Raw genomic sequence first — 72,089 nt, 5'->3', positions numbered from 1 at the left:
CATCAGTGCTCCGTTCTGTGAAATAAAACAGTCAGCATTGTTGTATCTGAGATAATTTCCTAAAACCTGTATGCATCATCGACCTTGTTGGCTAGATATTGCGCTACTTGGAGCTGTTCTGTGCGATAGGTTTTGACGTGCTTGCATGATAAGCGCTGTGCTTGTATTCTTCAACATCTCTCCACCCTGTGCATATATAGGAGAAGGCACTTATATTGGAGACAGTACTTACATTTGTTTCAACCAATACAGTCAGCTTTGCATATAACGACACGGGGCATCAGAAAAGTGTCCTTATTCGCGAAAAGTCGTTATACCCTAAGTCTCATTATATGTATTGTTTGAATTCTTTATTCTCACGATGGCACCATCGCAAATAAGAGATAAATTGATGAGAAGGTGAGATTGTGGGTTAAACAGTTAGAAAGTGATTTACATCACTTTGAACTTTACAAGTATGGGAGAGGGTGAGCGCTGCAGGAGCAGATTAAGTTAATCAGCAGTGAGCAGATTTCTTGTTTGAAAGCAGGTCGGGAGGAGACGTCACGAATGCTAGCAGGGAGGGCATTGTAGTATTCTAGGGACTTATACAGTGGGGAGTCTTTACAGCGATCGGTTCTGGAGGGTGGGAGGTGCCAAGTGCGTGCGTGTCGAAGGCTGTACTGGGCGGTAACTTGAGCGGGGTGTTGAGCAAGCGTATGTGTTGTGGGGCATATTGGTGTTTTATGGAGTGAGCAAGAAGGGTGAGCTTCACTTTGCGGCGAGAGAACATTGTCGGCCATTTGAGCCGATGGAGCAGTGTTGAATGATCCAGAGGAGTGTAGAGGGGGAGACGGAGGCAGATTCTGGCCGCCTTGCGCTGAATACGCTCAAGACGGTCAAGGGCTGCGATTGAGAGCGGGGTGACAGCAATGCATGCATATTCAGTTATGGGCCGGATAAACGTTTTGTAACTGAGAGAGAGTGATTTAGTGTGTAGAGTTGATTTGAGCCTAAAAAGAATATTAAAAAATTTTACAGCTTTCTTTAGCACAAAGTCAAGGTGGGCTGACCATCTTAGGTCGTGCTGAAAGATGATGCCGAGGTGACGATGTTGTGTTACTGTTTCTAGTAGGGTTTGGCCAAGTTTTATTTCGGGTAGTCGTGGTGGGGGTCGGTTAGCATGGTAGAACGGGAGGATGACGGTTTTCGTTTTATTGACTAGCAGGTGCCAGCGCTCTAGCCATTCTGCTGCGGCATCAGCGTTTCTTTGTAGCGCAGCCTCACACTCAATGAAGCTGCCTGCAATGGCAATCAGTGCGGTGTCGTCCGCGAACTGGCTACGCGAGGTTGTAGCATTTTCACAGGCAGTGGGCAGGTCAATGGTGTACGCCAGGAACAGAAGTGGTCCCAGGACCGAGCCCTGGGGCACTCCCGCTGGTATTGGTATGAAGGCGGATGTTGTGCCTTCAACCTGCACCCGCTGTCTGCGTCCTGTCAAGTAAGCTTCGAGCCAATTGTGAGCCTTGCCGTCAACACCGTAGTGGCTCAGCTTTTTCAGCAAGCCTTGATGCCATACACGATCAAAGGCTTTAATGAGATCGAAGAAACACGTTACAACATGCTTCCCCGCATCCCTAGCTGTGGATATCTGGTGGACGATCCGTGCGAGTTGCAGTTCGGTCCCGTCTTGTTTCCTGAAGCCGGATGGGTTGGAGGGTAAGTGCGGTACTATGTGATTGTACAGACGAGAGTGGACTATTTTTTCTTGTGTTTTTGATATTATACTGAGCAGGGAGATGGGTCGGTAGTTGGTAGGATGGGAGGGGTTGCCCGACTTGGGGATCGGTGTAATAGTTGCGTCTTTCCAATCCTGTGGTATTTCTCCGGTTCTGAAGGGCAGATTGTAGAGACTAGTGAGAGATGGGGAGATTTCCTTTGCAGTTTCTTTCAGGAGCCGAGTTGGGATGTTGTCAAAGCCTGGGCTCTTGCCAGTGTCTAGACTGCTTAGAAGCTTCTCGACCTCTTCCACTGTTGCTGCGATTGTATTTAGAGTTTGACTGATGTCAGGGGTAGTGTTGATGTCTGGTGTAGTACAGGTGGTCTTGTCGATGGACTGTTGGCTTTGGGAGATAAAGAACTTGTTGAGGGCTGTTGCCTTCTCCATAGCCGTGGCTGCAGTGGAGTTGGCTGTCGATAGTGTGGGAATTGTTTGCTTAGGTGGTTTCTTCAGGTGCTTCAGTAGATGGTAGAGGTTTGTACCCGTTGAAGTTGTTTGCTGGACAAAATCGGACTTAGCCTGTCGCAAAAGAGCGGTTACTCGGTTACGCTGGGCTGTGTACAGTTTCCAATCTGAGTCTAGTTGGGTCGCCTTGTAGGTGCGGAACTGTTTGTGCTTTGTTTTGATCTGGCTGAGGAGATCCTTCGTCATCCAGGGACGAGTGGGCGTAGAATTTTTGCGGGACTTGCTTCTGGTCACTTGGCAGTGGTGCACGGCTAGTTTCAGTATCTGGTCTCTCCAGAAGTTCCAGAATGAGGTTACTGGCTGAGGGTCAGTGGGATGTGGGTCGTACTGCAGATTGCAGGTAGCAAGAGCTTCACGCAGGGACGCAATGCATTCCTCGCTCCACAACCAGATTGTTGGATAGGACTTTGCTCTGGGCATGGAAATTCTGTCGTTATTCGCGAATTGTCGTTATATCCGCTGCCGTTATTAGCGAAGTTGACTGTACATCCATGCAGAGCAAGAAGAAATACATGCTAGATATCATGCATACAGCATTGATTTCCAACAAGACCGTGTTAATAATAGAGACTGTGTATATTATGTTTCGAAAGGTGCTCACAGTGAGCTAGTATTAGAGACTGTGCTAGTAGTGGAGACCTGTGCTTAGAAATAGAGAATATAATTATGGGAAATCCGTATCTCGAATTGTGCCCTCTCTCAAACAGTATGCCTGTCTCTCAGAGCCATTGAAAACAAAATGCGCACTCTTACATGGTGCTCCCTACTTGGCATTGTGGTCAAGCCGACATGTGCAGATTTGGTGTTGTTTTGCTAATGACCTTGTCCAAGTAATTGTCCATGTGGATTTAGGATCAAAATCGTAATTCCTCGTGCAGGTTCTGTTGAGTTGTGATAGATTATACTTGTTTTGAGGTAATTTATACAAAAGAGAAAGGACCAAGGAACTGCATGTTACGATATACTGTCCACTAACACCACCAGTTACTAAAAAGACAGCTCATGCGATAACATTGCACTACACTGACCAATGGTACTGATGTTTTACAACTAACTGGCTAACAGCTCTAGCACATCTTGGATGCGCACTCCAACAACCTTCCAACTTGGAAGGTTCTAAGTCAGAGAAATAACATGAGGAGAGAAAGGCATCCGAGTCCACTCTCGTTTTGAGGTCGTAAACTTTCGACCCGCTGTTTTTACTTCTTTTATGGTGGATGACGTGAATGTACCAACATAAAAACAAAGAAAAAACATGTAAACTGTAGTACAGCGCCCTGAGCACTGCCCCGTCGGTGATGGACTTTGAAAAAATAGTGCCCCACAGGCTAATCAAGCAAGTACAGTAATTTCACGCCATAAATGGATCAGCATTAAATATCACGCCCAATTTACAGCAAGAATTATTGTTGTTCCTCCTCACCAGCAAACGAATAGCTAAATGACTGCCTCCGTCTCTTTTGCCCTTGGAGTTTACTTCAGCTGGGTATCTTCGACTTTCAATAAGTTCCAGTAAGATTGCATTCCTTCTGCTCCTTCTCCATCTCCATAAGATTCCACCTGCTCTCCGTGATTCGAGCTGACGAAATTGTTTGAGGCACTCATCTTGGCATCCACACGCAGGAACTGCTTGCACAGGAGCTGCTGTTGCTGCTTCTGTTGACGCACCAGCACACACTTGCTCCTGGGAAGATGAGCCGCCAAAAAAGAGCTCTGCAACTTCAGCAACGTTGATTTCGATTGGTTCTGCGTTGTCCTCTTCTTCATCAGAAATTGCATCGCTGTTTTCATGTGCTGCACTTTCGCTCGAGTCCAATACCTCGCCTGGCTCGCACTCTGAGTGAGTCGCCAACAAATTCTACATCCATATCCTGAAGAACTTTGGCTAAAGCCTCATCCACAGTAAAGTAAATTTGTAATAGAACAGAGAAGTCAAGCAGGTCAGGAGACAAAAGAATTATTTCGTTCAAAATCAGACCGGGCTCGCCCCACCAAAAAAAGGCAGTTTCTTTTGTATGGAACGCCCCAGTGCTTTGCCGTATCAGGCCGGTAGAAGTATCTACGGAAAGCGGGGAGTCTCAGCAGTGCGGTAGTGTACATACCAGCGCTGTAGGATGCACACTCACACTGCAACGATCGAAAAATGACGTCGCATCAATATTCACTGATGCACATGACAGGTACATGACAGCCTGTTTTTCTGATGCACTTTACTCGATTTGCTGTGTGATGCCATAAGCACCCTTTTCGCATCTGACGGCTCATATTGCTTTTGTTCCGTTAGTAGTGGCTCTTATTTGAGCATCTAGATCCGAAAAAGTGGGCTTATGTCATTTTTGAGCATGTTGAGGTATCTTTCCATGTCATTGCTGTATCGCAGCAGATCACTCTGTAAAGACCTAGGTCCAAAATATACACCCTAAGCCTTCACAGAGCTGCGGGTGTTTCAATAAATGAATTATCCATCGCTTTATGCGGAAAACTTCACTTTCACATGCATATTTCTCAGCACTGCGTGAAACGACATAAGCCCCTTTTTCGGATTTAGATGCTCATTTAGGACTTACTCAGGTGTCCCTGGATCCCTTTCTCGTCATGTTGGGCTGTTGTTCAGCAAGTGAAGATTCGTGGCGGCTTCATTCGAGTTTCTGCGAAGGCAGGGATTATTCCCATGATGTCTTAGGGCTGGTAGCGTAACTATAAAGAAACGGATGTGAATGCGTGCCTGCATGTACAAACACTCCTGCCCACACAATCACATGAATTTATCGCCATGTGTACTTTAACCATCATTTCGCTGCCTCTCATTATGTTGCTGTTTTAGAGTTTTCTAGTGATTCCGTTACTTGGATGCATTTTGTTGTCGCGAAAGCTAAGTAGGTCTCTTCCAGTTTTAGTCAGTCCGAGTTCCATCAATTTCTGTGTACTTGGTTCACATGTGATGTAGGAAAAATATTTCTCTGAGGATGCTACTGAAACAATGAATCCTGATTTGCTCTAAAATGGAGGTAAGACGTTCCATGAGTTTATGGAGAGAGTACATGTGATCACTTTATGTAGCATTTTTTTCTATGCAAGGTACAGAATACGTCGTGAGAAGGGGTGGGGTAGGGTATAATGCGCCCCATTCACAACTCTCAGTTGGTTATTGGTATAGTATAGAGTGTTTTCCGGAGAGACAGGGAGGCATTTTTATTCAGCTCCGCCCTATAGACAATACTTCTAGCAATCCAGCAAGTCGGAGGGGGTTACTGCACCGGACTTGTAGGCCGGAAAGCTCGCTGCAGACAATGGCGCACAGGACCCATTGAGAAAGGTATCATCAACGGAGTTGCGGGCCAACACAGTCACATTTCCTGCTGAAAAGGTTACCTAAAGCATTGGCTACACCAGCTGCCCGGAGCAGCACAGTGTCTCTGCTGACCACGTCTTATCTTATACAGGTAAGCACTGCTGTCCAGTGCCGACTTACGTATCACGTACAGTTGACTGCTGCTACCGTCCTCCAAACACAAATCTGTATGCGTTTCTGCCAAGAATTAGAGCCCTGTATAGGTCTCTGAAATAATAACTCTCCGTTCTATTCGTAGGAGATATAAACACAAAGCACAAATCTTGGCTTGCCACAGATAGTATTGATAAAGCTGGTGACCTATCGACCAATTCATTGGACACTGCATTTCCGGCCTGTATTTGGAGAGGGTATGTGAAGTCCTTACTCATCTTAGCCATCTCCACCTTACCAGAAGAAGATCTACCTGTTACATCTTGTCTTGGAATAACTCGGAAAACTAACAAGTTTCCTGGTTCCTCCCCTCCCTAATCTCTTTCCTACCCCTAGGGTTCTTGCTCTCCTGCTCCCTGCACTTCCACTCCCCGATTCGTTTCCTTTGGTGAACATGTGCAGCTGTGATGTCCAGACCCTTGGTCGGCGGAGCTTCACAGGTCCCACCCACTCCGTCCTGCTGGATATGTACCATTGTGTCGAGTTCTCCTCCTCATTTTAGTTCATCATGCAGTGAGTGTTCAATAGTTGAAAAATCTTAACCCCTGTTGGAGCATCAGCTGACTTACTTGTCGGAGGACTTCTGTCTCTTGCGTGTGTGTTAAACTGGAATCTAGGTACGTGTGTAGCTAATTAAAAGATGAGCTACTTCTAGACAGCCGAGTATCAGCTGGCCTGTCAAACTGCACCGACAAGCCCTGTGACCATTGATTTGACTGTCTCGGCCGGCACTCTGTTTTCTTTTACGCATCTGTGCATCTTATATGCGGTAGCATACCGGCCAACCGTCCAGGGTTTTCCGGGACAGTCCAGTGAATAGGGTGTTTGTTCCGGGGTCCCGGGATGTCCTGCGAAAGTCCAGGGATTGAGATGGAACTTTTGAAATCGAAGCTCTCTTTTTTATGATACATTTTCAGTGTATATTAAAACTTGAGATCGTGTCTAAGTGTACTGACAAAAAGTTTAAACATCCACGTGGAACTGCAATGGATCGCCGGATAACAGTAGTCAACCGAAAGTTTACTAGTGCAGTTACTGCTCAATGCAATGACATCCCGTTTGATTGAGAAGTAGTCATGACAATATATCTGCTAATGATGAATGCACTAAACAAATTGGTGTCCAGGGAAAACGAAAATAATCAAGGGAATTCAGCCTCGTTGTTCAGGGAAGTCAAGAGTCCAGGTTGGCATGTATGCGGTAGGGATATGGAGATTCCATGATTCAGGGTGTTTGCCCGGGCAAAGGTAGTGAGTATACTGTAGTCTAGTTGGGCTACTTTTCTCTTTTCTCTTTTTCACTCGATTACAATGATTCTTGCTTTAAGATTGCACAGGAGAACAAACGAAGAAGAGACTTTCTGACCTGCTTTTAACATTTTTCACTAGTCTCGAAGTAAACTACCAAAACAAAGGTCCTACTTTTCCCGCCACAGCCGGAAGTCACATCTCTCATCTATCCCAACTTCCTTATGCAATATTATAAAAAGTATGTCCATCCAACACCCCAGCAGCATGTCGAAACTTGGCCCTAGAATTGGGACTCAGATTGTGTAGTGGCACTGATGCGATAATAATAATAATAATAATAATTCAAAGGCCATTTTAACGAGAAATGATTTATGTACACAAAATGCATTTTACGAGGTCAGTACATTACACCCCCACCCAAGATGAAGCCGAGAGCAGTTGCTGAAGAACGCCAAATGGAAAAGATCTTGGAAAGGAAAAAGAAAGAGTGAGCGACGCGTACAAACCGGAAAGACGGAAAAGAAAAGTACACAAAGTGAAGAAATGAACTGCAAGTCTAATACCGTTGTGTATTACGTAGACACAAGGTCTGAAACAAGGTAGAAAAATGCAGGCAAGGGAAAAAGGAAACATGCGTGACAGAGGTGGAAGTACGTTTCAAACGCAGTCTAGAGAAAGAAAGTGGAGAAAAGAAAAAGGGAAACGTATGCGTGACAGAGTAGGACGGAGCTTGATCTTGTCAGAGGCGGTTGCAGGCTGGGAGATCTTGGCTGATTGGCGGATCAGCGGATGGTGGATGGTGGGCAGAGGAGGTCGAAGGCCTACTCCATGCCATCCATCAAGCACTAACAACTCCGACTCAGTGCAGTGTCAGGGGTCACCATTATTATGGTGCTTTATGTCAACCATGATGGTTACAATGGCCAACCACACCACAACGAAGTTGTGGCCAAAGAGAAAGTTCATTTCTTTCCATACGAAAATATATACAGAGACAATGTTTTACGAAAATAATTTCATATACAAAATGCATGTACGAAGTCACTACAGGTGCACATGCGCGCGAGGTTGTACGTTATCTCTTTTTAGGACCAATTTCGTTTGCAACATGACACGAACAAAATTATTATTATAATTATTACTCAATCTCGTAGCATGTGCACGCATTGCTAATGTGGGGAGCAACCCCAGAGATGAGGGCGATAACCAGCCATGGTAAAAGTACAAAAGAAGACAAGAAAACAATGGAAAGAAAGGAACAGGGAGGAAAACAAAGCTCAGCCAAGAAAGGAACAGGGAGGAAAACAAAGCTCAGCTAATTAAGTGAGATAGCCGGAAATTACATTGTTTAGCTAAACACGCGTGAGTGCTGCAGGAAAACGCAACTCAGTACAAACAACTTGGCGAAACTGAGACATGCTGTGGCAGTGGTGGGCGAGGCTTGATAGCTTGAGCCAGTCAGAATAGGGATGAAACAAAGGGGATTTTGTAAACTGGACAGTGCAAGCTACAGGTTGCGAGACTTGTGCCCTGGTTGAACGGCTCCGCACAAACCAGTCATAGGGAAAAAGATGCCTTGGTACTTTCTCGAGTTTTATCTTTTGAATTAGCATGCTGCTGTGGAGACTGCGTCAAATAGAAAGGGGGCAAGCACGAGCGAGAACATAGAGTTGTGCAGAGGAGAAATCACGGGGCAAGCAAAATAGCATTTAAAATAATTTTCGTTGGCAAACTTCGAGCTTGTCTGATATCGTGGTTGATAACCCACACCACGCTACGTCACAGTAGTCGACGATCGGACAAATATACAAAGAGAAAAACAGAGATCTACAGTCGTGAGGCAGATAACAGCAGTGAGGCTTCAGAGTTCCTAAAATTCTGGATGCTTTAAGGCAAATATGGTCAGCATGTTCGGACCATGATAGCTTCGAGTCAAGAATGATTCCCAGGTGCCGGAAAGAAGTTACAACTTCCAGGGCCTGGGTGGAGTTCGGAAACGTCAACGGTGCAGATGGTGGACGTGCAGAAATATACAACACTTTTGTCTTCTGGACATTGGGCTGTAGTTTCCAGATCTTCATCCAGTTTACCACGTCATCGATGCCCTGCTGGAGCGATACCGTTAGTTCATGCTCGGTGGAGGCTGAGCGGTGAAGGGCGGTGTCATCTGCATAAAACGAGAGGCCAGGAGTAACGGATGGCAAATCATTCACATACATCAAGAAAAGCAGGGGGCCAAGAACAGACCCTTGTGGTACACCTGTTTTTACTGGACGATCCTCCGAAATCAGGCCGCCTGCTTTCACGGCTTGGGAATGAGATGTGAATTCCAGTTGTTCGCTTACATTGCCGCAATCCGTACATTCTGGTCATTCGAAAATTTAAAAACCCAGATCCAGATTATTGTAAACGTGTAATCGAAAGAGCCCAATGTAAGACCAGCACTTTGGACGAGTGGTTGTGGGCTGGGATGGGAATCACATGGTCCTGAGTTCGAGACCTGAGCTGGTTTTCCAGGGAGTGTCTACTGAGCAAACAAATGCTGTGATGCATGCGTGAATCTCTCCACATACAATGAACTGCGGTGACCAGCATGGTCAACTGTGTATTCACTACTCTGAGTGAGGATAACATGAATGCAGCTAACGAGGTTTGTAAGACTTGCGACCTCACCCTTGCCGCTAGGCGCTGCATCTGCCACCTTGGTATATCAAGCATGGTTGTGGCCTGACATAAGCAAAACTTCCTAAATATGTTGAGTCCTTAAGCACAATTGTACAGCCGGTGGTACTGCAAACGTGTGAACTTTGACCTAATTATTGGGGAATACCACACATCCGGGCGCATTGGCGGACTCGATTTACTATAATTATTTTATTTTATTTCATTTTACTGAATACAACAGAAACATCAGATGCAGCTGGGGCAGTGGCGCATTGGATGGAAGTCCGGGCGGGGCAAAGGTTACTCCTCCGACCAAAGATCTTGGGTTCATCTTTACTCACGTGCGCCGATATGTAGGAGAAAAAAACCATGTGCATCCAAGAGGGAAGCACCTTTGCAAAGGATATCAGCTTATGGGCTGCGATTAGCTAAAACATGTCTTTGGGGTTTCGTGAAAAAGTTGGGAAATGACGAAATGAAAAAAATGTTTTTTGGAGCGCGTTCACTCTGCACTTCATTCAAATGATTCATGATGTGGCGATCATCTTCTCAAATTTTGTTCAAACACTTGTTTGGCGTTCTACTTCACATAGCTGGCGAGCAAAGACTGACAATGTCCGCATCTAGTGATACTAGAGCAGCTCGCAGGGCCAGACGATCGCTGTGCATGGCCCAGGTTTGTTCAGGTGTCTGCAAGTCCGTGGTGGCGGGTCTGCAGAGCGACGCTGACAATTTGTTGGGATCTCATAGATGTTGATGTCGACAGCGAAGCTGAATCGTCCCCGTCGTTTTCAGTAGCGAAGAGGCACAAGTTGTGGGCTAGTACATAATCATTCAGGTAGCGAACCGGCTGCCTTACGACGTTACTTTGCGTTCACTCTCATGAGGCGTCTGACGCAGTCTCGGAAACGCAGGCGAAGATCTAAAGTGTCACTGCCAGAATCGAAAGAGTATGCAAGTGCAACGCCGCCCGGCGCATCGTGTTGTTTTCCAGGCAGAGCTTGGGCCATGCCTTTGAACTGATGTCGTTGACCTGCTCAAGTCGGTGTCAACATCTTTAGTTCCGTTGTATTGTGCTCCACCACAAAAGCCACTAAGTAATAGTTTGTCTCTTTGTGTCAGACTGTGCGAAAACTGTCATTTTCTATTTCAAAATACATATTTTGAAAGCGGTGTTTGGGGCACTTGTAGACTACTTTTCTGCCCTGTATCACCTTCAAGAGGTCAAGTAAGGTCCCAAGAACTGTTTTCTGGAGGAAAACAAAATTTAAAATTTATCACCCTAAGACATGTTTTAGCTGATTGTGGCCCATATCACACTAGTACTGTGCTAATTTCGCATCAAGACGTGTATGTACACACACACACGCACAAACACACACACACACACACACACACACACCATTCTCGACAAGATCGACATCCATGGATGACCCGACAGCTTCTTTCCAAACATCAGCTTTATCGTCAGTATCTCAGAACTAGCCACGCAGACAACTGGGTCACATTCGTTACGCAGCACAGTAGAACCACTTCGCAACTGAGAGAAGCAAAGTCCGCCATCGTTTCCACAACCGTAAAAAGCTTCGCAAGTGGTGACCCGCTGTGAAATATGAACAAGTTAACGGATTCTCTGTTGTCATCCACGAAAAAAAATTCTCCCAATTTCATCAAGCGGAGCTGTGGCTAGTTCGGATCAGATAAGGCTGAAGTTTGTAATGCTACTAGTAGATTTTTCATTACGAAGAGTGACAGGTTCGTGTCTAGACCAACTTAATCCACTCCATAGATAGGCGTACATCGCATTATAGGAAGCGAACTGTAATAAATCATCACCACCCAGGAGGTGGTAAGAAAACATTTTCTCTTGATTTACGGAAATCAGCTGGGTACAACGGTATCCCGACAAAATTGATCAAGATCGCTGCTGACGAAATATCATGTACTGTGCCTCTATAGTGCCAGTTGTCATGGACACCTACCGCCAACCATCCCACCTATTCATTGATAGAGAGTGCTTGCTGTCGCCCGAGGGTACCACCCATGGTGACCCTCTGGCCATGCCCATATACGCGCTTGGAGTCCTCCCGCTCATCAAGAAAGTTGCAGTGAATGGTGCAAAACAGGGCTGGTATGCAGATGATGCAGCAGCCTGCGGGAAGTTAACGCCAGTTCACCAATGGTGAGACAATCTTGTCACCCACGGCACCAGGTATGGTTATCACTGCCTCGCACAGAAGTCACTCCTCCTGGTCAAGCCCTCCAGTACGCAGCTGGTGTTGAGATATTCGAAGGCAACGGTGTACAGGTCACATGTGATGGATGACGCCACCTTGGTGAACCTTTGGGCACGAATGAGTTTGTGGAACGATTCGTCCAATCCAATGTCGCCACCTGGTGTGAGGAAGTTGCGCAGCTCACGACGATCGCTGCAACGCAACCACAAGCTGCCTACTCTGCATTCACACAGGGTCGGCAGAACAAGTGGTCCTTCCTCTGCCGGACCCTCCATCCTGCCGTCCTTTCTTGAACCGCTAGAGCACGCCATCAGAGACCGGCTCATCCCGCCCATCACGGGTCAAGCTCTATCTGGGCCAACTGTTCGCTGGCTACTCTCTCTGTCTTGCCGAATTGGGGGACTAGGTATGGCAAACCCCTGTTGAATGGCTGAGCAGTACACCTGGTACAGAAGGATCAGAGCTAGCCTCGTGTCTCGCCTGCTGGAGGAGGGGTCGTCTCTCAGCGACTCTCTGACTCAGCTCTGGACGGTCAAGGCGACGGTTCGTGCCGAGAAGGGGAGCGCGGCCAAGTCCATATCTGACACACTTTGCTCGGATCGCCGAGAGCTGGCCCCTGTTCTTGACCTGGCCTCAGAAAAGGGTGCATCCAGCTGGCGGACCTGTCACGCCCTCAGCCGCCATGATTTCACCCTCAGCAAGGGAGACTTCAGGGAGGGCCTGTGCCTCCGGTACGGCTGGACACCGCCTCTGCTCTCAAGCCTTTCCGTTTGCAGCAAGACGCTGATATGTCAGTCTTGTTCTGTTGTGCACGTTTGGTGGCTTCCCGACGCTGCGTAATAGCAAGGTGAGGGACATCACCGCCAGAGATTTGAGGCATGTCCCTCGCAATGTGATGGTGGTACCCCACCTCCAGCCCGTAACCGGAGAGGCGTCCCGCCATCGCATAGCTGTCACGGAGGAGCAGGCTGGACGGGGCGTGTTGTGAGGAGTGGCTGATTCGAGCACATCTTAATCGATGTACGGGTGTTCAACCCTTCGCGCCTTCGAGTCGTGCCGCCTCCTTCGCTGATAGCTACAGACGCCATGAACAAGCAAAGCATTGGAAGTACGAGGAGCGATTACGCGAGTTGGGAGCATGCCTACTTCGTGCCCCTTGTGCTTTCTGCGCCTGGTGGCTATAAAAGGTAAAGTAAATTATCGTGTCCGTTTCCGAAGGGACCTCACGACGGCCGCTAACACCCAATTAACCCTAGCAGCAGATGCAGCGCCTAACGGTGGGGGTGAGTGGATAAGTCTCACAACCACTGTCACAAGTTCCGAAAACGACCCCATTAGCTGCATCCATGTACCCCTAGTGCCTGGCCACAAGTTCCCAGTTGACTGTGGGTAACAGCATGGCTGGAAAAACCGCCCCCAGGCAGGACTTGAACCAGGTACCTCTCGTATCTCAATCATGGTCTTTGACCAACCCACTGTGGCTATAGCAAGGATGCTAATGCACTTTTCTCACAGATCTCCTCTCCTGGCTGAGAAGAGCAAGGAGCCATATGGGCAGGTTATCTCCTTGCTGCGCTGCCACTTTGGGTTTGCCCTGTTTTGTTGTGGTGCCATGTGCCTGCGTGGCTCAAGGAACGTGTTTGCTCCTGCCGTGCCTTTGTCCCCTGCACTTCTAGTGGTGGCTGAGGCACGCATCCAGCAAACCTGCATTGATCATACAGAGTCTGTATTATCATTATTATATCATTCGTTTTAAGCAGTTGTGTTGATGCCTCAACAATATGTTATTTTGTCCTTACAAGAGGGTCAAGCTGCTTGGCTATAAAAATTCCGAGATGTATTATATCTGATTGCAAGTTAGGCGGAGAACGTCAGTACCGGTGGTCAGTGCGGTGCAATGTTATCGCATGAGCTGATTGTAAAGTAACATGTAGTCTTAGTGGATATTGTAGCGTAGCTTGTAGGTCTTTGGTCCTCTTTTCTTCTTATTATCAACATAGTGAGCCACGAGAAGTAACACCAAACGATTGTAGAGACAACAACTTTACTTTCTGCATTTTTTCCAGATTTGTGCAGTTCTGAACTTGATAACCTTCCACCTAGTCAGGTGTGTTGTTATTCCACCATCTTTGCAATAATTCAATAATTGTCAGTCGTTTCAACTTGAGCCGTTCTCTATACAAGCTTTAATGTGAACGGAATTTTTTTGTTCGGACACTTTATGACACTCATAAAAAGGATACACTTCAGGCTCATTACGAACGTCTTGATGTTTTTGTTTTCACAAGTAAACTTTCAAGCCTTCTCATCATGTGAAATACAGGCAAGGGAAAAGGATCAGGAACAGTGGATTAAGTACGGTAAGGAGGTGGTCAAGCAGCGCAAAGAAGAAGATAGCTAAAGTAAACAGCGAAAATGCGTGACCTATACACATAGCAATAATGACACAAAGGTGCAAGTGCGAGAAAATTCAATAAGCATCACATGTAGTGCGACAACAAGAGACACCACTGGACATAACAAACGAGGTTTGGACGACCTACCTAACAGCCTAAATGTAAATTTAATTTGCTTCTGCTTGCAAAGGTTGGTTTTTTGTGTGAGTGTATACGGCTTCCAAAACATTCAGCAATCAAGCACTGCGTACACGTGACAGAATAGAAAAATAATCATCTGAATACACAGCACGACAATCAGGATGATCAAACAAATGACTAGCAATAGACGACTCATACTTATCAGAACTAACATCAGAACAATCAGCATCTGCGGTGGACACATCGGATATCACATGGCTGGTCGAATGGACCCTAGCTAACCCAACCTTTGCAAGCAGAAGCAAATTAGATTCACACTTAGGCTGTTAGGTAGGTCGTCAAAACTTCGTTAATTTTACGGGAGAGCTTTATGTTTCCCTTTCTTTTTGCTGTCCAACCCATGGAATTACTTGTAGCTTCCAGGTGGGACTGGCTTGTCCCCTTCGAAAGGAGTGAATAGAATGGAGATAATAATAATATAAATTTTAATTTCGTAATAAGTATTCGCATGCAACGACGCAAATCCACACAATTCAGTAGACAATTCTTTTCTATCAAACGTTTTCTTTCCCTTCTCTTCAGGATAGTACAGGGAATGTTGGAAATTTGGAAAAACACATAACTATATAGAAAAATAGAGAAAAAGTCAACACTTCAACATAGGCGATAAAATGACTAAAGAGTGGAAAAAAACTCGAAAACAAAAGCAGCAAGTTGTAGACAAACACGTTGAACACATCAAGAAGCACTTGTCACACTTTCACGAGGTGTGACACCAAACAACTGCAACGATAACACATTTTCCTTCTGTACACATAGTTCTGGATCTAGTTTACGAATATACAGAGCTTCTAACACAGCAAGATGTAACTTAGACCTTCCACGAGTTAAAACCGAAAAGACATCATCACTATACAACTCACGACAATTAGCACTTCCCGACAAATGACGCTTGATGGACGATGTCCGATCATTTAGCTCTGTCACCTTCGACGTTTGCCGTTGTTCTCTTCCGTTGGGCTTGTTGACACCTCCAACGTCCTTTGAATTCATGGTCGTTTTCGTTTGACTCCTCGGTCTTCCTCGTTTCCTCTTGTTGATCGTTGTTGTCACTTCCAGTACCGACGTATTCAAATCTCCAGTACTTCGTCTCTTCACCTTGCTTCTGGTAACTCTTCCGGTGTCCGTGAGCTCCGGTGTCACATTGGGCGGTTTTCGGGATGGTCTTCCTCGCTTCCTCACGCTAGTCTGAGATGGGCCAAGCTCCCCACCCGTCGAGGCGGAGGCGCGCATGCGTACATCTACACTGGACGCAGACAAAGGCGTTCCAGTATCGGACTGCACAGCACATTTTGGAGGACGGCCACGACGAGGACGAGTACCACGAGCGTCAACAGGGACAAGACCTAACGGCACATGTTGACGGATGCGTGCGCCCAGGTGTTGAAGGGTTCTACCTACGTACCGATCTTCACATTCTCGGCACTGAAAAAAATAGATAAGGTTGCTTCTACTAAGGGTAGGTAGAACGTCCTTCTTCACACTGAACGCACGCGTCGTTCCAAATACTAAATACAATTTCACGCACGGGTAAGACGAACAGACAATGTTGCGCACCTCCTTCTCGACGCGCGCAGAACCAGCACCCACCCAGGGTAAGCGGAGTACCACGGGGCACCTGTCCGGTCCAAATGGTTTCGGATCCTGCGTGATTGGTTTGTTATTAATAAGTTTTGTTAGTAGTGACGAGGGGTATCCATTGTTTGTCAAAATTGATGTGAGCCGCCTAAGTTCTCCTTGAAGAAGGTGAGGAGAGCAGATTCGATGGGCACGATAGACTAGTGCTTTGACAAGGTGAACTTTGGATTTAGTTGGTGTGTAGCTTCCCCATGGAATATACAAGCCAGTAAAGGTGGGTTTTCTGTAAACCGTCATGTCTAAACTCTTGGTGTCGTTGTTGCGGGTAATATTGACATCTAAGAAGGATATCACACCATCCCGTTCACCTTCTGCAGTGAATTTTAATGCAGGATGTAGTCCGTTCAGGGTTGTTAAAAAGTTCTCGCAGGTTTCTTGGTCCTCGTCGTGACAAAAAACATCATCTACAAAACGGTAGTACACCGAAGGCCATAGCGATGGGGGAATGGATGACTCGCAAAATCCAACGAATATGTTTGCTAATACCGGACCAAGTGGATATCCCATCGCAACTCCATCCAACTGTTTATACATGACATTGTCAAAGGAAAACTCAACACCAGAAGTGACCATTAACATGAGTTTGACAAATTCGCTCTCATTCAAATCAGGTGGAGTCACGGACTTGTTATGGTACAACGCTGCTGCACAAATATCGATGGTTTCACGCAATGGAACATTGGTGAACAAACTGACGACATCGTACGAGCACATGTAACCACACGACTCAAACTTCGATTTCCTGATCTTATCCACGAACTCGAATGTGTCCTTGACGCAATGCCTATTGTAAAGGGTGAGCACAGTCTGTAGCATTGCGCACAACCACTTGGATATCTTATATTGTGGCGAACCGGACATGCTTAGTATCGGTCGTAACGGGATATTCTTTTTGTGAATTTTTTTTTGAATATCCCGTTACGACCGATACTAAGCATGTCCGGTTCGCCACAATATAAGATATCCAAGTGGTTGTGCGCAATGCTACAGACTGTGCTCACCCTTTACAATAGGCATTGCGTCAAGGACACATTCGAGTTCGTGGATAAGATCAGGAAATCGAAGTTTGAGTCGTGTGGTTACATGTGCTCGTACGATGTCGTCAGTTTGTTCACCAATGTTCCATTGCGTGAAACCATCGATATTTGTGCAGCAGCGTTGTACCATAACAAGTCCGTGACTCCACCTGATTTGAATGAGAGCGAATTTGTCAAACTCATGTTAATGGTCACTTCTGGTGTTGAGTTTTCCTTTGACAATGTCATGTATAAACAGTTGGATGGAGTTGCGATGGGATCTCCACTTGGTCCGGTATTAGCAAACATATTCGTTGGATTTTGCGAGTCATCCATTCCCCCATCGCTATGGCCTTCGGTGTACTACCATTTTGTAGATGATGTTTTTTGTCACGACGAGGACCAAGAAACCTGCGAGAACTTTTTAACAACCCTGAACGGACTACATCCTGCATTAAAATTCACTGCAGAAGGTGAACGGGATGGTGTGGTATCCTTCTTAGATGTCAATATTACCCGCAACAACGACACCAAGAGTTTAGACATGACGGTTTACAGAAAACCCACCTTTACTGGCTTGTATATTCCATGGGGAAGCTACACACCAACTAAATTCAAAGTTCACCTTGTCAAAGCACTAGTCTATCGTGCCCATCGAATCTGCTCCCCTCACCTTCTTCAAGGAGAACTTAGGCGGCTCACATCAATTTTTGACAAACAATGGATACCCCTCGTCACTACTAACAAAACTTATTAATAACAAACCAATCACGCAGGATCCGAAACCATTTGGACCGGACAGGTGCCCCGTGGTACTCCGCTTACCCTGGGTGGGTGCTGGTTCTGCGCGCGTCGAGAAGGAGGTGCGCAACATTGTCTGTTCGTCTTACCCGTGCGTGAAATTGTATTTAGTATTTGGAACGACGCGTGCGTTCAGTGTGAAGAAGGACGTTCTACCTACCCTTAGTAGAAGCAACCTTATCTATTTTTTTCAGTGCCGAGAATGTGAAGATCGGTACGTAGGTAGAACCCTTCAACACCTGGGCGCACGCATCCGTCAACATGTGCCGTTAGGTCTTGTCCCTGTTGACGCTCGTGGTACTCGTCCTCGTCGTGGCCGTCCTCCAAAATGTGCTGTGCAGTCCGATACTGGAACGCCTTTGTCTGCGTCCAGTGTAGATGTACGCATGCGCGCCTCCGCCTCGACGGGTGGGGAGCTTGGCCCATCTCAGACTAGCGTGAGGAAGCGAGGAAGACCATCCCGAAAACCGCCCAATGTGACACCGGAGCTCACGGACACCGGAAGAGTTACCAGAAGCAAGGTGAAGAGACGAAGTACTGGAGATTTGAATACGTCGGTACTGGAAGTGACAACAACGATCAACAAGAGGAAACGAGGAAGACCGAGGAGTCAAACGAAAACGACCATGAATTCAAAGGACGTTGGAGGTGTCAACAAGCCCAACGGAAGAGAACAACGGCAAACGTCGAAGGTGACAGAGCTAAATGATCGGACATCGTCCATCAAGCGTCATTTGTCGGGAAGTGCTAATTGTCGTGAGTTGTATAGTGATGATGTCTTTTCGGTTTTAACTCGTGGAAGGTCTAAGTTACATCTTGCTGTGTTAGAAGCTCTGTATATTCGTAAACTAGATCCAGAACTATGTGTACAGAAGGAGAATGTGTTATCGTTGCAGTTGTTTGGTGTCACACCTCGTGAAAGTGTGACAAGTGCTTCTTGATGTGTTCAACGTGTTTGTCTACAACTTGCTGCTTTTGTTTTCGAGTTTTTTTTTCACACTTTAGTCATTTTATCGCCTATGTTGAAGTGTTGACTTTTTCTCTATTTTTCTATATAGTTATGTGTTTTTCCAAATTTCCAACATTCCCTGTACTATCCTGAAGAGAAGGGAAACAAAACGTTTGATAGAAAAGAAGTGTCTACTGAATTGTGTGGATTTGCGTCGTTGCATGCGAATACTTATTACGAAACTGTTTTCCCACCGCCTCCAAACTACTGTTTGAATAAATAATAATAATAATCATTTTGGGTCGCAAGTATCCACGCAAACACACATCCAGTCACAATAAGGCACTTGTCAAAGTATCCGAACGTTTCCGGTTCCTTCTCATCAAGGATTGTACAGGGAATGGCTCAAGATGGAAAGACTAAAACTTATATAGCGTAACGATAACGAGGAGGCAACACTCGTGACAAGGTGGAAAATTATCCAGTTCAGAATGACACAAAACGCGAAGGGAAAATAATAATAGTGACGACAACATAGTGTTTCTTCAGAATTCCCAAACTCCATTGCAGCGTATTTCTTGCACTTCAAAACACCGCCATTCCGACAACAGGCTCTCAGCTGCACCAAATAAATAAGTTTGCCAGTATTTCGCCCATTGGGCATCATCAGGGCATTTTCAAGAACAACATAGTGAGCAAAATAAGTTACAGTGTTAACACCTCAACGAGGAGTAACATCAAACAATTGTAGCGACAACACATTTCCTTTCTGTAAGCAAAGTTCTGTAAGCTAGATCCTGAACTTCGTGTTCTCAATTTTTGATGTGAATTTTCATCTGTGAGATTGCTGGAAACCTCTGAGATGCATTGAAACCAGGACCTGTGTTTATATGTTAACCATGGTGCATATACACTTCCCTCTGCCTGTGTTGTTTCCGCAGGCACTCAGTCTTCCAAGGATGCTTGCAGTGGAGCATGGACATTATGTCAATGATATTATTTTGTATTTTTGTGAACACAGGCGACGTCGATATTCGCTCCTGGTTGTTTGTTTGTTTGTTTGAAGTTGTATTTTACATCGCCAACCAAAAAAAAGTTGTGGTTCTACCGTATGCTCATATACTGGTATTGAGGACGAAAAGGTAATACATTCACCTGCTTACAAAGGTTGATGTCTGTTTGTAGAGAGCAGATGACGAACTACAGAGCTGGCACAGATCTACTGCATGTTTTTTTTGTGTACTACGATTTCTGCTGTATACTGTTAGTTTGCAGAGTAATTGTGACAAACATACAATTTCTTTTGAACTTTGTTTTGCTTTGCTTTGTTGAACTGTCCATGACACTTCTTGTTGTTGCAGTTTTAAATAGTTATTTGTTAAACCACACACATAGTCGCGTAGGATACTGTACTCTGGGTTGTCGCTATTTGGCATTTCTTCTGTAGGTTTATTAATGCATGCATTGCACTGTAAATGTACGCTCTGAGTAACCTTTTCCGGCCCTGCAAATAAGTAATTCAGCACCTTTCTTCGTTCATTTCTCCTGTGTGAGAAGGACTTTAGACTTCTCTTTAATATAATTATTCTTCAGAAACCTGCCTGCAGTTTTGTATTTCGCTACGCTTTGCTAATGTATCTGTGTGAGGAGACATACCCCTCAACAGTATTTTATGTACTGTCAGGTGTGTTCAATACACGGACACCCACAACCAGTGAATCATATTAGTGATACACGTAAAAGGACACACTTTCGGCTCTTAATAGACATCTTGAAAGCTTTTGGTTTCACAAGTATACAAGTTTCAAGCCTTTCTCATCAGGTGTACTTGTATACTTGTGAAACCAAAAACTTTCAAGGTGTTTGTAAAGTGCCTAAAGTGTGTCTTTTTATGCGTATTATCGCATTTTTGTCTCAGAGGAAACTGTTTACATAAATAATAATAATAATAACAATGAAGTGGGTACAATGAGGGCTGCGTCCCACCCGCCTGTGTGGATTCACAGGAAGTGTGAGTTACGAAGTCTGAAGAAAATGTTGAACAGTCTCTGCTGGGATGACGACTACACCATAGCTCAGTGGTTAGAGCATCGCTAGCTACAAGCGAGGGTCCCTGGTTCGAGTCCTGGTGGTGAAAGTCAATTTTTTCTGCAGACTTTTCCCGTTTGTCTCTTTCCCTCAAACTAGTGAAAATAATAATGTGGAAGAGAAAAGGACATATGGATACGAGTTAAGAGTAACTCTCCATCACTGTAACATGATACTATATACAGTCAGAAAGTGCAATAACTAGGCACAAAACTGACAGAGTACTGAAACATTCGACGTCCTGACACCTAGCTTCAACACATCTCCGTAGCGCTAACCGACAGCCTTCCAACTTGGAAGGTTCAAGGTTATGGAAAAGACCAAAGAGGGGAAGGCAAGCGCAACGAAAACGAGCAAAAGCTAGAGTCCCAACGGAACAAAGAATGTCGATTGTTACTGGACGATGACGAGACCAGTACGATATTTGACACAGCGGTCTAACTACAATTCGAAGCAGCAAAGCAGCACACCACCCAACTTGGGTGGGTCATAAATATCAAAGATAAGTAAAGAAAGGGAAGCTTTGCTAAAACGAATTGTACAAGCCGAAAGCCAAACTCCTACAGTACTCCTCATGCATGACATTGTGATGGACTAGTTGACTACAAAACAAGTTGTTTCACACGACGTACGTTTCGCCGTATGGTTCGTGACGGCTCATCAGGTGTGCACTTCGAATTGTTGTTAGACCGCTGTGTCAAATATCGTACTGGTCTCGTCATCGTCCAGTAACAATCGACATTCTTTGTTCCGTTGGGACTCTAGCTTTTGCTCGTTTTCGTTGCGCTTGCCTTCCCCTCTTTGGTCTTTTCCATAACCTTGAACCTTCCAAGTTGGAAGGCTGTCGGTTAGCGCTACGGAGATGTGTTGAAGCTAGGTGTCAGGACGGCGAATGTTTCAGTACTCTGTCAGTTTTGTGCCTAGTTATTGCACTTTCTGACTGTATATAGTATCATGTTACAGTGATGGAGAGTTACTCTTAACTCGTATCCATATGTCCTTTTCTCTTCCACATTTATTTATGGCTCAACATCCGAGTTTCAAATCGCACACCTGATGAGCCGTCACGAACCATACGGCGAAACGTACGTGGTGTGAAACAACTTGTTTTGTCGTCAACTAGTCCATCACAATGTCATGCATGAGGAGTACTGTAGGAGTTTGGCTTTCGGCTTGTACAATTCGTTTTAGCAAAGCTTCCCTTTCTTTACTTATCTTTGATATTTATGACCCACCCAAGTTGGGTGGTGTGCTGCTTTGCTGCTTCGAATTGTAGTTAGACCGCTGTGTCCAATATCGTACTGGTCTCGTCATCGTCCAGTAACAATCGACATTCTTTGTTCCGTTGGGACTGCTCGTTTTCGTTGCGCTTGCCTTCCCCTCTTTGGTCTTTTCCATAACCTTGAACCTTCCAAGTTGGAAGGCTGTCGGTTAGCGCTACGGAGATGTGTTGAAGCTAGGTGTCAGGACGTCGAATGTTTCAGTACTCTGTCAGTTTTGTGCCTAGTTATTGCACTTTCTGACTGTATAATCATGTTACAGTGATGGAGAGTTACTCTTAACTCGTATCCATATGTCCTTTTCTCTTCCACATTTATTTATGGCTCAACATCCGAGTTTCAAATTGCACACCTGATGAGCCGTCACGAACCATACGGCGAAACGTACGTCGTGTGAAACAACTTGTTTTGTAGTCAACTAGTCCATCACAATGTCATGCATGAGGAGTACTGTAGGAGTTTGGCTTTCGGCTTGTGCAATTCGTTTTAGCAAAGCTTCCCTTTCTTTACTTATCTTTGATATTTATGACCCACCCAAGTTGGGTGGTGTGCTGCTTTGCTGCTTCGAATTGTAGTTAGACCGCTGTGTCAAATATCGTACTGGTCTCGTCATCGTCCAGTAACAATCGACATTCTTTGTTCCGTTGGGACTCTAGCTTTTGCTCGTTTTCGTTGCGCTTGCCTTCCCCTCTTTGGTCTTTTCCATAACCTTGAACCTTCCAAGTTGGAAGGCTGTCGGTTAGCGCTACGGAGATGTGTTGAAGCTAGGTGTCAGGACGTCGAATGTTTCAGTACTCTGTCAGTTTTGTGCCTAGTTATTGCACTTTCTGACTGTATATAGTATCATGTTACAGTGATGGAGAGTTACTCTTAACTCGTATCCATATGTCCTTTTCTCTTCCACATTTATTTATGGCTCAACATCCGAGTTTGAAAATAATAATAATAATAATAATTGTAGAATTGCGATCAACAGAACGAGCTGAACCGACATTTTTACAAAGGCTTTATTGTATTCAAAAAACGAGTGGATACGAAGGCAGTGAAGAACATGGAAGAAAGAAAAAATGTGATATGGAAGAAATGATGAACAAAAAATTGTACTTCGAACTAGTTTTCGGACAACACTCCTCAGGAAGCTACGTTGTACTAATGAAGAACAATCCAGAAAGATACTAATAAAGAAAAATGGAGTGAGAAGAAACAACACCTATGCTGTAAGGTTTATTCTGATTCTTCTTTTTCTGTTTTGTGCCGTGCTCGTCATGGTTATAAGTTGCAGTTGAGTGTGTTAGAGGCCGTTTGTCAACGTATTCATAAGCCTAATCTGTGTGTCCAGAATGACAGCATTATCCGTTTGAAATTGTTTTAGTAGCAACATGTTCTCACTGTTTGGTTCTGGTTGGCCATGGTGTCATATCTTGTGTCACAGTATACTAGTAGTCCTTACAAGTTCGTTCAGTGCTTTCGCAGTTTTTCCTGTTATTTCCTTAGTGCTAGGATTATCATTTTCATAGGTGTTGTTTCTTCTCACTCCATTTCTCTTTATTAGTATCTTTCTGGATTGTTTTTCATTAGTACAACGTAGCTTCCTGAGGAGTGTTGTGCGAAAACTAGTTCGAAGTACAATTTTTTGTTCATCATTTCTTCCATATCACATTTTTTCTTTCTTCCATGTTCTTCACTGCCTTCGTATCCACTCGTTTTTTGAATACAATAAAGCCTTTGTGACAATGTCGGTTCAGCTCGTTCTGTTGATCGCAATTCTAAAACTATTGTCGCCTCGACGCCTACTTACATATTTCAGATTGAGGTACACACAAAATCAGATTATTATTATTATTATTATCAAATTTTTGATAGGGCAATCCCCACAGGCCTAAGGCCTTCTTACAGGGTACCCTAGAAATGAAAGTAGTGAATTACGGAATAGGTGCAGTGAAGAGCATAAGCGGACTGCAGCGGGGAGTGCATTCCAACGGTCGGAACCGATGAAAGAAACTGAAAAGAGACCGAAACGAGTTTTAGCTTTTGGTAGAGTGACAGACGAAGATACCTGGGAGCGAGTGCAGGAATTGGTACGAGTAGAAGTAGAACGAAGGCAAAAGCAATCAGTAAGGAGAGTAGTAGTTAACTGATTCAGGACACGAAACACTAAGATATAGAGTTTGAACTGATAGCGCACAGACAAAGGGAGAATGTGATGGCGTGCATTAACAAGGGATACGTCAGAAAAGCGAGGAATACTGAACACAATGCGTAGAGCTCTATTACTAAGACGGACTAGACGGTCATGAAGAGTTACTGACAAGCAATGAGCAAATGAGTTACTCCCATACTCGAGTACTGTCTGAATGGAACAAATGTAAAATGCACGCTTCGCAGTTACCGTCATGTGATCTCGGACCTTTCTGAACATGGCTAACTTACTTCCAACTTTCCGCTCTAGTTGGCTAACGTGCTCTCCGAAGGAGAGATGTTCGTCGAGTACAACGCCAAGGTATCGAATGTGTGCACTAGGGTTGATTGTGACCTCACCCAGCTGTAGAGCGACGCTGGGGTCAAGGGGCTTGCACTTTGACCTGAACACGACAAACTGCGTCTTGGAAGGATTCAGCAGTAAGCCTCTGGCCGCCAAGAACTCTTTCACTTTGACAATGTCTTCCGTCAGCTCCTTGCACAACTGTTCAACGTTCTTGCCAGCTTTGTAAAGAGAGACATCGTCCGCGTACTGTCGAGCCTTGCAGTACTGGGGTACAGAGGGGAGCTTTCTGACTGACAGATTGAAGAGAGAGGGCCCCAAGACGGAGCCTTGCGGAACCCCCCTGTTGCCGCTATATTCTAGGCCGTGTTGTGTCTTGGTGACTACACGTTGCTTCCTGTGGGTAAGGTAGCTACAGAACCACTGCAAGGCAGTACCACCGACACCGATCTCCAGAAGTTCACTCAGTAGAACGGCATGACTAACTGTGTCGAATGCCTCAGACATGTCTAGAAAGGCAGCTACGACATAATCACCTTTGTCCAAGGAGAGCATCCAGTCGTTGATCACGGGGGTGAGCAAGTCCTCGCAGGAGTGGCCTCTGCGGTAGGCAAATTGCTCAGCAGGTAGGGGTACCAGTGGTGGTGGTGCATTATAGATATAGTACATTAGTTGGTCGTGTACAATATGTTCCAGTAGCTTAGACATGTGGGACAGGAGTGATATTGGTCTATAGTTAGATGGGACTGACTTATCTCCACGCTTGTAGATAGGCCGCACATTTGCTAGTTTGTAAGTCGATGGAAAATCGCCAGATGTAAGAGACATGGTAAATAGTTTGGCCAAAGATGGGGCGATCTCATCATTGATGAGCTTGTAAGCCTGGGCGGGGATGTTATCAGGTCCTGTGGCTTTACGACTGTTCATTCTCTGGATATGGAGTTGGACTTGTGGAACAGTGACTGGTGTGAACTGTGTCAGTGAGTATTCCGATAAAGGGCCATTGGGAGTGCGTAGTGTACTGCCAGAAAGTGATGTATCGTTGACAACGTCTGTAAATGTCTTTGTGATGTCGGCTACTTCGGCAGCAGGTTCCTGGTTGATTTTAATTCTACCCAGTAGATTGTTCATGACACTCCATTGCTCTCTTGGGTGGTTTCGATGATTGATTAGTTGTTGCTGGAAGTATGTAGACCGTTTCTTCCTAGTCAAAAGTTTGCATTGTCTTCGTAGAGTTCGGAATTGTTGCAGCAGGTCTGGGCGATCAGGACGTTTTATCATTGCACGGTGTGCTCGTTTACGCTTGAATAAAGTCTGCCGGAGCTCATCGTCTATCCAAGGCGATGGAGTATAGCTCTTCTTGGCGTTAACGGTCTTTAGTGGGCAGTACTCATTCAAGGCATCACTGACTGCATCCTGCCAGTGTTCAGTATAACTATCTAGAGACATCTGTGATGAACTGCGTGTGATCTGCTGGTGGAGAGTAGACATATGCTTAGCAGCTGTCTCTTGGAACTGCTTGATCTTCAACGTGCGCAGCGGTGGCTTTCGTACTTGTACCTGTCTGTTTGTCTTGAGTGTGCTGGTGGTAGCATGGATAGTGTAGGTCACACGAACAAGTTGGTGATCGGAAATATCACATGGAATAACATTGCAGTCTTTGTAAACCAGTTCATCCCTGCCTGGTCTTGCAGTGGACGTGGTGGAGGAGGAGCTTGAGATCAGTGCTAGGTCTATGGTTGTTGCACTGGGGAGTCTAGTTGGTGACGTGACAACGTTTCGGAGATCAAAATCAGAGCAGAATGTTCGTAGGTGAGGGTAGTGTGCGTGACTAGGGTCTTGGACATTGACATTGAAATCGCCTAGAATTATGCACGCGGAGGAGGCCGGTGTACAATCCAGTATGTCATCAGTTAGGCTAGATAGGCTTTGCCAAAATGCCACAGGTACTGTTGGAGCTCTATATGCACAGAGGATAGTGAGAGGCTGGGGGTGAATGTTCACGTGTACTGCGAGGGCTTCAATGGGAGAGGAGTGATGTAGTGCTCGATTATCAAAGCCTTCTCTTACGTATATACTGACACCACCTCCTCTCTTTGAGTTCCGATCAAGTCTATGCATGGTGTATCCAGGTACTGTAATACATATGTCAGGTACACTGTCGGATAGCCACGTTTCCGTTAACGTTAATATGTCTAAATCGTGAGCATGCATGAGTGCTTCAATTTCATGTAATTTATTATACAGGCTACATACATTGAGGTGAGCGATACTTAGCTTTCGTGCTGACGTTTGAGGGGATGCCCTGGCAGTATCCTATTGGGTGACTGTGTTGAGGAGACGGGTGATGTCGTCTGATGACAGCGGTGCACCATTATTGATAATCTTGTCACGGGGGAGGTGACATCGTACACCTTTGTCGCGAAGAGCTCGAAACTTCGGGACTAAGTCCTTCCGTCGTCGTTGTTCTTGTCGGGTTAGGTCGTGCTGGATGTAGACGTTGTCTCCTTTGTATTTTGCTGACGTTTTGTTGCGTAGAAGTAAATTCTTCCCCTGTGGGGACAACACCACTCGCACGAGACGAGGCGCTGGTTTTGCCCCAGCAAGTGAGCCAGATGTTTCATCCCGTGGCCGTGATGAATGGCTGGGGCCAAGCCGGGCTGCAGATTTGATGTCCTCTGCAGCGAGTTGTGGGGCGAGGGTGCCGATTATGGCAGACAGGTTCTCCGATGGGAGCTCCTGTACGCCGCGAAGGATGACATTGTTTACTCTGTTCTGCTGCTCACTGGCCTCCGCAACAAGGTCACGCAGTGTCTCCTCAGACAGTCCGTATTTGGAGCTTGCAGCAGAATTTGGACTGGCGGCAGGATGGCTGGCAGTGATGTCGGCAAATGTTTTCTTCATCTCGACAATGGCGGACTTGGCGCCATTGTCCGCCTTGCCAACATCGTCATTACATTTCTCTACTGCTGCCTTCAGCCTACGGTTCTCCGCTGACAAGCGGTTGATGTCTTGGCGCTGCTCGTCAAGTCTCTTTTCAAGGCTGTCCAGTCGTGGTCCCAGGGTCTCTTCGATGATGTTCTTGAATTCCGATCGAAATTGCCCTTGAAACGTCCCGAAGAGGCCCTTGATCTGCCTTACAGCATCACTATCGCCAGGACCTTCTGACACTCCGGCGCACTGGGCTTGACGATCTGGTGTCAGGCTGGACTGCGGTTTGCGAGCTGTCTTCTCAGCTCCAGCTCGTCGGCTTTGGGACGGGTTGTCAATTTCGCTTGGGGCGAGACTCTCCGTTGGGCTCTCAGCCCTACGCTTATGAGCGCCTGGGGCAGGGGGAGATGGTTCCCCGGAGACATCACTACTGCATGAACTACGTGAAGAGCCACCCTTTTCACGGCCAGCGTTACTGGGGGTGGTTATCTTCCGGACAAACTTTTTCATTGCACACTCTCAACAAACGCAAATCTTGATAGATTTGCTGAATGCTGTGCCGAGGAAACGTTTCTCTGCCGTAATGTCGCGTATAACGTTTCGTTTCTGACACGGTGTCTGAACACTGGTGTCTGTCCCTCTGGTGTTTAGAAACGCGTTCAGAAGACCAAGGCCTATCATTCCTTATCAATAGAGAGAGTATTTCTCAAAGATGATATTGCCAGGTCGCGTGACTCTTTGTCTAATGCCCGTGTCCAGTTTAAGTACTTATATGACCGTGCGCGTTCGTTTTTGTCAGCCCATGACTTCCTACGCTTCTCGCTGCTCTTATCTGAAAACGATGATAGACAACGCATACGACTGATCGCTAAGTATGACAAGACCTTCAACTGGCTTCGAAAGAAAAGATATGGCCAGGTTACCTTCAATCCAAACAGCATCATCAACATGTCAGCCGTAGAATTGACTGATGTGCAAAAAGAACTCCTTTCCCGTGGAACAGACTTCGGAATTCCGCCTTCTTGTAACAACAAAGAAATCGTCATGACAGAATTTGAACTGTTTTACAGGAAACTGTTATGCCTTTCGCCGATTTCCGAGGCTCAACAGTCGGTGTGCGCAGCTAAACGTAGAGCAGAGGCTGAAAAGCATTCCGAACAATTACCAGACCGAAGTTCTTTCTCATTATCTCGCGAGCATCTCAAAGCCCGTAAAGAATTGCGAGCGAATAAGGACATCATCATAACCAGACCTGACAAAGGTCGTGCTACAGTCATTATGAACAAAGCTGACTATGTTGACAAAATGATTGTCATCCTTGCTGATACATCTAAATTCCAAGCCATTGGCCCAGTTGGACAGTTTGACAGAACCATGAAAGTAGAGGCAGAGCTAATCAATTACCTAAAGAAATTAAAAGCCGATAAGAGTATCTCTACACATGAATTCGACTTGATGAAGCCGGTCGGATCAATACGTCCTCGCCTTTATGGTCTACCAAAAATACATAAGCCGACATGTCCTGTCCGGCCGATCGTCTCCATGACAGCTTCGCCACAATATTCAATCTCTAAGTGGTTGTGTAGGTTGTTGAAAGTTGTTGAAGAGCACTACTGCCAACACACTGTTAAAGATAGTTTCGATTTCGTAGAGAAGCTACGGGCCCGACCTGTTCCAACTCACTCACATTATTATGTGTTCGTTCGATGTAGTGAGTTTGTTCACAAACGTACCGGTGGAGGAGGCAATTGATATTTGCGCGGATGTGTTGTACCGTGTTGACGAAGTATACACTCCGTGGCTACCTGAATGTGCTTTTCGACGTTTGATGTTGTTAGTCACAACTGGCGTCGAGTTTTCGTTCAATGACGTGATGTATAAGCAGATAGATGGAGTAGCCATGGGCTCTCCGTTGGGTCCCGTGTTAGCTAATGTCTTTGTCGGTTACTGTGAGTGTAAGATTGATGCGTCTCTATGGCCGAGTCTGTATTTCCGTTTCGTTGATGACTCGTTCACATACTTTGATTCCATAGAAGACAGTGAGGTCTTTCTTGGTGCTCTCAACACCCTTCACCCTTCCCTCCGCTTCACATGTGAGCACGAGCAGTCAAGCAAGTTATCCTTCCTCGACGTACTTGTTGAGAAAACCGAATTTGGTAGCGTAACATCGGTGTATCGTAATCCGACATTCACCGGATAATACATTTCCTATGACTCGTACTGTTCATCTAATTATAAAGTCAACTTGGTAAAGAATCTCGTGGATGGCGCCAAACGGATCTGTTCACCTTGTAAACTGAGTGGTGAGCTCGAATTTCTCCGTTCAGTTTTCACCAAAAACGGATATCCAGGCGACATGTTGGCAAAACTATTGTCTACAGCCCCCACGCCGAAACATGAATTGATAGGGCCTGCTCGTTGTCCTGTCTTTTTGTGCTTACCATGGAAGGGCAAGAAGTCTGACAATGTGAGTCGTGAAGTTCGTGCGATCATCAAACAAACCTACTATGCGGTACACTTCATACCCGTCTACACAACGATGCGTTCGTTCACGGTGTTGAAGGACGTCCTACCAACCCATCATTTAAGTCATGTAATCTACAACTTTGAATGCCGGAATTGTGCTAGCCGGTATGTTGGTAGGACTGTTCAGCACCTGAGCGAACGCATCAAGCAACACACTCCTTTACACATTATCCCACGTAGCGCACAACTGGAGCGTCCCACCCGGGGAAGACCCCGTAAACAACAACTACCTCCGCCAACACAGGACCTAGCGTCTCACTCGACAAGTCCACCATTGGCTCCCGTGGCCATGACCAAGTCACTTCCTCCACCAGCGGAGGTGGATGTGGCTTTGGCGACGCCACGTGTGTTGCATGCAGACACGTTTGCATCAGCATCGCTTGCTGCATCACCGGCAGAGACGACAACAATACCTACCTCAATATCAACGAGACCCAGAAGAACAACTGCTAATTACACCATGACCTATTTCAGCACGGAAGTACCGAGCCAACGGAATACACAACAGGAACGTGAGACGAGGGATGGGAGGGGACGGGACCTGATTGACCCGAGGCAGGAAGTCGTTGAGGAGGATTCGGCCAGTGAATCCAGTGATTCCGGTGAGTGTGAGAGCGAGAATGATCGTGTGAGTAAGAGTGGGTGCGATCGTGTGTTTTCTAGCAGGAAGTCATCAGTGTATAAGCATCTTGCATCTCGTCCTGATTGCTGTAAGGTTTATTCTGATTCTTCTTTTTCTGTTTTGTGCCGTGCTCGTCATGGTTATAAGTTGCAGTTGAGTGTGTTAGAAGCCGTTTGTTAACGTATTCATAAGCCTAATCTGTGTGTCCAGAAGGACAGCATTATCCGTTTGAAATTGTTTTAGTAGCAACTTGTTCTCACTGTTTGGATCTGGTTGGCCATGGTGTCATATCTTGTGTCACAGTATACTAGTAGTCCTTACAAGTTCGTTAAGTGCTTTCGCAGTTTTTCCTGTTATTACCTAAGTGCTAGGATTATCATTTTCATAGGTGTTGTTTCTTCTCACTCAATTTGTCTTTATTAGTATCTTTCTGGATTGTTTTTCATTAGTACAACGTAGCTGCCTGAGGAGTGTTGTGCGAAAACTAGTTCGAAGTACAATTTTTTGTTCATCATTCCTTCCATATCACATTTTTTCTTTCTTCCATGTTCTTCACTGCCTTCGTATCCACTCGTTTTTTGAATACAATAAAGCCTTTGTGAAAATGTCGGTTCAGCTCGTTCTGTTGATCGCAATTCTAAAACTATTGTCGCCTCGACGCCTATTAATAATGCAATTTTACAAGAAGTCGGAGGCGGATAATACTTTAATAACGAAGATACGTGTTGGGTCGTAAGTATCCACGCAAACACACATCCAGTCAAAATAAGGCACTTGTCAAAGTATCCGAACGTTTTCGGTCCCTTCTCATCAAGGATTATACAGGGAATGGCTCAAGTTGGAAAGACTAAAACTTATATAGCGTAAAGATAAGAGATAACAACACTCGTGACAAGGTGGAAAAAGTATCAAGTTCAGCACGATACAAAACTCGAAGGAAATAACAATAGCAACAAGAACAAAGTGAGCAAATTAAGTTACATTGTTAACACCTCGACGAGGAGTAACCCCAAACAATTGTAGCGACAATACATTTTCTTTCTGTACGCAAAGTTCAGGATCTAACTTACGGATATACAAAGCTTCTAACACAGCCAGATGCAACGCACATCTACCATGTGACAATATTGAGAACACATTATCACTGTATAACTCACGACAATTGGTACGGGCTGACAGATGTTGCTTGATGGACGAAGTGCGATTCTTAGCTCCGCTGGGTGTAGTCTCCTCCAATGTCCCGTCATCTCGCCTCTTCGCGGCATCACCACTATCCGTCTCTTTGCTTTTCCGCGGCCTTCCACGTTTTCTGACACTAGCCGTTGTGTGCGCGATGCCCAGTGTCCTTTCAGCTACGTCTCCTCCATTGCGGATTTCTATTGATTCTATTGATTTCTATTGAAGCTTTGTATATCCGTAAGTTAGATCCTGAACTTTGCGTACAGAAAGAAAATGTGTTGTCGCTACAATTGTTTGGTGTTACTCCTCGTCGAGGCGTTAACAATGTAATTTAATTTGCTCACTATGTTCTTGTCGCTATTATTATTTCCTTCGAGTTTTGTGTCGTGCTGAACTTGATACTTTTTCCACCTTGTCACGAGTGTTGTTATCTCATATCTTTACGCTATATAAGTTTTAGTCTTTCCAACTTGAGCCATTCCCTGTATAATCCTTGATGAGAAGGGACCGAAAACGTTCGGATACTTTGACAAGTGCCTTATTTTGACTGGATGTGTGTTTGCGTGGATACTTACGACCCAACACGTACCTTCGTTAATAATGCAATTAGGAGTATAATCGATGCAGACATGGCCAGACAACAACGAGTTCATGGAATTTTTAAGGATTTTTATGTTATTCAAAATCGATTTTCGTGTTCCGCTCATCAGTGAATAGTATCGGAACTGAGGGTACTGTGTACAAAAATAGAACATTTTATAACAGCATAATTAATTAAAAGTGTGAACAACAAAGGAAGTGCTACAGCATTACATAATAGGTGTCAAACATAGTGCTAACGTATATAACTGAGTGCAGCCACAAAGGAACACGAAAATCGATTTTGAATAACATAAAAATCCTTAAAAATTCCATGAACTCGTTGTTGTCTGGCCATGTCTGCATCGATTATACTCCTAATTGCACTAATAAAATTGCTTTCTCCACGCCGACTCTTTAAATAATAATAATAATCTTAATAATGCAATGAATATAACTAAATGCGCACTCATATCACAACCATGGGGACGAATCATGTACATGTATTCCAGAACGTTTTCTTGTCACAATTATCAATGGAATTCGTGACTAAAGAGAATGATGAAAGTACAATAGGATTTATACACTTGGAGTGGAACAGCGAGGATACAAGCATAGTAAGAAAAATAGCACAAACCTAGGAACAATGTGCACAGGTAATAAACTATAGGTGAGGTGAGAAATGATAGGAAATTCAGAAAGTGCAGTGTGACAATGGACATGCATGTGCAAGTGTGTGTGAGTGCGAATTTACTGGAATAGCGTAAGTGCGGTGACATTTTCTTTTTGTTTACAAAGATTTGGATCACGAATGCGAATGTAGACTGCTTCTAGAACTTTCAACTGCTTGAAACTACTTGCAGAACGAACAACACTGAACCAAGAATCATCATAACTTTCACGACACACGGGGTTAGACAACAAACGCAATTTAATTGCCGATGTATTCTTCTTCTTCTTACCGCCTCTGCCTTCACTTGGTTTCTGACCACCACCGTCCTTCACACCATCTGCACCATCATCGTCATCATCGTCATCGTCCTCTTCATCATCGCTGCCACCTTCACCTGTCGTCAGCTCTCCCAGCAACTGACCACCGGGTTCATCATCGTCACTGCACATGTCGCTTCCACACTCCTCCTCCAGCTGCCGTCGCGTTCTCTTCCTGACCGGTCTTCCCTTGCCATTGCCAAACACCTCACAGTCGTCAAAACTTCCGCTGGCATCATCCATATCCGGAGAGTTTCGTTGCATCTTTCCAGTCACCTCTGCAAACCGAGCTGCCAGCCGTTTGCTCCTCCTCAGCTTTGGTGAGTTGCGGTTGTCTGCGTCCGGCGTACCGGTACTCGCTGATAATGAAGATAAGACACAGTGTTCGTCTTTGTTTACATTAATGTTTGTTCGCGATTTCTGCGTGCTGTGTTGGTTTTTCCCAGACACCGTTTGTGGAGCAGAAGCCTCTGCCGGAAGTCACGAATTCCATTGATAATTGTGACAAGAAAACGTTCTGGAATACATGTACATGATTCGTCCCCATGGTTGTGATATGAGTACGCATTTAGTTATATTCATTGCATTATTAAGATTATTGTCTCCACGTCGCCTTTTTAAATAATAATAATAATAATAATAATAATTTTCACTCCAAAGGTAGCTCACAACACGTGCCACACATACTGATGGCACTTGGGTCTTTTTCCCTCCCCCAGGGGACCAACCACGGTCAGTTTCTGGAAACTACCAGAGGTGAAAGAAAGTGATTAAATTTGGAAAGGATTGGGAGAACTTCAAATTCAAATGATCAGTCGGGGAAGTGAACTGCCTGAAAAGAGAAAAAAACGCCAGACCCACCAGGACTCGAACCTGGGACCCTGCTTGTCATGAGCAATGCTCTAACCACTCAGCTATGGGACCAGGCTGAACCCAGAAGGCGCTGACAAGTTTTTCACTCCAAAGGCAGCTCACAACACGTGCCACACATACTGATGGCACTTGGGTCTTTTTCCCTCCCCCAGGGGACCAACCACGGTCAGTTTCTGGAAACTACCAGAGGTGAAAGAAAGTGATTAAATTTGGAAAGGATTGGGAGAACTTCAAATTCAAATGATCAGTCGGGGAAGTGAACTGCCTGAAAAGAGAAAAAAACGCCAGACCCACCAGGACTCGAACCTGGGACCCTGCTTGTCATGAGCAATGCTCTAACCACTCAGCTATGGGACCAGGCTGAACCCAGAAGGCGCTGACAAGTTTTTCATGCCATCAGTATGTGTGGCACGTGTTGTGAGCTGCCTTTGGAGTGAAAAACTTGTCAGCGCCTTCTGGGTTCAGCCTGGTCCCATAGCTCAGTGGTAGGAGCATTGCTCATGACAAGCAGGGTCCCAGGTTCGAGTCCTGGTGGGTCTGGCGTTTTTTTTCTCTTTTCAGGCAGTTCACTTCCCCGACTGATCATTTGAATTTGAAGTTCTCCCAATCCTTTCCAAATAATAATAATAATAATAATAATAATAATAATAATGGTCATGGCATACCGTGACTTCAAAAAGGCGTTTAATAGTGTGTCGCATGGTTGGGTTCTACATTCTTTGATGATGTATCGATTCCACCCGTCTTTGGTCACAGCTATTGCTCGTAGCATGCAGAACTGGAGAACGACAATGCACATATGCGACCAGGGAAGATGCAAGGTCACTGCCGGCAACATTTGTATAAGAAGAGGCATATTTGAAGGTGACACATTATCCCCGTTACTGTTTTGCGTGGCGCTAAACCCAATCAGTTTTGAGCTCAACCCATTGCCTTTGGGATACAGAGACAGCTGCAGAGACGCCGAGTTGACTAGCAATCACTCTTGGTACATGGACGACATTAAACTCTACGGGAAAACTGGGGACTAGCCCCAACAGCCTGGGTGGGATGGCTAGCCCAGATCACACTGAGCAGCTGGTGAGCGCCGAACAGGTCCATACACAGCTTCGCTCATTGCCTGGAATCGAACACAATGTTGTAGAAGTGCTGAGAACTCTAGCTCGTCTTGAAAGCCAACTTCAGGACCACAAGGCTGTCACAGCGGGGCGGCTGGGGCGGCTGAGGCCGCCCCACTTTTTCGCCCGTTTTTTTTTTTTTTTTTTTTTTTTTGGAGCACATTTACAACAAACCACAATGATCGCAGCTTAGCGCAAACGTGACAAATCCTTGTCCCCGTCGTGGTTTGTTGCACCAAAATGTACTGAAATGGCACCAAATGCCTGGAAATGCTTGCCATTGGCTTCAATTATTTTTGAAATTTTTCCCGGGGAGGGTAATGTTTGTCCCCGATCGTAGCTTCTTCGTTTGTTGCAGAATCAAAAAGACTTTCATTGCAGTTACCGTACACTGAAATGGCATCCAATACCCGGAAATGCTTGCAATTGGCTTCAATTTTTGACATTTTTACCGGGGAGGACCCCCTTCCATAGCCGCCCCACCTCCAAAGTCGGTGCGACGGGCCTGGACCAGGAGAAACGATATCAACGAAGGATTAGTGGATTGAGCTCCGAACTTTCCCAGCTGAGAGAGGACCTGGCCGACACTCGCCTGTGCCAAAATTTGGACATCGGCAATGTTACGTGTGCGTCTTGTAAATCAAACTCCTCCGCCATTGCAGACCTAGAGAGAGAGCAAGAAACAACCAGCCAGAGGCAGCGCCGAAATCGAAAGAAACGTAGTACGAGAGTACAGGCACAGAAAGATACGCTTTCCAACGGCCAAAGAGAGTTGGAAAGCTTGTGTCTTTGTGGGTAACCTGAACATTGTGGCTCATGCAAAATCTCACCGATTTTGGGATTTCCCCACAACTTTTTGCGTCCACAAAAATGTTGTGCTGGACCGCATTCCTGTCACTTCGCAGTGGCTTTTCGTTGGTGCAGTTTGTATCCCACCCTCCCACCCCTGACTTCTGGGTGTGTGTTTTGCATTGGCCATGTGGCTGTTGCAGTTACGACTGCTTTTCTTTTTTAGTTAAAAAACGTAGGGGTGGTGTGGGCGTCGTGGGCCATTGTATGGTTACATACAGCTTCAGATTGTATGGCTAGTGACAGGGGGGTTGAGTCTGCAGGGGAAGAATACAGTGATTGAACTGAAGCTGGATGATGACCGTGTGGTGTGTGTGTGTGTCACTCCAGGTCACTGACAGACAGTCACTGTCTGTTAGTGACCTGGAGTATGCTGATGATGCCGTTCTCGTGTCTGAATGCCGTAGTGATGCTGAGTTTGGTGTGGAGCTCTTCTGTAGTGTTGCCCGAGAATTTGGACTAACTGTGAGCATCGCCAAGACGAAGATCATGACGGCGGGCCATGGGGTCTCTGCTGAAGACTCGGCTGACATCGTTCTCCCCCTTGGCACTATCGAAGCCGTGCCGAAGTTCACTTACCTAGGATCCATAGTGACCCCTGGCAGTCGTTCTTCATCCGACATCAAGCGCCGTATTGCCGAAGCCTCAAAGGCCTTCGGAGCCCTCCAGAAGGTATTCACTGACAGATCTCTGTCCCTCTCTAGTAAACGCCACCTGTACATGGCCTGCGTTTCCTCAATATTACTGTATGGCGGAGAGTGTTGGACCCCACTCCAACGGGATATCAGAAGTTTGGATAAATTCCACCATCAATGCATCCGGACTGTCCTCAGCATCACCAAGCCTCATCAGTGGTCCGAGCGGCTGTCATCCACAGACCTGCGGAACCGTTGGGGAGACCCAGTACTGATGTCTACACGCCTCCGCAATCGGCGTCTGGAATGGACTGGGCACGTTGCGCGTATGGATGAGGATCGCACCCCCTCCAACTCCTCTTTGGGTGGCTACCTGTGCCTCGGCCGTTTTGTGGTCCCCGGCGACGGTGGAAAGACACGGTGATGACCGACCTCAAGTTTGCACTGCAACAGCCATCTCAGTGGTTCATCCTTGCTCAGGACCGCCAACAGTGGAGGGAAGTACGGGTTGCCCCTCAGTCGAGCTCCACCATGCCCAAGTCTGTGCATTGCGTAGTGTGTGACCGGAAATTCTCACGGGTCTCCGATAGAACGCGGCACAAGTGCACCACTCAGAGACGGCTTCCCATCCAGCTCCAGCATGGATCAGTGCAATGCCAGAACTGCCAGAGGTGGTTCCGCAGCAAGGGTGGCTACTCTGTTCATCGATGCCAGCCTGTCACGAGTTCTCCTACACCAACAGTCAGTCTGTCTGTGCCACTTTCAGCTTGTTGCCAGCAGCACTGCCCAACATGTCAGCGATGCTTCCGTTCTGCGGCCGGGTTCAAGCGTCACAACTGCAATCGTGGTGCGAGACCATCTGCTGCTGAGAGAGCAGCTCTGCCCCTCAGCTGCCCACATTGTAAACGCAATTTCCGCCGGCAGCAGGACCTAGCCAGACATTCGCGGTCCTGCTTGTGATCCGTGTCCCGTTTTCTGGTCCCCTTTCCATAGGGGTGACACTTGCCCCTCTGGGCAGTCATGCTGCTAGTAGTACCGTAAAGTACCGCCAGAGCGCCCCACCATCTCATCCTTTCGTGTCGTATTGTGGAGGTGGTTTGCTGTCTGTAGGTCATACGACATGAACCTTGTACACATATTGCACGTTTTGCAGTCAATCCGTACCTTCAAGAGGACACAAGCTCCACACAAAACCTGCCAAGTGTGACCTTAGTACACTAAGATTCTCACATCGTACACACTTCGTTGCACTCTGCCATACGATTTTCCTTTCTCTGGCTGTAAAATCAAGGTGGGGCGCTCTCGCGAGACGGGGCGCTCTGGCGGTACTTTACGGTAGTAGTAGTGTGTGTGTGTGTGTGTGTGTGTGTGTGTGTGTGTGTGTGTGTGTGTGTGTGTGTGCACTGATAATCCTACTGCTGAAACAATGCTACATCATTGTGTGGTGTAAGTCACATAACAGTAGGGGTGAAACAAATATACCGAATACTCGAGTACTCGCTCGGTTTTTTCAAAAATAATCGTACTCGGAATAAATCAGAGTACTCGTTCATGCATGGTACATGCATTTTCCACAGAAATCTGTAGTTTCAGTGCAGCAGTCGGCAGATATTGATGTGCAGACTATGTGGTGAACATTTGTTCACGAGCAGAGAGAGCCCAAATGACCCACCAACCAATAATGCAATATACCTGAGTAAAATGCCTGCCACTTGGTTCAATCAGGGTTGTATCATGTGATTTTAAGGCCCCTGGTGTGCAACTTTTAGGAGATGAAGAATACTCGAATACTCGAATATTAGATCGGAGAAAATCAGAGTACTCGAACTCGGGATCTCAGTGCCAACTTTCACCCCTACATAACAGTCACATCCCCTATATTCAGGTCCCTGGCGTATCCATCACTGATGTTCCACTGTACATGTACTGCTCAGAGTACACTTGTGCTTGATAGACTAGCAGAGTTGTCAGCAATCATGCTAGGGTACAGCATACTGCCTTTTATGGTTCTCCCAGTAGTCGAGTACCGGTAGTACAGTGGTCAGCGGTTCCGGGTGTGTGAAGCTATTTACACAATCGTCACTATACAGCTGTGACTGGCTGGTTTGTCTCCATAATACTGCTATCTGTGTGCAGGAGTGACCTTGGACCGGAGGTAGGCTATGAAGCCATTGGTGTCTGTGACAGCCAGCTGCCCACCGTTGCTGTGTGGGCCAAGGCAACCGCACAGGACACACCAGCTGCAGCAGCAGCCTCAGCACAGGGTGACAACACGCTGCGATCTGACACAGAAGTGAGTGTGCCGTGAGCTGCTCAATTTGCCCGTTGTTGTTTCTTCGAGTACATTGTATACACTGTCATGTGTACAATCAGGCATGCTTGTATTTGTATTTTATTATTTTACTTGGGCATTCCCAACAGACCCTAAGGTCTTCTTACAGGGTGCCCAAGATGAATGAATGTGTAAGTTCTTGGCGAAAAGAATTGGGGATATGATTAGTGCAAAGGGATTCGGGAAGCGCACAAAAGCGTTCAGCACCAAGGAATGAAATAGATTTGTATCCAGCTTGAGTTTGCACCATAGGTAAAAATAAAAATCACGGTTTGCGTGAGACTCGACTGGAAGCCGCGTTTTCGCATCCGTAGGAACGCCACCACCCTCTAGGATCAAGGCGCAGATGCAGAACCTAAACGGTGGGAGGTGAGTAGATCAGACCCACCCAATTAACTGTGGGTCGCAGCACGGCTGGAAAAATTCCTTCCGCTTCCAAGCAGAACTTGAACCTGGTACCCTCTATTTCTCAATCATAGTCTTAGACCATCCCACTCTGCCTGCCTTGGGTAAAGAACGGGGATTATTGACTTGGCCCCGGGTGACTCTATCTGTGTGAGCGCAGTCACGGCGGAGGGAGAACATGTCAGAGAGGGGTGTGCTGCAGATATTGTGGATGCAACAGAACACGAAGATGCTTCATTCATGTTGGCCAGAGAGTCATTTAAACCCGGGACCGGGCACGGCATTTAAACACTTAGGCGAGAAGTACCTCCTTTTGTCCTTTTGGAAACCCTGGGTAGAAATTGCTGTGTTTCTACTTCAGTATATCTTTCACGATCTCGCAATCTTCTGTCCTGCGTAGCTCGATTGGTCGGCTTGTGACAAAGTGGTTTCTTGCCACTAAACGAAAGTACTACTACACCATAGCTTAGTGATAGAGCATCGCTGGCCATTAGCGAGGCTCCCTGGCGTCTGTCCTGCTGGTTACAGTCAAAAACAATCTCCTATTTGTTCTTCGGGCTTTTCCCATTTCCACTCCCTCAACCTTATGAATACTTCAAGAAGCAATAATACATGACATTGCACAGTAAAGCTCTCCTAATCCGTGCAGGTCGAGACCGAGCACTGCCCGTAATTGGGAATTGCCTGCAACTCACAACATACATACCTACTGCATGCAAGTAAACATTTGTATGCCTGTCAATAGTTTAGGGGCCGTTTTTCGTTGGAAAGCCCTTTTATGACTCTAGATGGGTCAGAAGGTGTCTGGTAGACGGATGTGCCCAGATTACGGGTGTTCTACTGGTTGTAAACTGATATGCAAGCCTTGCCTGATAGACTGTCATCGTGAAAACATGTATGTAAGCTTGTAGTTCGCCCAGCCAGCACCACGTGCGTGTGTGTGTGTGTGTGTGTGGGGGGGGGGGGGGTGGTGTGTGTGTGTGTGTGTGTGTGTGTGTGTGGTGTATGGCATGCATGAGCTTTTTCAAACCATTCTTATTTCTCTGTGCCGCTCTCTCTCTCTCTCTCTCTCTCTCTCTCTCTCTCTCTCTCTCTCTCTCTCACTCTCTCTCTCTCCGTTCACGCAGCAGGAGGAAGTGTCTGACGAGAAACCAAAGAAAAAAAAGAAGTCCAAGAAGGCGAAGAAAGAGCCTGTCACTAAGGAACTGGTTCAGGATGCGGAGAAGAAGGTGGACCCAGAGAATTATGGAAAGGGCGTTGTCTTCTACATGCGAGAGAAGAAGGTTGTTGGTATTCTCCTGTGGAATGTCTTCCACCGTATGCCTCTGGCAAGAAGGGTGAGCTGCTGTGTGTTGTTTGTGTGTGTATTACTCTGTGTGTTTGCCAGCATCATAGCCAAGCCACGGTATGCCCCCCCCCCCCCCCACCCAAAATGTGTCTATCACCTGTGTGGAGCTGTTGCATGCCAAACAGAGTTGAACTCCGTTCAGTTTATGCGGCAACGAATTCGTGACTGCGATGGCAGCCTGCAACAGGCACTTTCTGTTCACACTTGTGTCTCATTGCAGTGACTTGCTGAACCGTTTGCATTGTACGGATCGTATTGGATTTCTAGCCTGTTTCCTTGCCAGCTTCTAGCCGAATGTCGCACTAGTAGCTCAATGAAATCCGGTCGTACAACGCCGGGCAGCGCGGTGCATGCATTGCAACCTCTGACCTGGGAACACTGGGCTTTTTCACTGGTACAGGGCACAGACTTCACTCATGTCATGTGATCAGATATCATTGAGCAGCACTTTTGTACTGTGCGTAGTTGCAAGGTGTGTGGCACACGCTTGTTGTGCACGCGGTAACCGGCACACAGCCTCCTCGTCTTTGAAGTCGTCTGCAGTACAGTGTATGTGAACAGAAGTATACAATATTCACTCGTTTGAGGGAAAGGCGCAAACCCAGGAGCCCTGTGTTAGTTTTTTCTATGCGGATCTGTGACTATTGCGTACCGAATATCTCAAGTAAGAACGTACTTACTGTGCATGACTTAGACAGACATGCACACAGTCCTGCACAGTGTGACTGGATGCAGAGCGGAGGTGAAGCTGTTCACACAGGATACCGCGATTCCGCGGACGCGCAAATTTGGCTTTCATCCGGGTTTTCGCGAAATTTTGCATAAACCCCGCGTTGTCCATGGGAATATACAAGAAAACAGTACATGATTTTGAAAATGTACTACAACGTCGTATCTGCCCATGAGTTTGTACGACAAAGGTGTACTCTCTTCCTCTCCTCTCCTCCATGCGCTCTCACAGCCGACTCAAGAGTTCTTTACATTTTTTGCCGAATAGTACCGTTCACCATTTGAAAGGTGTACTGTAATTTCACAAATTTTCGGTGTACTTTTATTTTCGGTACTTTCGGTGCGTCTGTTTCACACCTAAAATTTCAATACACCGAACAAACACTAACACACATAATCCAATAGGGAACTGCTTCTCTGTACCGAAAATTTCTGTTCACCTAACCTACAGTCCATTCAGAAAAAGATGGACTTCTAGCTTTTGGCCATAAATGGGTCAAACTTTGAGTTTTTTTAGAATTTTTTTCTGCAATCCCCTATGGAATCCTCTTCCAATTATGTTTCTGAAGTTTTTTTGTCCAAAAAGCAAGCCATAACAAGAATAGAATTCCGGCCAGGTTTTGCCCCAACAGCACTGAATTGGGAAAAACCATAAAAATCCAGGCCGTTTGACCCCGCCTGCAAACGTGCATTGTGCGGTTCGAACCCCAGTTCAGGTACCCTTTTTGGACCCTTTTTCAAATTTCAAATTTCGCAGCACTGCACTGTGTACGATGAAATCACGAAAAATCGCCAAATACGGGAGCTCGCCAGAGCCAGAGCCCATCTTTTTATGAATGGACTGTAGCCTGTTGCCCTCATACCGAAAATATTGAGCACCGAAAATTTCTGAAATTAGAGTACTCTGTACGCTAAATGTGTACCGATGACAGACAACTCGTGCATAATGACCGCATTATACCGCATATTTACCGCATAGTGGCCTGTTTTCGCCCGCATATTTTTTAGGATTTTGTCCGCGTCATTCTGTGGGGACAGGTCATTTAGGCTGTGTTTACATGAAGCGTTTCAACCCGGGTTGAGTTCGACCCGGGTCAGATTTCAACCCGCCATGTGCACAAAGTGAATGGCGCGTTTACATGACGCATTGCGCTTGACCCGGGTTGAAATTTCGCCCCGGGTTGATTTCAACCCTCCCCTTGGGGGGGGAGGGTTGAAATCAACCCGGGTCAAGAAAATCGTACAAACGTACTTCTGTGCGTATCTCGCGCCAGGTTTGAACAGCACTGCAGATGCAAATTTCGCGCGAACGGATTCACGTGACCATACAGGACTGTAGAAGTGGACTTTTGGCGGCATATCAGTATTTGACCCGGGTCAACTGTCTTCATGTAAACGCTCACCTCTTTTGTTTGTCGTACAGACTTTCAACCCGGGCTGAACTCGACCCGTGTTGAAATTTCTCATGTAAACACAGCCCAAGAAACTTCTGTTCACATAGTCATTTTGGTTGTACTGTGTGTACGCTGCTGGGTGTACACTTTGTATCTCTACAATCAGATAGGGCGGATTATTGATGTCTGCTCCCAAACTGTGGTTAACGTTATTTATGCTGCACTGTTGTTTTTATTTCTATCACCACACAGATTATTGCTGATGCTGAAGATCATGAGGACCTAGGGGAGCTTGCAAAGAAGTTCAGACTTCACGAGGAGTGAACAAAGAAAATATCCAAACCTGCCTTGCTGGTTCAGCAGCCAGATAATCAGACTGGCAAACCCAAGACATCACATGCACAAGGTCCATGAATTGCCTTGTTCACAAAAGACCCATTTGGTCAATATTTTTTAAGCATAACACCTTCCATTTTTTTTTAAAAACCATGCCCATGGAGTCGCCCTCTTCAGGGTTGTACATAGCTTTGTTCTACACCTAGTGTACAGACAGTGATGCCCATTAGCCAGACATAGGATATTTCTCGCTCTTATTATTTCTTATCTTGGACAATGGAGTTCACGATCTTCCAATTGCATAAGTTTTTCAAACCATTTTTAGAACTCAGCTAATTTTGCTGAATGCAAGTGTCAGCTACAAACCAACAACACCTTGTTCTGTTCCCCACCTGAACGATCACATTACGTGTGCGTACCCAGAGAGGCAACATACATACATACACACACAAAGGAACAGATTGAGTTGTCGATGGAAAATACCGAGTGTCAGATCTGATGGAGGTGTGTACAGTCAGTATGAAAGAGCTCGTACACAGTAGCAGCGCAGAGAATAATAATGCTTGTTGTCGAATATCACTTGGGGAAGGTGCACAGCAGCAGCAGCACACTTTCAGGACAAACAACCACCAGAGCAGCAGAGTTTAAAAAAATCAAGTACAGATGTAACATGTACACTGGGAGTCTCTCCTCAAAGCTGCAGTCACCAAACAAGTCAGTGATCTAGCAGCGATCCCATAGGGCGATGGGCATTGGGGACGACGCGCAGGGCACGTCAGAAAGACAGCAGCAAGAGCAGAGTGGCGGTTGTTGTTGCAACGGCGAGTATATAGGCACATACACACTCGCTGCTGCAGCGTGCGCGTGTCCGTGCTTAGTGACCAACGCAATGATAAAATCGACTAGCAGGCAGCATAACCTGGCGCAGTGATGTTGCACGTGTACGTTGCTGCAGTATAATGGCAGATGTCGGTAGAATCTGCAGAAGGAAGAGCCACACAGACACAAACAAAGAGCCATAAGATTGACAGCCAGAACACCACAACGCCACACCAAAGATGTGGATACAAAACGGGGGAAAACACAGACTGCACACACATCAACCCAACCAGGCACTACACACATGGATCAGCTTAGGTAGACTTCACGCCACATCCTAAACCACGTCAACGTGACGACGCACGAATGAAAACCTATAGAAGCCGTGCAATGCAGGCCAGAAATGGCAAACGCGAGTACAATGAGAAATGTAAAAACCGCACCCTTATAACCACTACATTCACATCGAGGATGCGTACAATAGCAAACTTGGGAAGGAATGCATGGGAACAGGACTGGACACCCATGTTGTGTAAATAGGAGGAACATAAATGTGCCGTTTCCCCCTGGCGCGGTTATTCGTTGGGAGTAGGTACTGTCGTGGACATGAAAATACGGTCAGAGCTCTCAAGCGGCCAAAGTAGCCGCGAGTACGTATACAGTACACACATTCGTTTTTGCGCTGCGGCACCGGTTCAACATATGCACTGCATGTAACGTTCGGTACGCACTACGCACTGAGGGCACGAGCCAGATTTCCATATCCACGACAGCAGTATAAAGCTGGCATATACCACCCAGGAACAACACAGCCATGTACATGTCTACCCTTGTTAGTATGACATCAGTTACAAGACAGATCGCCTTAGTAGACAATGATCAACATCCCCTGACGCCTGAAAAGCATACATTCACGTCTGAATAATAGATAATACTCATTATATAAGACGAGCAATTCAAACCCCCCGGCCGAGGTTATCTACTAACGAGGGTAGACCCGCATTTCAAAATTAGAAAGAAAAGATTCAAAGCGCTGAATGACGTCACATCTGCCCAACCAGTTTGAGGATTGGCAACAAGGCACTGGATTACGATCATCAAAGATACTTGTGAGCACCTAGACTAGAATTGAACAAAGAAAACGCATTTATGCGCAATAACTCGCCGATCCATTGCTAGCCCCGCTAACAAAGGACAAAAGCATGAATGATACGTCGGCTGCTGATAGTCAACACGGGTCACGCAGTAAGATGTGGGGAGGCATAATGAGCACAACATTTTTTAGTTGAATAATGGCGATTTGTTTAAATTGTAGGATCTTGAACAAAAAAATCATTCTCACCTTGGTTTTAGCATTTCTCCTCGACCAAACCATCCTTGAAGAAGACGAAGAATGGGGTGATACCATCCTCACGGTAGTTCATCAGGATGGCCATGCCGTCGGGGTTCATTGACTCGCCATTAAAGAACTGGAAGTTGTCGAACTGGCCCAAGAACTTCTTGATAACGGCAGGCATGCCCTTGACGAACGTGTCAACACGGGCTGGGGTCTCAGTAGCCAGGTGTGCCTTGATGGCCTTCATGTATTCCTTAATATGCAGCTGATAGGACTTCTTCGTGAAGACAGTCTCAGAAAGACGGTGAGACATCACAACGTTGATTCCAGTAGAAGCAACGGTTCCATCAGCACCAGCACCCTCATCAGCACCCTCAGCAGAGGCATTACCACCGAAGAGGGAATCATCCAACTCACTGCTTTCGGTGACAGTCTGAGAGGCAATGCATAGATGCAACGATACTACTGGCCACATCCATGACAAACAACGAACTCCACTTCACCAAACTTACCTTTCCCTCGACCTCGTAATAGAGATCGTCCACCAATTTCATTGGGAAAGTATCGCTGAATAGCTCATCGCCTGCAGATGGCGATAAAACGGCCACCATTTCTCAACAGACCGCCTCGGAACACTTCAGACAAATTCTACATACTTACCAGAGATAACGTCCCTGAAGATCTTCATGATGAAAGTTCTAAAGTCAGCTCAAACTAGCGTCGACAAAGAGAGAAGGGAAAAAAGCTCTACCTCCAGACTGAAAGCACAAAGGAGAGATCGGGCGCAAGATGGCGGTCCACGGTATATAAAGGATCCCGTCTCCATGGTGAATCGGGGGAGTGCATGCCGTGTGTGCCCGTGGACTGTGCGCCGAAGCGTAACGCAGTGCAAGCATGCAGCTCAGCAGACAACGCGGAGGACCCACTTGTGTGAAGAGTCAGAACGCGCTCGCACTCGTACATGTGTAGCCTTTGACTTGGACAGGATATCACGCAGTCATGGCGACCCGTCATTGTGCTGATCCGCGACATGCGTGTTAAAACAAAATGGCGTCACGATTTATTGAAAGTGGTACATGACATCATAACATGTAGTTGGTGGCACGAGTGTTCAAAACCATTATTTTGAACTTCATACTGTTCGTCTTCTTTTTGATATGCTCTCTTTCCATCGTCCTTAGCTTTTGTTTGTTGTGAGCTGTTTTGGCTTTCTCCTATACCTCTGGGGATGCCAAGTGATGGTTTTGAGAGGCTGGTGATGGCTGTGAGCGAGAGTTTTGCCGATCGGCGTCGTCCTCGCTATAGCGATGAAAATACTAGTTACTGCGCACCTGGCAGATATCACAACACGTCGGAGCGTCCAGGAGCAAAGGAATCTTGGGTTTTCACTGGAATCTAGTTCCTCCAGCATCGTGTAGCCCACTGTCAGTGAATGGCCGTCCAGAAAGGTTGAACCTGGTCTTCTGCAGCATCTCGCAGTCCTGCGAGGCACACTGAATACGCCTGTCATGTATTCTACAAATAAAAGTCACGAAGTAGTGGACTCTACAGTGATGAGTCTATCCTGTATGCTGCAAAAGACGCAGGAAATGCGACTGGTGTCTGTACACTGGACGCCAACATCCCAGTCTTCTCCTGCAGGATCTGTTTGACATTGCAATATCGGTATGCAGTGGGTCCACATTGACGGACTAGGGCTTCGACATCGCCATACGCGCGGACTGACGGCATGCGCGCCTTCGCGCCTGATGCCTCCGACACACCGTCAGCAGCTAGTTCAGACTTCTGACCCCGCTCCAGGCACCGACGCTTCTATGCAGGACGAGCCCTCATTGCTCTCCCCGGACATCATTTCCTCAGCCGTTATGAAGATGAACACCCTCCACTCTCTCCTCGAACGCGTGGAACGCCTGGAGAACAGTGCTGAGTCTGATCTGGAAGCCGATCTCTCCCACGCGCGCGCTCCGGACCCGAAAGATCGCTCCCACGCTTCGAGCGTCAAGCTCCGGACCTATCCTGCCCGGAACTTCCAGTTCTATCGGAACCTCCGACTTTGCCAGGACCTCCAGTTCTCTCCAAGCCCTCGGTTCTACCCACACCGCCACGTCGTGCGATTGAAAAAATCCAGCGCGGAGAGTTTGTGGAACTTGAGGAACTCTTGCCGGAAAATTCAGCTCCCAGGGACAGGAGCCAATACAACTCAACTGGTTACAGCTGGCGGCGACATGGCTCAGCTCTCGCTCAACCTCAGCGCAAAGCACACGCGCGCGCGCGCGCGATCAACGACTTCTTGGCTTGGCTGGAGGCCTGGACGATCTACATGGGCATCGTCGTTCTTGCTCGTCCTGACCGAGCTCATGAGCTTGTCTGCTACCAGCACATACTTTGTACTGCGAACCAACAGTTCACGACGTCTGCTGTGCTGAACTATGATCGAGCATTTCGCCAACACACCGCCAGCATGGCACTGCGCTGGGACGTGATCAATCAGACACTGTGGAGTATTCACCTACTCCGCTCCGAGTCCCCGTCCGTCATGCACCAAATGCACGCTCCAAAACAGCCGCGACCGCTGCCCACATGCCGCAGCTCAACACGCGCAGCCCTTTCCATCAGTGGCGGGCAGCACCCGCCAAGTCTGTTTTAACTTCAACCGCGGCAGGCCCTGTTCCCGCACACCCCGGTGCGACCGTCTCTACGCCTGCAGTTCATGTGAAGACAAAGGACATGCCGCCACATCCTGCACCAGCACCACCCGCTTCAGGTGGCAGCGCCCTGCAGATAGCCACGAGAAGACTTCGAAGCCCACTGAGAAAAAGTAAGCCGGGCCGATCGGCAGAACTCTCGCTCACAGCCATCACCAGCCTCTCAAAACCAGCACTTGGCATCCCCAGATGTATAGGAGAAAGCCAAAACAGCTCACAACAAACAAAACCCTAAGGACGATGGAAAGAGAGCATGTAAAAAAGAAGACGAACAGTATGAAGTAATTACATGTAGTTCAAATGGTTTTGAACACTCGTACCACCAACTACACTGTATACGGCCCCCGTGTAATATGCCGGCATTTTTTTGAGCATTTTCGGTACAATCCGCAAACCCAGCACTTTGGGCTCGTGATGCAGCATTTTGGGGGAAACGGAGCCGTTGTGTATCAAAATTGAGAGAAGAAAAAGTTACTTCCCAAACCTGAACGTCACTTCCGCATTCCGTGGGTTAGCTTCTTGTTGAGTAGTTTATGCCATGGCAGACTCGAGAAAGTCTCTTATTGGGTGTGTTTCGGATGACAGTGATGAAGATGAAGAATACAATCCTACGACTCCCTCCCTCCCTCCCTCCCTCCCTCCCTCCCTCCCTCTCTCTCTCTCTCTCTCTCTCTCTCTCTCTCTCTCTCTCTCTCTCTCTCCTCTCTCTCTCTCTCTCTCTCTCTCTCTCTCTCTCTCTCTCTCTCTAAATGAGCTTGACTTCATCTCGTTTTGCAAGGCGGGAGAGAAGCCAGTTCGCGTTAAGCCCAGACGAAAGTTGGTTACGACTGATCTCCTGTCAGCGGCCTCAGACTGGAAACTTCTTGTCGACTCAGTTAGTGCAAAGATTTCTTTCCCTAGCTGTGTTGCACTTACCACCCTAAGACCAGATATAGTCCTGTACTCTACGAGTCGTAGGATTGTGTTCTGGATGGAGTTGACAGTTTGTACTGAGGACAGATTCAGTGTCAGTAACTCACGGAAGGACAGGCGGTATGCGGATCTGGCCGATCAATGCCGAGCAAACGGGTGGCAGGTCGTTTCTTTTTCGGTTGAGGTAGGTGTGCGTGGTTTCATCCCGGACTCTCTTCGGAGGGCTCTGAAAGCGCTTGGATTTTCTAATCGAAGAATAACATTTATTTGTAATTTGTGCAGTAAGACGTCTCTGCGAAGCAGCTACATCATCTGGTTGCGGCGTCAACAAAAACACTGGTCGGAAGATCCACTTTTCTGAGGTACTGTATGTGGGGCTCCGTTTATTGAGGTGCGTTGAAATTTATTCTCTTTATCTTATTATTTCTTTTCTATAATTTCCCCATATGAGTTCCTATCAGTTGCTGTGAACACCTTGAGTGGAGAGCGCTTGCTCGAGCGTTGAACCGGGTTCTTAATCCACCATACCCAGTTCGCAAGGCTGGGCGGGGTTGTGAGCAGGCTTTCATTTCATCTTTTCGTATTATTTCTTATTATTTCTGCTTTTCATCTCATTACAAAAATTCTGCGCTTTTTCTCCATCTGCGCATAAAATCTAGACTGACAACCTGCTTGTTAAATCATGCACCTGCTTTCAGGCGTAAAAAACCCTGTTGTAGAGGTCTCAGTCCTCATTTGTTAGACTTACCTGTCTTTATAAATGTAACTTTCTCTCTCTCTCTCTCTTTCTCTCTCTCTCTCTCTCTCTCTCTCTCTCTCTCTCTCTCTCTCTCTCTCTCTCTCTCTCTTGTTGTTGTTGCAGCTGCTGTGGTGTTGCCGTTGCCGTTGCTGTTGTTGTTGGTCTGTTGTTGTTGTCGCTGTTGTTGTTGCCGTTGCTGTTGTTGTTGGTCATTTTGTAAGAGCTTGGACAGTTCATTTGTCCAGGCAACGAGAGAGCTTAGAACTCAGGGCCCTACGCTATGCTTTTTTGCCTTGATGACCTAGACAAAAAAAAAGCATAGGGATGTTATAAATTCTTTAAAAAATTCCTTTTTTTTTAAAAGACATAACCTGGGATTCGAACCCGCACTATCGCGCGCCCTGCATGCATCCCCCGATGCACTTCGCATACATACTAATTCTTCCAAGTTGTTTCACATTGTGATCTTGCATTTGAAAGCCCTATTTGAATATGCATTGTGGCCAGCCGTCTTTGATGGCACAGTACGGTAGGGGATAGGGACGGGACAGGTACGGTCGAGGGTAATACGACACCGTCTCCCGTACCGTACCGTACCATCAAACACAGCTGGCCACATACAGCTGCCCGCAATATTCAAATAGGGCTTTCAAACGCAAGATAATAACGTAAAGCAACTTGGAAGAATGGGTATGAATGCGAAGTGTATGGGGGAATGCATGTAGGGCGATAGTGCGGGTTCGAATCCCAGGATATGCCTGAAAAAAGAAGAATTGAAAAATTTATAACATCCTATGCTTTTTTGCCGTCAAATACGGATAGCGCCAGGCGTGACACAAACAAACAAACACACAAACAAACACCAAATTAAAGCTGTGTGGACCCTGGCTAGCGCCAGACGTTACTGAAGTAACGTCTTCTGCATAGCTACGGGAATAATTATAACATTGCACCAAACTGACCGACAGTACTGACGTTCTACAACAAACTGGCTATCAGCTCTAGCACGTCTTGTAGGTGCTTGGTCCTTTTCTTCCATCCGAGTTTTCATATTCAATTGCCATTGTTTTTGTCATGTTTTTCTTCTTGTTGTCTTCGTCTTTTACTCACTCATGTGATATTTATCACTTTTCTTTCACGAGGGAGATATGTTAGATTTAATCTCCTATTTCTGTGTAATTTACATGTACTACTGTGTTCAATGGTGGTGAACCACGATGCATTGATCATCATGAATGCATGTGACATGCGTCACAGATCTGGTTTCTATTGCTGGCATCTATTACGCCTGACTGCTTTCCGCCTTGGATTTGCATTCACAACTAAATGTACAATTATTTCTGCATGGCTACATGCATGTACGATGCAATGCTGTTAAAATTTATGTTGTTGCCTGTTCATACTGTCCTGGAGCTGGAAAGACGCTAGTCTTACTTACTTCTTCTACTTTTAGTTGTTGCTATCTTGCCTAAATGGGCAGTTAATATTTGCAGCAGTTGTGCTTCGGTTCATAGTTGTATCAAGGAAAGTTAGAACATATGGTTCTCTGTGCTTGTAAGACCACAGTGTAGCAAATGTAACACCTTGCATGCTGGAACTAGCTGGCCGCACACATGCACTCCTAGCCACAACAACAAATAGCACCCGAATATATACCCTCCAGTTGCATGAGAATAGTGTTGTACATCAGTAGTACTAGTAGTACAATATTCTATCACAACGAAACCCAAAAAAGCATGATGGGAATAAGTGATCAATGTTGAGAGAGTGTGTGTGTGCTAGTGTTCATGAGAAAGCAACAAAAGAAGAGAAACTGAAAGATAAAAAGAGCTTGTGCCTGTGTGTTAGAGAGAGAGAGAGAGAGAGAAACTGACAGACAAAGAGAGACACAGAGATAGACAAAGAGAGATACAGTGTACGTCAACAGAGAGTGAGAGAGACACACACACACACACACAGAAAGAGAGATGGAGAGACAGACAGAAAAAGAGAGTAAGTATGTGAGAAAGCGAGCCAATACTTCGTGCCGAGCTTGATCAATACGCGATCAATAATCCAGTCAAATAAGGACATCCATGCTTTGTGAGTGAGTGAGTGTGAGAGAGAGAGAGAGAGAGAGAGAGAGAGAGAGAGACAGACAGAGAGACAGACAGAGAGACACACACACGCACAGAGACAGAGAAGAGAAGAGAGAGTGAGTGTACGTCAACATGCGTGTTGAGATGTTCCACGACAAAGTGCAGTGGATCCATGCTTTGTGAGTGTGTGTGTGAGAGAGAGAGAGAGAGAGAGAGAGAGAGTGTGTACGTCAACATGCGTGTTGAGATGTTCAACGACAAAGTGCAGTGGATCCATGCTTTGTGAGTGTGTGTGTGTGTGAGAGAGAGAGAGAGAGAGAGAGAGAGAGAGAGAGAGAGAGAGAGAGAGAGAGAGTGAGTGTACGTCAACATGCGTGTTGAGATGTTCAACGACAAAGTGCAGTGGATCCATGCTTTGTGAGTGTGTGTGTGTGAGAGAGAGAGAGAGAGAGAGAGAGAGAGAGAGAGAGAGAGAGACAGAGAGAGACAGAGAGAGAGAGAGAGAGAGAGAGAGAGAGAGAGAGAGAGAGAGAGAGAGAGAGAGAGAGAGAGAGACGCACACACCCACACACATACATACACAGAAAGAGAAAGACAGACAGAAAAAGAGAGTGGGTAGCATCAAGAAGTAGAGACTATACCAGCAGCTTCGACTAATATTCTTCAAGTTCTAGTTGGATGTGTATTGAAGACAATGGTAAGGGGGGGGGGGTGGTGTTATTGGAGTTGTTCATGATGAACAGTGTATCTGCTAGGCACATGTTGCATCCATTGGTCCTGTTTGAGTGACAGTAGGCGTGCAACCGGACAATGTTGGCGAAAGGCTGCATTACCAAAGAATTTGGAGAGAAAGAGAGAGAGAGAGAAATGCAGTGGATTCACGCTTCAAGGTGGCCTGCATCACTGGAGAGAAGACACTCACCCTGCACAAGCCCTATCAAATGCCACGTGCAGTTCATCATCGTTGAGTAAAACAATCACCAGTGCAAGCTGAATGGCATGCTCCATGCCTCGCTTCAACACACCGCGCGGTATTTTTCACGTGGCTCATCATGCTTCAAGGTAGCCTGCATCACTGGGGAGAAGCCCCTCACTCTGTACAAGCCTTCACGAGTGCTGTGTGCTCCTCATCGTGGAGTGACACCTTTTTCCAGTTATATCTACGTCAGGCGTATTGATTGATAAATATGGTGGTAAAGACACACCTGGCAGTATGGCGGTAAACACACGCCTGCCCACACACGCTCTCTATGCTGCGAAGTTCTGGCACAGAGCTCTCCTTCTCACCACCAGCACCATCAGTTCGCGCCTGGTCGATGCATGGCTGGCGGTATCCGGCATAGCAGGCTGGTACATCAAGTAGCGCATGGCACATAGATGATGACACAGCAACGACATAGCTCGATTGCGACGTACGTTTCGTCCCCGCTGGACTCATCAGGCAAAGGCGTATTGATGCGCAGATAAGTCATGCATTGAGGCAGCCTGTATCACGGGAGAGAAGCCAATCACCTGGCAAGAGCAGTAGCGAGTGCGTGTGCTGTTCCTCATCGTGGAGTACCGTTAAAACTAAAAAACATGCGCCAATGGAAGTTGCTTCAGCACCTTCTCTGCCATGATCAAGTTGCTACACAGGTCCTCATCGTGGAGTCGTATCTTTTCCAGTGTACGTCAACAGGCATGTTGATGTGTTCCGCGACAAAGTGCAGTGGATCCATGCTTTGAGGCGGCCTGAATCACTGGAGAGAAGCCAATCACCTTGCGAGAGCAGTAGTGAGTGCGTGTGTAGTTCCTGGCCGTAGAGTAACGTAGAACATGCACAAGTGTAAGCTGCATGGCACCCTTCACATCTCGCTTCAGCTCGTTCTCTGCCATGATCAAGTTGCTACAGACCTTGCACGCTGATTCCATACACCACTGCCACAGGTTATGTCTGTCAGCTAGCTACAGCAACAATATCCTCTTCATGAATGTTCAAAACTATTTTCTTGGGTCAAAATCAGCTCTCCACTGTCTACAACACAGCATGATCGCATGCTGTCTACAACACAGCATGATCGCATGTACATGGACAGGATCCAACTGCGATGCAGCTCTCCTGGAAGGAAGCAAAGTTCTCCAGTCGCCAATGCCATCGCTTGTCAGTGTCACTCCAGAAAAAATAAATTTCAATTTCAGATGCTACGAATTCAACGCATTCCAGTCTGCTTCCACCAAGACTACTACAGGGCATCTGATTTGACAAGGTATATCAGTAGGACTTGGAAAAGTCACAGTAACAGTTTGCAAGATCACTAGCCATTACAACAAGTATCAGAACATCAAAACAAACCTCGTGTAGATCCACAATTTCAGATTCAACCCATCGATCTACAATTTTAGGTTCCCTTTCCCGCCAGCTGGACATGCATGCATGCATGCTCTCACCAGGCCGGGAGTCGTCAAATGCCGGTACTTGACGACTCCCTGGCTCTCACTTGTCAGCCAGCTCACACGTCTTGTCGTGCACGCGCAGACGTCCAGCACACACGCGTGTCGAAATGTGTTTTTTGGCGGGTAGTCGGCAAAAAATTAAGTGAGGGTCCCTTTAGTCCTTCGCATACTTATGCGGACCTTCATACAAACTGACAGTCAACTTCTTCCTGGGTCTATGGTGGCGGTCTATATGGGGTTTGTGTGAGGTTTATATGCCCAGTATAAGCCGCCAGCATGATGAGCAAGTTGACTGGAAGTTTGTATGAAAGGTCAGCATAAGTCACTGTACAAACTGTCTCAACTCGTGTCAATGGCGGTCGATTTTCACAAGCGATATACCGTTGGAAAGGTAGCTCAGCTTTCCAGTGATATAAAGTTCTTTGCGATAGGACTAGATGTGAGTGAGCGATGACGAATGAGATTGCATAAAATCAAAAAAACGCGTTCTGTTCATCAGTTCATGCTTACTTTTTGCACGCGACTCGCTTTTTCTAGGAGATTTCCCTTTCCTACAGCACATGCGTGTTGGGCATCAAACAAAGCGCTTGGATATCAGCTTTGCAGCGTAGTTTGCAGCGTGAAGTTTGGTTTAGTTTGAGAGAGATGGCGAACGAAAATGTATTATGAAGTTGTTTGGCGATTCTGAGTCATGTAGGGGCTTCTTCTAGAGCACATAGAAGTGACCCTGGAATGCATATGGAGCTGAGAACGGCTAGGGAGTCTTCGCTTAGCTCAAGCCTTTCCAACAAGCCGTAGATCGTGGAAATCCATCAATGAATACGAAAAATGGCGAAACGGTTTGCTCGGCGACGTGCATGCAGGGTTTGAAATGAAAGCAAGTGCGCTGAAAGCTAAGCCGGCAGTGGGAAACTAGACCAGCAGTAAGCCTTCCAAGTTGGAAGGTTGTTGGTTTGCACTTCGTAGATGTGTTGGAGCTAGGTGTCGCAGGGTTTGAAATGAAAGCAAGTGCGCTGAAAGCTTAGCCGGCAGGGGAAACTAAACCAGCAGTAAGCCTTCCAAGTTGGAAGGTTGTTGGTTTGCACTTCGTAGATGTGTTGGAGCTAGGTGTCAGGTCGTCGAATGTCTTACTATCCTTGTCAGTTTTGTGCCTTGTTGTCGCACTATCTGACTGTATAATTATTACCTCGTTACCTTGGTGGACTGTTAGCCATCAATAGTAACTTATAGGTCCTTTTCTCTGTACTAAAGTACACTGAAACAAAATTGAACTATTATAGAAAACCTAATTTAGAGAAACAACACCAAGAACAACAGTAGTGAAATTTAAATGTGTACATTTTAACCATGAAAGCGAGAGTAATGACGAATGCGTGTCCTAACAATTAACTTGGAAATGAAAATGATAAACAAAAGGAAGAAGGAAGGACAAAGTGATAACGCATAACAGCAGTACATTTCACTTAGAACACTAACGGTCAAGCTTGGCCACACCAAACACGGCACGTTACTTGAAGAATATCAACCTAATTCTCTACTATCTTTCGGTACACACAAATTAGGCTTGTACAAATGCTGATAAATAGCTAGTGCACTGAATACCGGTAGTAGGTTTGTTTTACAACTAAGGCGGACTTCGCGGCACACATTGATAGAATCCTTTCCTTTCCATGATAAACATGAAAATACCGGACATCGAGTAGGTCCGATCGTTACTTCTTTAGGTGTTTGAGTTGTTGACAAATACTTGTGCAAAATACGGCTTCCGCAGGAGGTAAAGTCTCGTGACACCTTCGCTGCATTTTGTTCCATTCTGCCCGCGCCTAAGTTGAATTGAATTGAATTCGTTGTTTTCCATTGCTAGCCTAATCTTCATACTGCTCTCTCCAGGTTCCTATAGTACTCCTTTTGTTTTGTTTTCTTTTCTCTTTTTCTTCTCCTTCTTTCTCAGTTGTCCCCACCATGGCTGGTCAAAATCGCCCGCATCACATGCTTATTGGCACTATGTCATCGTGATTGTGAAATAATAATAATAAGAAAATGGCTGAAAAGCGCTCGAAATATTATGATTTGAAGCGGGAGATTTCGAGGATTTGGTCCCTCAACCAGGTTGACGTGGTCCCTGTGGTTGTCGGTGCCCTGGGAGGCTTGGTGGGGGAGACTCCTCAATGCCTTCCGACTGTGCAGGGAGGAGACCTGGCTATTGTGCAACAGGAGGCTATACAAGGTTCGATTAAAATACTGAGAACTATCCTTAACATGTAGATGCACCTCTGCTGCGTTTGCATGTTCAATAGCTAAGAGACTTGAATAACGACTGATAAAGACTGATATTTCCTTTGTTACTACTCCCTTCATTGGTTGATGTATTTTGCCTGTCGCTGCAAATTCTTTATTATTGTTTTGATGTTGGAGTTCGGATTGAGTTTCTTTCCTTTCTTCCTCTTCCTTCAACTAGTTCTTGTCCCTTTGGTTTTTAGGTTTTATTTATTTGTTTATTTTTGTTTTTGTTTTTTCACTTTCTTTTTGCTGTCCCACCCATGGAAATATTTCCCGGTGGGTCTGGCTTATGGCCTTCGAAAGAAGTGAATAAAGGAGAAATAATACGAAGTAGTGGTTGCGACTTCGGCGATGATTTGTAAGAAAGGTTTGCTCCCCACACCGGAGCTCGCGCTATTCCGCCGACTTTACTTGACACTTGACTGACTCACGACTGCCATCCAGAGCACACGAGAAGTCCATCGAACCTTCGACTCGGCAAACCTGCAAGAAAGCCGACGTCTGTCTCACCGTCCAGGAGCGACACTGACTCACGATGCTATCTGGTGTTCACGAGGTGTTTATCGCGCTGGAAGCGGAGCGTCTCTGTAAGTTTGTATCCCTGGTGATGTTTGTGCCTGGAGAGCACTATATAAGTGGTGCTCTTCAGGCACAATCTTCCTCAGCCTACTCAAGCTCAACTGATGAGGGGTGAATTCCCCGAAACACTGTGTATTGAGCAGGGAGTGGTGCTTTCTTGCAGGTTTGCCGAGTCGAAGGTTCGATGGACTTCTCGTGTGCTCTGGATGGCAGTCGTGAGTCAGTCAAGTGTCAAGTAAAGTCGGCGGAATAGCGCGAGCTCCGGTGTGGGGAGCAAACCTTTCTTACAAATCATCGCCGAAGTCGCAACCACTACTTCGTACTGTTGTGCCCAGCGCGGGCTTGCGACTAGTTGGTTTGGAGGTGACAGCGTTGCGAATGACCGAGGGTCCTCGACGTCTGTCTCACCGTCCAGGAGCGACACTGACTCACGATGCTATCTGGTGTTCACGAGGTGTTTATCGCGCTGGAAGCGGAGCGTCTCTGTAAGTTTGTATCCCTGGTGATGTTTGTGCCTGGAGAGCACTATATAAGTGGTGCTCTTCAGGCACAATCTTCCTCAGCCTACTCAAGCTCAACTGATGAGGGGTGAATTCCCCGAAACACTGTGTATTGAGCAGGGAGTGGTGCTTTCTTGCAGGTTTGCCGAGTCGAAGGTTCGATGGACTTCTCGTGTGCTCTGGATGGCAGTCGTGAGTCAGTCAAGTGTCAAGTAAAGTCGGCGGAATAGCGCGAGCTCCGGTGTGGGGAGCAAACCTTTCTTACAAATCATCGCCGAAGTCGCAACCACTACTTCGTACTGTTGTGCCCAGCGCGGGCTTGCGACTAGTTGGTTTGGAGGTGACAGCGTTGCGAATGACCGAGGGTCCTCGACGTCTGTCTCACCGTCCAGGAGCGACACTGACTCACGATGCTATCTGGTGTTCACGAGGTGCTTATCGCGCTGGAAGCGGAGCGTCTCTGTAAGTTTGTATCCCTGGTGATGTTTGTGCCTGGAGAGCACTATATAAGTGGTGCTCTTCAGGCACAATCTTCCTCAGCCTACTCAAGCTCAACTGATGAGGGGTGAATTACCCGAAACACTGTGTATTGAGCAGGGAGTGGTGCTTTCTTGCAGGTTTGCCGAGTCGAAGGTTCGATGGACTTCTCGTGTGCTCTGGATGGCAGTCGTGAGTCAGTCAAGTGTCAAGTAAAGTCGGCGGAATAGCGCGAGCTCCGGTGTGGGGAGCAAACCTTTCTTACAAATAATAATAATGGTCCGTTTAGCCATTCTTAGTAAAAACCGAGCGGAGAAATTCAAGCTCAGCCGCAAGTTTAGGCCGTGGTCACACCAAACAAGTCGTTTCCAGCTTGCGCTGAAAGTGGCTTGTAATTGTGCTGAATGAAGCGGTTGGTCACATCGACCCATGTGATTCGCTGAATATGTTTGCGTGCTGTAGAGGTTTTTTTCTTCGGGTCCATTTTGGAATTTGATTTTTGGAATTTCAAATTATTTTTTCTGTTGAACATGTACGTGGCAATCAGCAGAGTTTTGGTACTGTACTGGGGGCTTCATTGGCATCAGGGTGCTTGTTTGAAAGATTCAAGGAGGTTTGAGCTTGTAGTGCAGCCAAGGATCCAGAAACTAGACTCCGTGCCGTTGTCTGCATACTTCGATCGCACAATAGTCAAACATCTGTCTGGAGGGTCGTGTCAATATCAATCTATATACCGGAATTGTCTTCGCTGTGGTGATGGTGATATGAGTGCAGAGTTTGGATCGGCCAAGAGCGCAATTTGGTGTTGTGGTGTATTGGATTTCATAATTGCCGGGTCGTCGCTACTTCTTCTTCTCAACTTGTTTATTCAACTTCGAAGTTTTTTTCTTATTTTTGCATTTATGTTGAGTTAAACTATTCACTGTATTGATACATGGTGATGATTGTGCTTCGCTTTGCCCGTGCAAGAGGCCTTCTCTTCACATTGTCACGAGTTAGTTTTTGATATTATGTATAGGGCATAATGTTTATCTCACCTCTTTGGTCCCGCTCAGTTTAGCACTTTTTGTATAATTGTATCACTCCGATAATCATTATTTTATTCCCTCTCTTGTACAGTATTGTTCGTCAGTCACGATCACTGATGAGGGTTACAAGAAAATCGATTTTGGATAGACCTCTTTTGAGACTTTTTTGTTGTGTGGCACGACCGCGGAACTATTATTATTCATTGGATTTAGGAAACAAGATGCTGACGCAGTCCGCACAATGGCAGCGGACCGACAGGCATGGCGTGGAGCCCGCCCCACCTAACAGGACTGATTCTCGTGATCCACGTGATTCCGCGGGCATGTTGTATGCATATTCTATTTTACTTTATACTTTGGATGAAGTTTTCCATTAGTCCTATTGGTATTGTTGCTAACGGCTTTTGTTGACGTCACTTCTGTCATTTCATTGTATCGTATTATTCTTCGGACATCAATCCTGAATGGCATAAGCGAAAGTGGCACCCCCGCGGCGCTATGTTTAAATGAAAGGAGCAAACTGTTACATGTTATCCGTAGTTTCTGTCCAACACTAACACTAACAGCTATAATTAATGTTGTGTAGTCAGAATGTGCAACAGCTTGCAAAATACGGACTTGTGTGATACTGACATTCAACGATAATATGCTCTATCACGTCTTGGATGCGCAAAGCAACAGCCTTCCAACTTGAAAGGTTCTAAATTATGAAATGCCATGAGAAAGGGGAAGGTGACTTTAGGTGAGCACACTCAAGACCAAAACAAGCTAAACATCACAGCAAACAAAGATTCTTAGATTTGACAAGATGGTGACGAAAGACGACGGACCACGGCACAAGACGGTCACGGCGCACTTCGAGAACGTGAAACAAAGACCACCCAATTTGGGAGGGTCATGTTTATCGGAGATAAACAAAAAGAGGGGACGTTACCCGAACACGAAGTGAAACAGACCGGACGGCACTTTCTCTTCGTACTAAACTGCAGTCATGTAGAATGGAACTTGTGGTGGACTAACGAATGGCAATAACAAGTAGCCCTTTATGGACAATTGCACGACTTTAGATCATAATAATTACATGATCGAAACTTCAAGCGGGGATTTATGGGTCGATTGTCATCGTTTCTCGATTGCTTTTGACAAATCCACAGTTGAGATGAATGCGGATCGAATGAGCATGAAATCTACGTACGCCACAAGTAAAAAAAGTTCGCGAAAACCCCACTGAACATTGCACATTCAACAGTGCATTCGCTTTCAATGGAACTCAAAAGGTTTTCAACACTTCACTCTGGCAACTTTTACTGATCCGAATTCGGTCTGGTGATTATGAAAGCTTTGTCCAGCAACAGCAATCTGCATGCAACTTGTACAAGTATAATAATCATAACCGTTCTGGAGTTACAGCAGTCAATCGAATGCCTCATTTCCATGCTAATTTAATTGGTCCATAAATTGGTAGTATCAAACGACATACGTTTGGTTCTCGAAGTGAGCCACGGCCGTTCTGCAGGCGGGATATTAGAGAGGTTTAGTCCCACGTAATCCGTGGGTACTTTACTTGTGTGTACCACGTGATACTCAGTGACCCATGTACAGACGTTTTCTGATTCACGACATACCGTGTATGGAGGCTCACCCACGTTCCGCCAGAACGTGGGTGGAAATCAGAATGGAGCGCATTGTGCGAGCTGTGAGGGTGCTCAGCTGAAGAAGTTTCCGAAGCACGAAATCTAAATATTGGATGAGCTTCTTAGGCCCGGGTAGCTTCGTCTTTTACCAGGCTTGGGCCTTTCGCTTCATGCTTTTGTTTGTTCCGTGTGACTAAACACAACATTGCAACGTGGCTGCCCTTCATCCACTTTACGTGGATCACCCACGTACGCGTTTCCGTTACGTGGGAACTAAACCTCCCTATTGCCAAGTTTTCAGACTTGGGGCTATGCAGCAGCAGCATCAGGTTCGGTATGAATACAATTGAGCTCTGGACTACAGTGCTAAACCCACACATGCACACACCATTGAACACATTGAACACATAATAATTATTCTCTCAGTCTTCCACATACTCTCACGCACCCACGCTCTCTCTCTCTCTCACTCGCACATACCATGGCTGTACACATACACACAAACCATTAACAATTTGATGCCCATCGCCGGAGGAGATGATAGCGATCCTACACCAGAAGCCATAGCAACTTGTGCTGGGATTGCACAATTCAACAGCTTGCAAGGCTGAAGAATTGATCGCCACTATTTAACCTGGCGTACACAGTAAGCTACACTATACAACTATGAAGTGACTTTTTATGGGCAGCAAATCCCTACGTTTTGGTCTTTTTTGTCTTGAATCGAACCGCAACCTCTCAATTGGAAATCGCTGCATATACCACTGCACCATATGGGACACACACGATCATTCCCTGAATCTCACAAACACACACTCATTCTCTATCACGCACGCACACACACACACACCATACCACACACACACACACACCACACACACACACACACATACTCATTCTCTCTCTCTCTCTCTCACACACACACACATACTGCTGCTGCATAGCCCCAAGTCTAAAGGCTTCGCAACTTCCAGCCTGCACCTGACTCGTACGCTATGGTTCCCCGCAGTATTTATCATCTTGCCCCTCTTACGTTCATTCTGCCCGCTTTGGAGCCATCAGTTGCCTGATGATAAGTTACAAAACAACTTTCCCTCCCTCTCTTGTGTGGAAAGCTCTGCCCTATATGGGTATTGAGCACAGTGGAGCACGGTACTTGTTTTTCATTCATTTATATAGGGCAGTCCCCACAGACTCAAGGTCTGTTATGTTTGTGGGGGCTTTGGAAAAAAGCCAGATGAAGCGGCAACTCCTGGCCGTCGAAGCATGACTCTGATCTCTACATTTGTTGTCCACCGAACAACCAAAGACAAATCTGAGCCCCTAGGAAATGTAGTGCTATCAGGAATAGTACCATGAGCGAAAGCTCTAGTTCGAAACGCATCGCGAAACTGGAATGGACGAAGAAGCTGTCGAAGTACAAGTGGGACTAAAGGATGATGACGCCTATCGGACAGCCGCCTGCTGCTTGTGTAGGGCTTGGCTGGTGGGATGGGATGGCTGAACAAGCGGGCCTACCTGCAGGCAAGAGACATACATTACATGTAGATGTACATGAGCTGGGTGGTGCGTGTTCAGAACATCATGTCACGTAGTAATGACCGCAGGTAATTTTCTTTAGCATTATTACATTAAAATTATTATTTCATTACAACATCTCAATATTCAGTGGAAACATCGGCCAATGTTAAGAGAATGGGTGATAGCCACCAAACGGCAGATAAAGATAATCAGGGGTTAGGAGGTAACACCAAAGAGTAGCAAAAGCTACACCAACAGAAACTCTGTGAAGAATGTTTTACTAGGTACGGTTCATGTTCTCACAAAGTCCAGCACCTTTTTTTAGTGAGAACTTTCTAATGCGAGTAGAACTTTCGATTGCTCAATTCCGTTCAGGATCACGAAATTTGACATTTACCATAATGTTGAGGACAATGTGCTTTTAAAAAAACAAAAACAATGTGCTTTTAAGCACATTGTCCTCAACATTATGGTAAATGTCAAATTTCGTGATCCTGAACGGAATTGAGCAATCGAAAGTTCTACTCGCATTAGAAGGTTCTCACTTCTCAGCTATCGGCTCGAACAAGAGTTTGAAAAAGACACCTTAGCTCACAAACTCACATGGATACATAAATTATAACTTTAACTCCCAGATAGGTATATTTTTGCAAAGTAGTGATAATTATGGTAATACAGTATTGCACTATGATACAAGCAATCACATGGAAACGATTTAGGAAGTAACTATCCACGACTGTAACAAGATAATAAGCAGTCAGAAAGTGCGATAACAGGGCGCAAAACTGACATGTTACTGAGACACTCCACGACGTGAGACTTACATGTAGCTCTCACACACCTCACACATCTCCAGTGCGCAAACCAACAGCCTTCCAGCTTATCTTGTTACAGTCGTGGATAGTAAGTTGCTTCAAAACTCGTTTCATATGATTCTATTTCGTTTTGCTGTATTCTAATTACATTTATTGACTCAGTATCGGATTTATGTATGGAACAAGCATAGTACATGTATTATCGTGATGCATTGCGCTCGCAAGACCTCCTTATTCTCCCAGTTGCCCAAACTGCTTTTTTTACTGTGCCAAAGATCTGGATCTTACTCCTGCAACTTAATCTATACTACATTATCCTCTCCATTCTATCTCCCTTCCATGCCTGTCTTTTCTCCCCTCCCCATTCTCTTTCTGCCCTCTCCTCTTCAAAGTCGTCTCCTTGTGAGAAGGCAACATTGCCTGTTTGGTTGAACGACTATAAATAAAAGCACAACAGCAACAACAACATCGACACATAACATGGGATTCGAACCTGCACTATCGCCCTGCATTTTTTTATTTTCCTTTTTTTCAATCAATCAATACATATTGAAACAAAGAAAAATGGTGGCACCTATGCACAGGGGATGGCCCACGCCTGGTATAAAGTAAACTATCGTCCTGCATGCTCACCACCTTGGCTCCCTTGGCATGCAGATAAATACCGACAAAACCGTTGTCATACAAATCCATCCCAAACGTGCCACAGGGAGTCAGCAACAACAACAAAGGTAACAACTGCAAATAACCTTGTCAAATGTTACGCTAGGGGAAGTGGAAAGCACCAGATGCCTAGGAGTCGTTGTTGACAATAAGCTGTCCTTTGACCAACACATTAACAATGTCGTCCGGAAAGCCTCACGGAAGATCGGTGTACTGCGCCGATCTTTCCGCCAGTTGAACCTGTTTGCCCGCCGTACTTTCGTTGTCGGTGTTATTCAGCCTGATCTAGAATATGCTCTCCCTGTATACCTTTCGTTTATACCCGTTAAAAATAGAAACAAGCTAGCCTCACTCCACCGGCGCGCTGTACGAGTTGCTTGTGGCGCATCACCCCAAGCTAACATCACGGCACTTCTTCACCGCCTCAATGTTTCCTCTTTCCAATATCGATCAGTATTTTTGTTCCTTGTATTCATTTTCCACTGTTACTGTATTAAGCCGGCTGTTTGCTTGCAGTCCCTCTTTCCCATCTGTACGTCTACCCGAACTACTCGCGGCTCAACAACTCATAACATGAGTATCAATCGCTATAGATCTATGTCTGGCTTTCTGTCCTTTTCAAGTAAATCGGCTCTAGTTTGGAATTATTTACCAGACGACCTGAAGTCCTGCACTACTATCGCAGATTTCCGCGTCAAATTGGCTATTTGGCTAAAAGACAGCTTAACTCTTAATCATTGTTGTGATTTGCTTTCAAGCAATGTGCATAATCAGTAAATTGATGTTGCTGTTTTAGTTTTTTTGTTTTTTGGTTTCCCGTTCTCGGGGCCTTCTATTCGGTACTCTTTGTAGTTGTACTTCTGTACTGTTGAGCTATCCGAACTCCAATAAACACTAAAAAAAAGAAAAGAAAAAAAGCACGATGCACTTCCCGTACATACACATTATACACAATATACACATAATACACATTCTGGTACGTTACGGGATAAACGTATGTACGGGATAACGTCAGGCGCGGTGCGTCACGTGATGACTACCGCCCACATACCGAATGAAAGCCCAGGAGCTCTCGCTATGCTTCGCTTTTACTTACCTAGGTCATCAGGTGTGTTATTCGAACTGAAAGAAACTTCTGTGCAATGCAATTGTCGTGTTCATGTTTTTGTATTGCAAAGACGTTTCTATCAGTTGTTTGTTGTTGTTGTTTATTTTCTACAGTACTACTACGACCAAGTGGACAGGCATTTCTGCCTTCTCAACAGGTCCGGAGACCTAGTTCCGACAAAAAGATGAAAAGTTCGAGTACCGCACATGATGACGTAGGGAATTCTCTCTCTCTCTCCCTCTTCCTATCTCTATCTATCTATCTCTCTCTCTCTCTCTCTCCTCAACCATTCTACCTCACTTTCTCTTGTCTTTATCGCACCAAATCATCCCCTTCTTTTACGCCATGGTGCGCAAGCTCACGTTAACGCCGAGACCATAGGTCGGTGTTGTGGGCTTGCCGCACCAGCACAGGCTTGCTTTGCAGCTCCTACTCTCCCTGCTGTTTTGTTATTGTATATTCTGTTGTCTTCTCCCCTTCTGACGAGTAGGCTGTGTGCTTAGTAAAAAATAAATAAAAACAAAGCATAGCGAGGGCTCCTGGGCTTTAAGCCCGTTAATTCTTAGTTTGCTTAGTAAACCGACGGATACATCCGCATGACTGTGTAGTTCGTACTGACACTCAAAGCCTTGGTTACTCGGCTTTCCCTGAACAGAATTGAGCAATCGAAAGATCTATTCGCATTAGAAAGAACATGAGCTAAACATATCTTTAGCCCGTATTAAAACGCACATTCTGCCAAGGAGTTTACTTCGAAGCATTATTGTAATCTCGGCTTACTTGAAGCTCATAGCTATCCTAGTGAGGCCTATATGGCCGAAACAGCTTGCTGTCTACAACATTGGCATTACCCTCCTCGATATTCGTCTTGTCGAGCACTCTCAGTAGGCTGCTCTAGTGCCGCTGCAGTAGGCACCCATTGCCCACTGCATTTCGTAGTTAGAGCACTCTGGCGCTAGAGCGACGAGCGATCTATTAAAATGTCTGTGGCGACCCTTTTGCACCCTGGCTCGTAGCTCGTCTTACCTCCTAAGTCCGAAGCTGTACTGACGAGGCCTACAGTCAACTTCGCTAATAACGACTGCGGATATACCGACAATTCGTGAATAAGGACAGAATTCACATGCCCAGAATAAACTGAAAGTCCCATCTAACTGTAATACATACAATGAGACTTCGGGTATAAGGACACTTCACGAGTAAGGACGCTTTTCTGACGATCATTTTCTACAGAACTTTTGTACGATCTAAATGACGACAAATTGACTATATCCCTATATCCCCTCCTTTTTGAAAATGTATTTCACCAATAAAATAAGGCTTGGAATTTTTTAAACATGAATATCGACGGACTTGCCCCTTCTGTTCATGCATTGCCCTGCTCTAGTAATGGTTCATGAATCCACATTCCTTCTCCGTTTTTCTTTCCTTTCAGTTGCATCTTCCTCTCTGCTCTGTTTTATTTTCTCTTTTCGTTCGTCCCTCTTGATATTTGTACTTTGTACTGTTGAGGCAACGAACTGAAATAATAAAAACCAAACCAACCAAACCAAACGCCCCGCCGAGTGTCGTTATACACAAAGCTGACTGTACATGGCCGAAACAGCTTGCTCTCTACAGGATCGGGTAGTGACTTCGAGTACTTGAAGTAAAATTATATTATTGCGCTATGTACTGGCTGATTTCATTCCTTTAATTTTTTCGAAATAAAGCGCGCACTGTGAACCCTGCTGCTGGCCTGGCTAGCGTTAGATATACTAAACTAGCATAGCCATGGGAACAAGTGTCATGAACAGCGCCTATTGAAATACTGCAATCTAACTGATTCTTACATTCCTGGCCCAGTGATAGCGCACCCCTAAACATTCGAAAGATAATGCGACGCCATCTTACGTCTTCTTGAATCAAAGCGCGACCATCAGTATTTCCACTTGAAATAATATTCACCCAAATGCCTCATTCTTAGCATTCTTTTATTCGCTTCCATGTAATTGAGCTTATTGCCCTTTTAGTATTGCGAATTCAAATAAAAAGAACAACAACAACCATTACAATACTGAGATCTAAATCACAACGCTAATTTTACGACAATGCCCAAACAAATCCCCAAAATCAACCTTTTTAGCTAGCTAGTCACTTACCGGTGTATCCTTTATCGAAATTATTCCTCAAGCCAAACAATTCTTCTTTCCTTTTCTTTCACTCCGCTCAATCTCCTTCTAAACGACACGTACGTGCATTAGCATTCACGTTGCATTTCGTCTTCTTCCCCATACCTTTCCCAAGCATATCTTAATTTGTACGAAGCTCCCGAGACCCTATCTACATTGTATGCTACGGCATGATATGGGAGAGGTAGGGATACTAGTAGTGCGCCAACCACGTCGGGTCACATGATCACGCGGACGTCCCTACGGACCACCAGGGAGTCGTAAAATACCCGGTGTTTTACGACTCCCTGCTGATCACATACCGAACTAGAACTCTTTCTTCACATTGGTTATGATCCTCAAAGTTCTTAGTCAGTTCTATGTGGCCAGCTTTCTTTACGGTACGGCACATGTACGGGATAGGGTGCCGGGCATGTTCACATTCCCAGCTCGAAAATAATAAGAAAGACAATGATACTGAGACTAGGACGAACGTGACAACTATTGAGCAGGGGCTGCAGCGTGACGCAGCAGTGATGGTGGGGCATTGATGGCTCTGCCGACCTGAGGTCTCGGCATCACGGCCAAAACACGCACCAAAAACAAAAGATAGAGCTGTACGAGTCAGCAAAATGAAAAGAAAGGAAGGCCTTAAGCCTAAGTTAAGGGTTAACACCAGCGAGTGTGCGGGAGAAACTGTGAGACTATTAACAAATTACAAGGGCTGTTACTGAGATGAGCATCATCATGGCTGATCATGGTGAGTCGGTTGTCTGAGTCAGTTGTGGTGCATAGATAGGGAGCATCATCATAGCGAGTCGACTGCCCAGAGCCAGTTTGTGCTTCGCAGATGGCGATAAACATTAGTTTTGAATGCTTGTACTCCCTTGCTGTGGGGAGGCTGGGACAGAAGAGCGGCGGGGAGGGAGTTCCAGTCACTAATACTGCAGTGTGGGAACGAGCGCTTTAATGCCAGCGGGACAGATGCAAGCAGCTGGTGTTGGAGCTGGTGATCATGGCCAATGACGCTAACATGCTCGCTGCGAGTTCTGGGGCTGGATGAGGGGAAATGGCGCGGTGGCAAAACAGAGAGCAGCTGCGGAGGGCCAGGCAGGTAATGCAGCTTGTATAGGCAGGCAAGCGAGGCAACAGTACGACGGATGCCGGGCATGTTGCGTCACTTGATTACATATCGATAGTCCGACGCCCACGACCCAGGCCTGCACCCGAGCCACCACCCATTCCAGCTGACCAAGACCATCCGTCCTTCTCGCACGGCATGATTGAGACCTGGAATTGCCTCCCAGCCTCTACTCTCGGTGCTCGCCCCTCTCAGAACTCGAGGCAGAACTTCAAGAAGAAGAAGACCACCTGTGGCAATCTGACTGGTATTGGGCAACCCACCACCTCCAACCTCTTCAGGGATTAAACCTGTGCTTCTCCCACTCCAAGCCAAATCAGTGTTGCCAATCAGGAGTAGCGAAATCCCACTTCTATGCTTATGTTGAGTCCGAACAAGAGACTGACAACGGGAACAAGTAGGTTGGTGGAACGACATTTATTAGAAACGGGACAAGAGACCAAGACGAACGAAACGACTACATGGTGATTATTGAATAGGGAGATTATTGAAGAGAGCTTATTGAAGAGAGAGGGAGAGAGTTGAGAGAGCAGCAACGCAATATAAAGGGCCTGGGTAGCTATGGCAAACATGGACGCGCAAGTAGCTACCCAGGTCAAATGAATAATGCATGAAATAATGAATTATATGAATTAATATATTGTAATTACTTGTGGGCCTAACACTAATTACACAATTCATTACGCCCTCTCCGCTATTCAAAATCTTTCATATTCTCCCATGCTTTTTTCCCCATGCTTACTCCCTATTTGGTGCGCCTGCCATTCGACGATGCCGAGACCTCTGGTAGGTTGAGCATGGCAGGCCCCACCCCATAACCATGCTAGCCCCATGAGCCTGCCGGAGAGTTGTGTATCTTGCAAACAAAACACACACGCACACATCGATACGAAATAAAGCGGTGTGGGCCCTGGCTAGCGCCAGACGCTACTAAAGCAACGTCGTCTGCATCTTTTGCATAGCTTCGGGGATATAGCGGTGTGGACCCAAGCTAGCGCCATATTCTACTAAATTTTAATAATGCGATAAAGAGAACAAATTAGGCCAACATAATACCAGGTAATAATCATAAAATGCAAAAATGTAGAAACGTTTTTCTTTATAACTCCGAACCTCTGTTTTTAACGTTTTCTTTCGATGGTCATCAGTGAACCTACGTAGCTACATCGAATGGTGATTTACCGGTGAATAAACAATTATGTGCTCGAACAAAGCTACACAGTCATAGTTGGAGGTTACAAAAACTACAATAGCAGCAAGGGTGAAAGGTGTTTACATTGTCGAAAGCAGTGTGATGATGATGGTGGGTGAGATGAGAGAGATGAGAGATGGTGGAACGAAGAATCAGACGTTGGCGGTGTATAAACATTTGAAGGCTAGTGAGGAATGACGTCAGATATATCGTGATGACAGTTTCAGCGTATTGTGGTGTGGCGCATTGCCACAGTTAAAGGTGCTGGAAGCTGTATACATTCACTTACGCAAGCCTGACTTATGCATTCCGAAGGAATAATTATGTCACTTCTCTCACACTTTGCACGTACATTAGTTTCCCTCGCAATTTTCGTTTACACTGCTTTCGCACCATTACGACAATGCAATCACTTTTTCACCCTTGCACGTTGCTGCTATTTCAATTTTTGTAACCACCAATCATGACCGTGTATCCTTGTTCGAACCCATTATAACATTGTTTATGCACTTGTAAGTCACCATTCGAGAGGCCGATCGTGCTGATGAGCCATGGCGTATGGTCAAGAAACTCGGCTCTCTCCTTGGTGATGCAGAGGATGTCACCCGCAGAAAGCAGCTTGCGGCGATAGTGTTTAAGTCCCTCTGCCAGTTATGGAAGAGAAGAGACCAAGTGAGTCTGGAGGTGCGCGTCCGGCTGTATAACTGCTTCGTGTTACCTGTCTTGCTTTACAACTGCTCCACATGGGGCATCACTCGACAGACAATTGAAGCGCTGGAATCGTATCATCGGCGGCAACTTCGGCATATCTTGGGTATCAGGTGGCCCAACCGACTGTCGAACGATTTGGTTTACGAGCGCTGCAGTGCTGCTCCACTTGGCAACATTCTGGTGAATGCAAGATGGCGGTTGTTTGGCCACATCCTGCGATCAGATGAGCACACACCGGCTAGGGAGGCCATGAGTGGATTCTTTGGCTGCTCCGTGCCGGGATACCGTGGGCGGCCGCGGATCACGCTACCAGTCCTGCTGAATCAAGACGCGGAGCGAGTCGGCTGCCGTCTGAGGACTCCAAGGGACTTGCAGCTGATGGCTCAGCGAGCACTGGATCGCCGTGAATGGACATATCTGTGTAACGCAGTTACAGATGCGTACAAGGCAGAGTACTGGTGAAGGAAGTTGGCACTGCAATGGTTTGAGCTACATTCTTTGTTGTTGGTACTCTGATTATCCGTATTATCCATATTCACATGGCCTTTGCCATTCATTCAGTATATTAATGTCATCAATGATATTCTTGTTTGTATTAGTTTATGTGACACCATTTTCTATTTTTCTTTGCCTGCCTGCCTGCTGGCGGCCTTTTTTCGCATGGTTCGGTGCAAGCGAATTTGGGCGAGCCCATTGACGCGGGAGCACAAATAATAATAATAATAATAAGTCACCATTCGATGTAGGTTCACTGATGACCATCGAAAGAAAAACGTTTATGGATAACTGTGTTGCCGTGATGCGTAGCTCGTGCTCTTCTTCGTTGCGCTTTCCTTCCCCTCTTTGACCTTTCCGAACCTGAGCCTTCCAAGTTGGAAGGTTGTTGGTTTGCGCCTTGGAGAACTGTTGGAGCTACATGTGCCTGTAGGTGTCAGGTCGCCGAATGTCTCACTACTCTTTGTCAGCTTTGTGCCATTTTGTCGCACTCGCTGACTGTATAAGATCTGGTTACGTTGGTGGACAGTTAGTCATAACTCGTAACATTTTGTCCTCCTTCTTTTCACAATAATTTAATTGGCTCACCAGCCGAATTACATTTATGGATAAAGTTTAATACACTTTTGAATTTCATGATTGATACATGGTATTATGTTGGCATAACGTTTGTCTATTTATCGCATTGTTAAAAGTCCTTTCTCCAAAACGGCTCTTTGTTTCAGGATTCGTAGCGCTTTTCCTTGCGAGAACATGATCATTATTATATCGACGAAAGCACTACACGGGTACAAGCAGGTGCGCCTTCGATGCTATCCTCCACACTACATGCTTACACACGGCACACTCCGGGCACAGAGCACCAAGCATCGTTCGGTGTAACTAAGAGTGTCATGCCCATAGGCAATCATCAGACAACTGACTTTCATCCTTACAATAATATTAAAGTGAAACATGTCTAAGAAACCTTCGAAATGTGGTCTCTGTTACCAGGTGGTCTCCTTATGCTGGGTCATTTGACTGGAAACAGCATGCCTTGATCCTGGTTTCAGTGGTCTTCTTGGACAGGTGGTCGCCTTATCCGAGTGGTCGCCTTGACAGGTTTAACTCATACATGCTGCATGTACCGGTACATAACACAGGTTGCTGTTCTGCCAATGTCTACAACACACAGTTTACAGACTCGATTACTTCCT

At 46.0% G+C, this 72,089-nt stretch overlaps 2 protein-coding genes across 2 annotated transcripts; one reads left to right on the top strand and one right to left on the bottom strand.

The window, feature by feature from the left end:
* Positions 1-37,456: 37,456 nt before the first annotated feature.
* LOC135821701 (uncharacterized) lies at positions 37,457-44,400 on the top strand. The gene is made up of 4 exons (XM_065334696.1): positions 37,457-37,778; positions 39,124-39,326; positions 40,898-41,107; positions 43,494-44,400. Exons 1-4 carry the CDS (start codon positions 37,457-37,459, stop codon positions 43,563-43,565), a joined length of 807 nt encoding a protein of 268 aa, XP_065190768.1. The 3' UTR covers positions 43,566-44,400.
* On the bottom strand, positions 44,039-46,549 carry LOC135821179 (translationally-controlled tumor protein homolog). The gene is made up of 4 exons (XM_065334246.1): positions 46,393-46,549; positions 46,245-46,315; positions 45,739-46,165; positions 44,039-44,556 (listed from the first exon to the last, which is right to left on the bottom strand). Exons 1-3 carry the CDS (start codon positions 46,418-46,420, stop codon positions 45,746-45,748), a joined length of 519 nt encoding a protein of 172 aa, XP_065190318.1. The 5' UTR covers positions 46,421-46,549; the 3' UTR covers positions 44,039-44,556; positions 45,739-45,745.
* Positions 46,550-72,089: the final 25,540 nt, after the last annotated feature.

This window comes from Sycon ciliatum, chromosome 7 (genome assembly GCF_964019385.1).
Source record: "Sycon ciliatum chromosome 7, ocSycCili1.1, whole genome shotgun sequence".
Classification (NCBI taxonomy): Eukaryota; Metazoa; Porifera; class Calcarea; order Leucosolenida; family Sycettidae; genus Sycon; species Sycon ciliatum.
Note: the sequence above shows the minus strand (reverse complement) of the source record. Positions and strands in the feature narration are given on the sequence as shown.

What these genes read in the sequence shown, in the direction of transcription:
- LOC135821701 (XM_065334696.1), top strand. Translation starts at nt 37,457, where the DNA reads ATGACCGACCTCAAGTTTGCACTGCAACAGCCATCTCAGTGGTTCATC. An exon ending in CGCTGCGATCTGACACAGAA is followed by an intron (nt 39,327 to 40,897) that starts GTGAGTGTGCCG and finishes CCGTTCACGCAG; the next exon opens with CAGGAGGAAGTGTCTGACGA. An exon ending in GTATGCCTCTGGCAAGAAGG is followed by an intron (nt 41,108 to 43,493) that starts GTGAGCTGCTGT and finishes ATCACCACACAG; the next exon opens with ATTATTGCTGATGCTGAAGA.
- LOC135821179 (XM_065334246.1), bottom strand. Translation starts at nt 46,420, where the DNA reads ATGAAGATCTTCAGGGACGTTATCTCTG. An exon ending in CTTCAGGGACGTTATCTCTG is followed by an intron (nt 46,316 to 46,392) that starts GTAAGTATGTAG and finishes CGCCATCTGCAG; the next exon opens with GCGATGAGCTATTCAGCGAT. An exon ending in ATTACGAGGTCGAGGGAAAG is followed by an intron (nt 46,166 to 46,244) that starts GTAAGTTTGGTG and finishes ATTGCCTCTCAG; the next exon opens with ACTGTCACCGAAAGCAGTGA.